The following is a 72,089-nucleotide window of genomic DNA, read 5'->3' on the forward strand; positions in this document are numbered from 1 at the left end:
ATAATAATAATAATAATCAGCTAGGCTAATACCCAAGGCACCACCTTAGGCCTAAGTCATCATGCGACTTTTGAAGCCCTTAATTCAGGTGGCCGGGTTACAATACTTCCAGCCGTGTCATCGTACCATCCAGATGTCGCAAGGTGAGTGTTTTTTGCATCGTACCCAAAGTTGAGCAAGGTTTCGATATAGGCCCTATAGGGGTAATTTGAGGCCGATGGTGAAACCGTCGTATCATTGAGTTTCACTTCGCATTGTTTGAATAGCGAATGCAGAGAATTGTTCACGAGCGAAACGTTAGACCCGGCATCCAAGTTGTCACCGTTGGTTTTGACGATTTTTACTTTACAATATATCATTGTCATTGCCAAATCTGTGTAAGAGTCTCCCGTACCCGGTACCACGAATTCGATGATAGAACTGCTGTCGATAGATGAAATTGGCTTACACCATACCGTTTGACCTTTTTCAACGCTGAGTTGAGTTGGTAGTTCGTTGAAAATATTTAATTCGCTTTTAAGTACCTCCATTTTTAGAGAGCAAAAATATCGCGAACCGTACGCGTGAACTTGCGGCGTTTAACTGAACTCTTTTTCTTCTTCTTCAATGCTTTCTTAGTAGTTTTTCTTCTCTTGCGACGACCCGAACCTTCTTGCGCTGCCATTTCGTCCACAGTTTCTGTCATTCGTTTATTGGCTGACGTTTTTAAGTCCTGACCTTGCAAGACGTCTCCGAGTACTTTCTTTCCTGTAGAAAGGGCCCTTTTTCCCACGTATTTGGCAGACTGTTTTAGGAATGGGAATACAAACCTAGCTAGCCCTGAAAAAAAGCTACCAATTCCGTGTCCTTTTTGTCCCGCAAACCCAGAGAAATAAGGTAAATCTACTCCGCCCCCCGCCTGATAAGCCATTTTTTTACTGAGCTCGTCGTAAATGTACTTTACACGTGACTGAACCAAACTGAAATGGCACGAATTCACCTAAACTAGTTCTTATATTAATGTCGATAGAGTCAAAATAATTTCTACTCAGTTTAAGGTAATGCGGAGAATCGAAAGTTTTTGAAACGGTTGATCCATTGGGGGCGTTTTGGTCTACAACAATTGTTCGCAAAAGGGGGGCTAATGTATCCCCAACCATTTCATTTCCTACCAAATCGGAATACACGAACATAAGATCGGGGATGAATAAGTTTAATTGCATAGGGGAATCTGATCTGAATGCTACCTTAGGTGAAATATCAGTAACATTATCTCTAAATCCTAAAATTTTCCTCAACTTTGGCGTTAATTCGAGTTGATAATAATGTTTACTATAGGAAGTGTATTGTACGTGTCCACTTTCTAAACTATATTCAAATTTTCCTAATGAATCATTATCGAACTCTGAATTAGCGCTTTCCTTTAAATCAAGGTTCAAACTTTTAATACTTTCATTAAGTACGGCCAAAAGTTCATGAGGATTTTTGTAGTAGCCCTGAGGTATCTCTCGGAAGTCGTACGTATATTTGTAATCTACTATGTGGGCTGGAGGTTTCGATAGTAATTCCTTAATTTCTATTCCACAGCCCATTGGTTCGCTTACGTTATAAAAAGATAAAGGATAAATAATTTCTACCAGGGCAATTTCCCAATCTCCACGTAAACTAATGGGTTTGGCCAACGTTGTAGAATACGAGGCTAGAGTATTTTCTGAATTATTCTTATTCTTATCTCTAGTATTACTAGGAAGAGTTATGTAAATCCCAGATGTCATCTTGATTAACCCAACTATTAAACGATGGAGGATATCCTAGCCAACTAACGTACAATTGTTTTACTCCGTTTTTAGTTCTCTGTCGCAAAACCTTGTTTAACTTGAACGAGCGAGGCGCGCTGACCTTTTGAAGCTCTCGAAAATAGAACGTCCCTTTTATATCGATTTCTGATAAGTCTTTTATTTTATAAACGGGAGGATGTCTTTTAACTATAGCTACGACTTTAAATATTTCTTCGGTATAATTAGCTTCGAAACCCTTTTGAAATATCATTTTAGTTGTATTTATTCTAACCAAATCCCCTACTTGGAATTGCGGTTTCATTTTCAGTTTCTCGGCATAATATTTAGAGTAGATATTATTGTACACACGTAATACGTTATTTTCCGAAACGTCATTAGGGGCCATTTTAATTGAGCTATGATAAGAGGAATTGTACGCTTCGACCAAGTCCTGTAAGACTTCCAAATATCTATTTGTGGAGTGATGGGTAAAATATCTATACATTTTTGTTTTTAACGTTCTATTAAACCTTTCTACGATAGAGGCTTTTATTTCGTCATTTTCGGTACTAAAAAATTTAACTTTATTCTTTTTGAAATATCCTTGTACTTCTTTATTCCTAAATTCCGTGCCCTTGTCCGATTGAAATTTATCTGGAATTCCGTCTTTAAAAACAATTTTTATATTTTTCAAAACCTCTTTCCCCGATTTAGTTTTAAGAGGTAACCCCCACGCTTTTCTACTAAAACAGTCTATAATTGTTAAAATGTATTTGTATCCGTCATTATCTGCCTCTAACGAGCGCATATCGTTAATATCCGCCTGGTATTGTTCCCTTATATTACTAATTACGATTTTATTTCGTTGAAACTTTTTATATTTCGGCCTATGCATCGTAAAAGCGTCGATTCCTCTTAACCATTTTTCTACAGTTTCCCTACTTAAGCCGAGAGACTTTACAGACTGGAATAACCTTTCAGCGCCTCCGAAAGAAGCCGGATGCTTCGGGTTAAAATATATTTATTCTAAAATAGCTTCGCCCATACTTTAGACTTTTGCGCGCGACTCCTTGTTTGTTTATAAGAGTGAAGAGAAGAGTCGGACGTGGAGTGATCTCGGTCAAGGCTACGAGTGGGGCGGGGCTTATCTGTCCTGCGCGCACGCCCACTTTGAGGAACCGGATACTCGCGCTTAACGGGAGAACGTCGTTGTCGGGTTCTCGGAGCTAGCGGGGAGGGAAAGCCTTGGATCGCTAGTGAAGAGTTAAATTGGGTTAAATTGGAAATAAACGCGAAATATCCGATAGGTTTTGGGTGGGTTTTTGGATTTAAATACGCTTTGGTAATTTCGCTAATATTGGAACCTTTAATAGGTCGACCGTTTATTACGAGCTCCCCGTTTTCATCCCACCGTATTCTTTCGGGTACAGTTTCCAACTGATCCACCATGCTTTGCTCTTTTTGGTAATATATCAAAGGCAAATCGTCTATCCAGTCCCAACTTAGCGAGTCGAATGCGGGGGCAATTTCGATTTCTTTAGGAGCCGAGGCTTGCTTACGTAGATTTCCGTGTCTCATTAAAGCTTGTTCGTATAAAATCCATTTCGAGGCGTCGTCTAAATCTTTCATATTTAATATTTGGTCCATCTTAACGTCTAATTCAGAGACTGTCAGAGCGAGGGGGTGCGGGAACGGGTCTGGCTTTAAAACGCCGCTAGGGACGAGAATCATTTTTCTGGCGTGTTTCATTGTTTACTACCGAATATAGAACCAAGAAGGGTTGAAACGACGGGTAGAAGAAACGATAAAAATCCGCCCCCAGACTGAACTAACAATTTCTTTTTACTTTTCCAAGCTACCCGCTTACTAGCTAGTTTTCGAAGGGTATTTTTATGACGAGATAACCTGGTTTTTTGGGTATTTGATAGTTTTACGTTACCAATTAAAGTGTTATGATTACATTCACTGATAGCGTCTATGAGGGATTTGTCGGCTTTAGCTAAAATGGCTTTTCTTTGAACGGGTTTGCAACGACCGAGATATCGGAGAGCGTCTCTCTCGATACGTACTCTACGAGACATGATTCATAACTGATTGAAGTTACGAAATGTAAGTTCTATTTATTTATTTAGGGAGATAAGCGTAGCACGTTTCTCCGGTAAAATATTAGTCAAGACTCTTTGATCTTCGGGACAAGTTTGAGTTAAATTGAATACTAGGTAACCGTGAGGTCTCGAAGTCGCGTCTTCGTAAGCGTCAACTACAAAACGCCACTTATCAGGGAACATTTGTCTAGCGAGATAAGCCACTTGCTGACGGTCTCGGGGGCTTTTCAATAAAATTATGTAATGCGAATTCAGGGAAATGGATCTGCTATCTTTTGATTGATGGAATAAGTTCTGTGTAATAAAAATAACGCTTAGAGAACGGTGATGGGTCCCTTTCACGAATAAATCACCAATTTGACCTTTACTCTCGCTCATCTGGTCGTCGATAACTAATAATATAGGATCTTTTCCGTCATAATCAGATAAAACAGGCAATCCTTCTTTAAAAACTACCCTGTGCTTCATTTTATCGTATAGAGCTTGCCATTCTCCGTAATACCAATGTATTTCTTTGAAACCCGGAACAAACATTTCCTCTTCGTGATTAATTATAGATTCAATTAAATAGCTTTTGCCACTCTGACTCGGGCCTGCCGTTACGCAATTAAACGGATGAATAAATTGCATGGTTATCTCCCTTCGAGTACTAGCGTACAAATGAAAATGTAAATTAAAATTCGGTTAAATTGATGGGACTCTTCAGCGGAGGAAAAATATAATCGAATAACCTATTTCATCCCTTACCCCGTATAGGTTTGATATTCACATTAGAGTCGCAAGACTATATTTACTTTAGAGTCGTAAGACTGAAACCTATATTCACTTTAGAGTGGAGAGACTAATTTTTAGCGAGAATTAGCGATTGGAGGGCTCTACGTCCCCGTCCTCAGGACCAATTAGATTCGCTTTATAGCCGTAGGGTACCGTAGTGAAGTCGTCCAGTAACCGTACCTTGTCTACGACGGGTCTATAGATTTTAGTACGGTCGACGGAAACGACCGTATGATCGGGTAGACGCAAAATCTGCCTCGGCTGTGGTATGGTTACTGGCTCGTTCGTTTCTCCGTCGACACCTATTAATCTTTTAAGCGTGTCCATATTAACCAAATCTTTAATGCCTTGATTTATACGGAACCCTTTGACTTTCATTTCGTAGGAGACTTTACCGGTCGTTGGGTTCAGTACTTTAAAGGCGTAATTTTTTGCACCACCTGTTGCCAATTCTTGGATGTACGAGCCTTTTCCGTACTTTTCCAACTCATCGGTCATGTCTCCGAGATAGTTGCCCATCTCAATCTCTATTCCATCTCGTTCTTTTAGATAAATGCAACTGTCCGTATCATAATAATACGTAAGCTGGCCTAATCTCCTTAAATAAGAGTATAACTTGATCCTAGCCATTGCGGTCGTATAGGCAGCAATTACTACGTTCGTGTTTGGGTAAACAAGATCAATATCTTTCAAAAACGCCCACTTGATCACGCAATGCGTTTGACTTAAGGGAATAACCGATTTGACTTCTATGTCGGGGTCTAAGAATAAATCGAAAAACTTTTTGGGATCGCTAATAATGGCCGATTGGTCTTTGCGAGGGTTTAAACCAAAACGACCCCAAAAAGAGTTAAGACAAAGCTTCGCGATGGTACGAAGACCAGGGTTCTTTTTAATATTGGTAGGATCAAGTTTTACTCCTTCCTTTTCGTAATATTCGTCAACGTATTTCTTAATCTCTTCATCGGTCTCTATTCCCGAGGGTAAGCCGCTGGATTCCTGTTTGAGTTTAAGAAACGCGTTGACGTACTCGGAGAAAAGACCGCCCTCTTTCGATATCGGGTCGTATTTTACTAACTCGTATTCCCAAATTTCGTGAATAGAAATGACCTTGTAACCCATTTCGATTGCCAACTGTACCTCGTCTGCAACCCAAGTACCAGTTATTTGTCGCTCTGAGTCTTCGTGGGGACAATCCTGCTGATTTCGAGACTCACTACATTTTTGGCAGTTGGCAAACACTAGTTTCGATCCTATTCTTTGGGGTAAAACGGGATGGTAGAGAGCTTGAGGCGGTAACATTGTGGCTTTTATTAATCCGTTTACGGTAGAAATGTCAGGGAAAGGAGCTTTTACATGTATTTTAGGGTGTCCCACGGGTAACTTACAATACTTGTTACACCACGGATAGAGTGAACAAATATCAATGTATTTAATTTCCTCCCCCTCTTTACACTTGTGATGTAATTTCAAGGCTGACGTACGTCCTCCGAAAAAGGCTTCGCGGGGTCGGATTGGCTCTTTAATTTTTATTTTAAATTTTCGGTAGAAAGATATGCGTTGATGGCGGGGTTAGTACTCCTCTCAGCTTTGAAGGTACATCCCCATTTTTCATGAACAGTGTATCCCAATTGTTTCAAGCGGTTAGTGGTAGCAATGGTTGACGCGTATCGCGAATTATGGGTCTGAGTGTGGTCGCCGTATAACGCTAAGTTTCTATTGATAGGAAAACACGTTTTACACCCGTGAAAATAACATCCGTGATATTGAAACACTTCGTTATCGAGAAGTCCGTCCACGTTAATGTTAAGAATTCTAGGTTCAAATCCATTAAAAGCAGACTGAATTTCCTTCCCTCGTAAGTGAGACATCCATTCAAGCCATTCGATCGCTACAAAACTCTGGTTGCAGTTCATACGATAGCCGAAAGGGGGCACTACACCAATCGTATCGGACTGTAAAAAGTGTTTCCTAAAGATAAAACTGCATACTCCCGCAATCGTTATCGCAGTTAAGAACGGGTCTATTTCGAATGTATCCATGAAAATAGAACGATATGATAAACAGCCTTGCAAAAGAATGTTTACGTCCTGGCGACAGAACCGGATTAAATCTCTTTTATAATCAAAATAATTAAGGTTGGGGTCCGAATTACCGCAAGCTTCGGACCGGGAATCGTTATACCACTGGATAAATTCATCGTAGGCCTTACCGCTTAAACGATTAGGGTCGTACGCGTCCATCGGAGGCATGTCATTATGTAGTACGTAATTGGTTTCGTTCGAACGGGCTGGATCAAATTCATGGTCTACGGTATTAAACAGTAAATGCGGGAAATGTCCCTTATTTAACTTATTATCTAAACCAAATGTGGAAACGAATTGAGAAAGGGCAAAGGGCATAAAATTTAAGGAATCTAAGAATTTTAATTTTTTATACTGTACATTCATGAATTTGGTCCCGTCTGTCAAGACTTTAGGGGTCCACTTTAAATCGATCATTTTACGTACTATAAATTGCGCGTCGTAACCTTTAGCGTTATGGGCAATACATATTATCTTATCAGCTACTCTGTTAAGCGTACGAAGATACTCTAGAAAGTCGCCGACGGGGTCTTTTGAGAGAAATATTTTCTCCCGAGGACCACTACCACATTTAGCGCATGCGTACTGACTATCTTTTTCTTCGAAACAGAATTTACACGCTTTTTGCGAAACGCATAAAATTGGTTCGTGAATCAAAGCATTGGCGTCAGTACGATTTGTTTGTTTACATTCCAAGTCATAAAAAACAAAGACTTCCGTTTTTGGAGTACTTCTCTTGGTCAGTGGTGATTGTTCATTGTCGGAGTCGTGGACCCGTTTATTATTGCTATTTATTCGAGAATGAGTAGTTTTATCGGCAGAATCTTTACGGACGGTCTTTAAAGGTTGCATGTAACATAGATGACCTGCGGGGTTAAACTCACTACACGAAAGAGAATAGGTCTCTCCACAAACGTGTACTGCCTTACGCTTAAACATACTGATAAATTTTCCGCAAAGATTACAAACGTAAATTTTATTACATAAGGGCTCGGGTCCTGATAAATGGTAATCGTAACAATTTTGATAAGGGAAAACTCTTAAACATGTTTGGCAAGTTATTTTATCTACGTCCTTCCTGCAATCTTGTTTTCTACAACAAGCGTGACAGAAAAGAAGGCATTTATGGTCAGCGAGATGATTAAAACCTATCAAACATTTTTCGCAAAAGTAATTAAACGCAAAAAGGGGTTTGGGGTTAGTAATTACGTTGAAATGTGTGTCAATATTTAGAAGATAAAGACGTTTGCGGAGAGGCCCTTCTAGTTCCCTCTCTTCTTTGACGTCGCCAAAAATAACTAAGGGTACGGGATCGTGTAATCGAAAAACGATAATACTGTATTCGGGCAAGATTTCTTGGAAGCGAGTTAAAGCGTCCGGACCAGCGCATTCTTCGTCTGTTAATGCAGAATATACCAAAAGGGCCCTAGCTTCGAGGGTCTGTAATTGCGTTTCAATATTTTTTCCTCTACACTGTCTTATAGTAGTATATTTTCTTTTAAGTTCTCCATCATTTTTATTATCCATGTATTCTCTATGAGCTATGGCTACTACAAGAGCTCGTGCTAAACAAATTTTATCAGGGTTATTTATCGTTATGGTGCATTTTTTATAAAAAGAAAACTCTTTTTCGAGGGAAATCCCTAACCCAACTGGTCTAGTTCCTCCTTGCGGTAATCTGACTCGATTAAACGTAACCGTATCTATTCCTTCAAAAAAACTACCATCGTTCTCGGATCTATAGCTTTTTTCTTCGATATACATCATCAACCATTGCAAGTCTAATTGGTCCCGACGCCGGAAACTGACGTTAATTTGAAAGCCGTGGTTAGTGACGTTCACGAATGAAACCGAAACCATATCTGAAGGCAAACAGTCCTCTAATAGGGTTTCCATCAATATATAAATACCATTTTCTATATTATTTTCTAACCGGACATTTAAAGTCCGCCCCATTAGTCCAAAATTTGGGAAATTTTGGATATTATTATTCAATATTTTAACAGAACCTGGTAAATTAGGAAAGGACGGAACGTCAACCAGCCCACCTCCAACTTGAGGAGGAGACGAAGTGGGGGCAGCCAAATTTGCGTTCTCGGGGTTCGCGTTTTTCTCAGCAGTCTGAGACGATGGAGGTGAATACTGCGGAGCTCGTGAGGGGCCTGCGACCGCTATAGGGTCATTATTACGCTGAGGGGAAATATTATGAGGGGGCCTGCTACTACTAGCCGTACGAGCAGCTAACAACGCTTTAGCTTCCTCGAACATTTCGGCTGCCCTTGCAGCTGCGGCTGCAAGTTCCTCCGCGTCCCGTCGGGCAACTTGTACATTCTCAGCTAAGCGCTGAATGCTGTCCGTACTGGGGGACGACATGATAAAATTATCTTCCAAAGATTAAGAGTGACATGTGTCATCTGATTCTAGAAAGGGTGAGGGAGCATCCATAGGCGTATACGAGGGCGAAAAACGTACTTCGTCAGGTGGAATAGAACTAGGTCTTAAAAGGGGTGAAGGTAAATTAACGATAGGGGGCGAACAGATTTGATGGGTTAGTTGATATTCTCTAAGATAATCTCGTACCATTGTCATTTCTTTTAAACGTTCCAATTGCGAATCAGTTACTGTAGTTAAGGAAAGGGTAGGGTCTTGGGTATCAGTTAAATCTATTATTTCCATTTCTGGAGAATCGGGTAAAGTTACTATGGGTACTTCCGGGAGCTCGTTATCAGTTATATCAATCAATTCAGGGGAGTCGATTATAATCATTTCCGGGGTATCAACTAAATTAATTTCTGGGTATTGTACACCTTTCATTTTAATGCCAATTTACTTAAACCTTATTCAAAAATTACGATAAAAAAAATCAAAATAAACTTACGTAGAGAGAGAGAGAGCGCTTCAAAAATCCTGGTACTAGACGCACAAAGAACAACAATAGAGTGACGTTCCCCCGGTTCAGACACCCCCCTTATATAGGGCCTAGGGGAAGATAGTAAGCTTATCTCTTATTCCCAAAGAACTTGTTCAGTTCTCGAGAATATATTAGGGTTATGCTAAAATTTATACTTATTTACGCAAAATATTCCATTTAACTTCATTTCCGATATGGACACTGAAGTACAAACATCTGCCATAATCACCGTCCTGAAACAACCTTCTAAAATTATAGCCGTAGTGATTATTTTAATTACAATTTTCTTATTTGAGTTCATTTTGTGGTATTTTGAAAACGTTTCTACCGTAAAATTGTAACTTTTTTCACTGTAGTTCACAAAATGGTATTAAAAGTATACTAATTTTATGTTAATTTCTATTAATTGTATTGTTTTCTAGGATATGATTGCATCACAAGCTCTCGAGAGGAAACTACAATGGGTTTTTTTTCTTCTTCCAAGTGGATTAATATGTGACGTCAATGGGAATAATTAGAGGCAGTTTCGAGCACGGGACGGTTTAATTTCGAGTGTCTAGAACTGTTATCTCAGAGAGACAGTCGATAGAATTTGAGGGTTATTTGAAGTTTAGATCACGTGATGAATTAATCTCAACAAGATAGGAACTGATTAATCTCCCATGCGTCATTTCTCTCTGAGACGCTGAACTGAAAAGAAGTGTATCCGCTTTGCTCTCGTCATCTACCGTAAACATGGAAAAACGATCTATTGGTAAGCAATATTTTATTAATACTATTACTAATTCAATAGACAAAGGCTTAACATTTTCATTTTCTATAGCCGAGACGCATACCGTATCCAAACGCAGGGGCCAAGAAAGACGTATCAACATAAAAATCACGTTAGGAGGATCAGTCTACATTTCTTTTGGTTTCGACGGATCAAAATTACAAGTTCTCTTCTTCAAAAAATCGAACGAAAATATTCTGTTCCTGACCTCCGAAGCTTTCACCAATCTACTCTCTCTTTGGGGAGAGCTTTTCGCCGCTACGCAAACCGGAGCATCGTCTCTAACCCACAACATCATCGACTATCACGACAACAACGTATCCGTCGTCGCCACAACCAACAACATTAAATTGAACTCTGCTTACGGTCATGTTCTGGATCTGGGAGCTCGCGAAATCGGTGAGTTCCAAAAAAAAATTGATTTTATTCGGTTTCAAATAAATCTTTTAAACGAACATAAAAATGTTATCGAATGCATGTACTTAGCTATTGTTAAAAACCTTAAAAAATTCGTGAATTATTATATGGAAAACCTTTCGAGGGTTTATTTTTGTACCCAGATCAATTTAATTCGTACCATCAAGTAAAATCTTATTTTGGCTGTTTTAAATCACCCTCGGAAGTACTACAAGATTTTACTAATTTACTCGTAGATAATCAATTAACCTGTAAACTTAGCTACTTTAATTTGTTTTCATTGTGTAATGCACAAGATAACCATCTAATGGAATATCTGATAGTACCTACTAACATGTAAACAAAGTTCTAAAATAAAAAAATTAAATGTAAATAACTTGTTTTTATTGCCTAGAGATTAGAAATTAAGGGGTTCGAAAGCGATAAGCAAACGGGTAAAAATCTAATCTCCAGATATCTGCACGAGGAAAACAAATTCTGGAGAATGGGGATGGGGGAAAGCAACCCGTGAACGAGAATCTGGTGATTAGAAATTCTGATGATTAAGGGAGGAACGCAATGGGGGAAAGGAGCGGGTGAACGAGAATCTGGTGATTAGAAATTCTGGTGATTAAGGGAGGAACGGGAGAATCTGGTGATTAGAAATTCTGCGCGAGCAAAACTAATTTTGGAGAATGGGGATGGGGGAAAGCAGCTGGTGAACGAGAATCTGGTGATTAGAAATTCTGGTGATTGAGATGGGGGAGAGGCGCTGGTGAACGGCGGGGGGGAACGGAGGGAGCCAAGCTACAGCTTTGTGTCCTTCTGGTGATTGAGAATGAAATTCTCATTCACCAGCGGGACACCCTTCTCTCTCTTGTTTTCTTTCAAGCCCTCAAAACTCCGGGGGAAATAACCGTATTTTGATTTAACCAATTCTAACTTTTATCAATATGCTCTTCAACTTTCACATTGACACTTTTTCAAAAACGCACACAAATGCTTCGATTTTTCTGAAATTTACAAAATAAATTGATTACGATGCGTTGTATATACCCTATAATTTAACAAATTTCCGTCACGTCGTTTTTGAGAACAACGCTTGGATCGATCATTTAAAAAGATCGTTTGTCTATTGAAATAGTAATAGTATTAATAAAATAATGCTTACCAATAGATCGTGTTTCCATGTTTACGGTAGATGAGGAGAGCAAAGCGGATGCACTTCTTTTCAGTTCAGCGTCTCAGAGAGAAATGACGCATGGGAGATTAATCAGTTCCTATCTTGTTGAGATTAATTCATCACGTGATCTAAACTTCAAATAACCCTCAAATTCTATCGACTGTCTCTCTGAGATAACAGTTCTAGACACTCGAAATTAAACCGTCCCGTGCTCGAAACTGCCTCTAATTATTCCCATTGACGTCACATATTAATCCACTTGGAAGAAGAAAAAAAACCCATTGTAGTTTCCTCTCGAGAGCTTGTGATGCAATCATATCCTAGAAAACAATACAATTAATAGAAATTAACATAAAATGAGTATACTTTTAATACCATTTTGTGAACTACAGTGAAAAAAGTTACAATTTTACGGTAGAAACGTTTTCAAAATACCACAAAATGAACTCAAATAAGAAAATTGTAATTAAAATAATCACTACGGCTATAATTTTAGAAGGTTGTTTCAGGACGGTGATTATGGCAGATGTTTGTACTTCAGTGTCCATATCGGAAATGAAGTTAAATGGAATATTTTGCGTAAATAAGTATAAATTTTAGCATAACCCTAATATATTCTCGAGAACTGAACAAGTTCTTTGGGAATAAGAGATAAGCTTACTATCTTCCCCTAGGCCCTATATAAGGGGGGTGTCTGAACCGGGGGAACGTCACTCTATTGTTGTTCTTTGTGCGTCTAGTACCAGGATTTTTGAAGCGCTCTCTCTCTCTCTACGTAAGTTTATTTTGATTTTTTTTATCGTAATTTTTGAATAAGGTTTAAGTAAATTGGCATTAAAATGAAAGGTGTACAATACCCAGAAATTAATTTAGTTGATACCCCGGAAATGATTATAATCGACTCCCCTGAATTGATTGATATAACTGATAACGAGCTCCCGGAAGTACCCATAGTAACTTTACCCGATTCTCCAGAAATGGAAATAATAGATTTAACTGATACCCAAGACCCTACCCTTTCCTTAACTACAGTAACTGATTCGCAATTGGAACGTTTAAAAGAAATGACAATGGTACGAGATTATCTTAGAGAATATCAACTAACCCATCAAATCTGTTCGCCCCCTATCGTTAATTTACCTTCACCCCTTTTAAGACCTAGTTCTATTCCACCTGACGAAGTACGTTTTTCGCCCTCGTATACGCCTATGGATGCTCCCTCACCCTTTCTAGAATCAGATGACACATGTCACTCTTAATCTTTGGAAGATAATTTTATCATGTCGTCCCCCAGTACGGACAGCATTCAGCGCTTAGCTGAGAATGTACAAGTTGCCCGACGGGACGCGGAGGCACTTGCAGCCGCAGCTGCAAGGGCAGCCGAAATGTTCGAGGAAGCTAAAGCGTTGTTAGCTGCTCGTACGGCTAGTAGTAGCAGGCCCCCTCATAATATTTCCCCTCAGCGTAATAATGACCCTATAGCGGTCGCAGGCCCCTCACGAGCTCCGCAGTATTCACCTCCATCGTCTCAGACTGCTGAGAAAAACGCGAACCCCGAGAACGCAAATTTGGCTGCCCCCACTTCGTCTCCTCCTCAAGTTGGAGGTGGGCTGGTTGACGTTCCGTCCTTTCCTAATTTACCAGGTTCTGTTAAAATATTGAATAATAATATCCAAAATTTCCCAAATTTTGGACTAATGGGGCGGACTTTAAATGTCCGGTTAGAAAATAATATAGAAAATGGTATTTATATATTGATGGAAACCCTATTAGAGGACTGTTTGCCTTCAGATATGGTTTCGGTTTCATTCGTGAACGTCACTAACCACGGCTTTCAAATTAACGTCAGTTTCCGGCGTCGGGACCAATTAGACTTGCAATGGTTGATGATGTATATCGAAGAAAAAGCTATAGATCCGAGAACGATGGTAGTTTTTTTGAAGGAATAGTTACGGTTACGTTTAATCGAGTCAGATTACCGCAAGGAGGAACTAGACCAGTTGGGTTAGGGATTTCCCTCGAAAAAGAGTTTTCTTTTTATAAAAAATGCACCATAACGATAAATAACCCTGATAAAATTTGTTTAGCACGAGCTCTTGTAGTAGCCATAGCTCATAGAGAAAACATGGATAATAAAAATGATGGAGAACTTAAAAGAAAATATACTACTATAAGACAGTGTAGAGGAAAAAATATTGAAACGCAATTACAGACCCTCGAAGCTAGGGCCCTTTTGGTATATTCTGCATTAACAGACGAAGAATGCGCTGGTCCGGACGCTTTAACTCGCTTCCAAGAAATCTTGCCCGAATACAGTATTATCGTTTTTCGATTACACGATCCCGTACCCTTAGTTATTTTTGGCGACGTCAAAGAAGAGAGGGAACTAGAAGGGCCTCTCCGCAAACGTCTTTATCTTCTAAATATTGACACACATTTCAACGTAATTACTAACCCCAAACCCCTTTTTGCGTTTAATTACTTTTGCGAAAAATGTTTGATAGGTTTTAATCATATCGCTGACCATAAATGCCTTCTTTTCTGTCACGCTTGTTGTAGAAAACAAGATTGCAGGAAGGACGTAGATAAAATAACTTGCCAAACATGTTTAAGAGTTTTCCCTAATCAAAATTGTTACGATTACCATTTATCAGGACCCGAGCCCTTATGTAATAAAATTTACGTTTGTAATCTTTGCGGAAAATTTATCAGTATGTTTAAGCGTAAGGCAGTACACGTTTGTGGAGAGACCTATTGTCTTTCGTGTAGTGAGTTTAACCCCGCAGGTCATCTATGTTACATGCAACCTTTAAAGACCGTCCGTAAAGATTCTGCCGATAAAACTACTCGTTCTCGAATAAATAGCAATAATAAACGGGTCCACGACTCCGACAATGAACAATCACCACTGACCAAGAGAAGTACTCCAAAAACGGAAGTCTTTGTTTTTTATGACTTGGAATGTAAACAAACAAATCGTACTGACGCCAATGCTTTGATTCACGAACCAATTTTATGCGTTTCGCAAAAAGCGTGTAAATTCTGTTTCAAAGAAAAAGATAGTCAGTACGCATGCGCTAAATGTGGTAGTGGTCCTCGGGAGAAAATATTTCTCTCAAAAGACCCCGTCGGCGACTTTCTAGAGTATCTTCGTACGCTTAACAGAGTAGCTGATAAGATAATATGTATTGCCCATAACGCTAAAGGTTACGACGCGCAATTTATAGTACGTAAAATGATCGATTTAAAGTGGACCCCTAAAGTCTTGACAGACGGGACCAAATTCATGAATGTACAGTATAAAAAATTAAAATTCTTAGATTCCTTAAATTTTATGCCCTTTGCCCTTTCTCAATTCGTTTCCACATTTGGTTTAGATAATAATTTAAATAAGGGACATTTCCCGCATTTACTGTTTAATACCGTAGACCATGAATTTGATCCAGCCCGTTTGAACGAAACCAATTACGTACTACATAATGACATGCCTCCGATGGACGCGTACGACCCTAATCGTTTAAGCGGTAAGGCCTACGATGAATTTATCCAGTGGTATAACGATTCCCGGTCCGAAGCTTGCGGTAATTCGGACCCCAACTTTAATTATTTTGATTATAAAAGAGATTTAATCCGGTACTGTCGCCAGGACGTAAACATTCTTTTGCAAGGCTGTTTATCATATCGTTCTATTTTCATGGATAAATTCGAAATAGACCCGTTCTTAACTGCGATAACGATTGCGGGAGTATGCAGTTTTATCTTTAGGAAACACTTTTTACAGTCCGATACGATTGGTGTAGTGCCCCCTTTCGGCTATCGTATGAACTGCAACCAGAGTTTTGTAGCGATCGAATGGCTTGAATGGATGTCTCACTTACGAGGGAAGGAAATTCAGTCTGCTTTTAATGGATTTGAACCTAGAATTCTTAACATTAACGTGGACGGACTTCTCGATAACGAAGTCTTTCAATATCACGGTTGTTATTATCACGGGTGTAAAACGTGTTTTCCTATCAATAGAAACTTAGCGTTATACGGCGACCACACTCAGACCCATAATTCGCGATACGCGTCAACCATTGCTACCACTAACCGCTTGAAACAATTGGGATACACTGTTCATGAAAAATGGGGATGTACCTTCAAAGCTGAGAGGAGTACTAACCCCGCCATCAACGCATATCTTTCTACCGAAAATTTAAAATAAAAATTAAAGAGCCAATCCGACCCCGCGAAGCCTTTTTCGGAGGACGTACGTCAGCCTTGAAATTACATCACAAGTGTAAAGAGGGGGAGGAAATTAAATACATTGATATTTGTTCACTCTATCCGTGGTGTAACAAGTATTGCAAGTTACCCGTGGGACACCCTAAAATACATGTAAAAGCTCCTTTCCCTGACATTTCTACCGTAAACGGATTAATAAAAGCCACAATGTTACCGCCTCAAGCTCTCTACCATCCCGTTTTACCCCAAAGAATAGGATCGAAACTAGTGTTTGCCAACTGCCAAAAATGTAGTGAGTCTCGAAACCAGCAGGATTGTCCCCACGAAGACTCAGAGCGACAAATAACAGGTACTTGGGTAGCAGACGAGGTACAGTTGGCAATCGAAATGGGTTACAAGGTCATTTCTATTCACGAAATTTGGGAATACGAGGTAGTAAAATACGATCCGATATCGAAAGAGGGTGGTCTTTTCTCCGAGTACGTCAACGCGTTTCTTAAACTCAAACAGGAATCCAGCGGCTTACCCGCGGGAATAGAGACCGATGAAGAGATTAAGAAATACGTTGACGAATATTACGAAAAGGAAGGAGTAAAACTTGATCCTACCAATATTAAAAAGAACCCTGGTCTTCGTACCATCGCGAAGCTTTGTCTTAACTCTTTTTGGGGTCGTTTTGGTTTAAACCCTCGCAAAGACCAATCGGCTATTATTAGCGATCCCAAAAAGTTTTTCGATTTATTCTTAGACCCAGACATAGAAGTTAAATCGGTTATTCCCTTAAGTCAAACGCATTGCGTGATCAAGTGGGCGTTTTTGAAAGATATTGATCTTGTTTACCCAAACACGAACGTAGTAATTGCTGCCTATACGACCGCAATGGCTAGGATCAAGTTATACTCTTATTTAAGGAGATTAGGCCAGCTTACGTATTATTATGATACGGATAGTTGCATTTATCTAAAAGAACGTAATGGGATAGAGATTGAGACGGGCAACTATCTCGGAGACATGACCGATGAGTTGGCAAAGTACGGAAAAGGCTCGTACATCCAAGAATTGGCAACAGGTGGCGCAAAAAATTACGCCTTTAAAGTACTGAACCCTACGACCGGTAAAGTCTCCTACGAAATGAAAGTCAAAGGGTTCCGTATAAATCAAGGCATTAAAGATTTGGTTAATATGGACACGCTTAAAAGATTAATAGGTGTCGACGGAGAAACGAACGAGCCAGTAACCGTACCCCAGCCGAGGCAGATTTTGCGTATAAAGTCGAATTTATAGACGCTGCTCTAATTGTACGTAAAGTTAAAATTATGCCTAAAATTTTATTAGCCCATCAGCAAGGATTATTACGTAGCAATGCCAAATATCCCTTTACTCGTACCGAAATTAAAGTTAAAACATTGGCTAGTTCTGTTCAGAACGATAGTTTTGACAATATATTCTTAGGTCCGATGCCCAACAGAGTCATTATTGGTTTAGCCACCAACAAAGCGTATAAGGGCTCCGTTACGTCTAATCCTTATAATTTTGAAAATTTCGACCTAAATTATTTGGCTCTATACGTTGATAACGAACAAATCCCTTTGAAAGCGTTGACTCCTAATTTTAATAGTAAACAATTTACGCTAGCCTATCATTCGCTATTCTCGGGATCTGGGATACTCTACCAAGACGAGGGAAATCTGATCGCGTTGGCTCACTTTCCTCTAGGCTTTGCCCTATATGCTTTTGATTTAACCCCCGACAATTCGGCCAGTGACGTCACGTTTTGGAACCCCGTAAAGAGAGGGCAACTACGTTTAGATTTAGGATTTGGTACCCCTTTAAAAGATTCTACGGTCGTTATCTTTTTCTTCGAAACAGAATTTACACGCTTTTTGCGAAACGCATAAAATTGGTTCGTGAATCAAAGCATTGGCGTCAGTACGATTTGTTTGTTTACATTCCAAGTCATAAAAAACAAAGACTTCCGTTTTTGGAGTACTTCTCTTGGTCAGTGGTGATTGTTCATTGTCGGAGTCGTGGACCCGTTTATTATTGCTATTTATTCGAGAACGAGTAGTTTTATCGGCAGAATCTTTACGGACGGTCTTTAAAGGTTGCATGTAACATAGATGACCTGCGGGGTTAAACTCACTACACGAAAGACAATAGGTCTCTCCACAAACGTGTACTACCTTACGCTTAAACATACTGATAAATTTTCCGCAAAGATTACAAACGTAAATTTTATTGCATAAGGGCTCGGGTCCTGATAAATGGTAATCGTAACAATTTTGATTAGGGAAAACTCTTAAACATGTTTGGCAAGTTATTTTATCTACCTCCTTCCTGCAATCTTGTTTTCTACAACAAGCGTGACAGAAAAGAAGGCATTTATGCTCACTGAGATTATTAAAACCTACTAAACATTTTTCGCAAAAGTAATTAAACGCGAAAAGGGGTTTGGGATTAGTAATTACGTTGAAATGTGTGTCAATATTTAGAAGATAAAGACGTTTGCGGAGAGGCCCTTCTAGTTCCCTCTCTTCTTTGACGTCGCCGAAAATAACTAAGGGTACGGGATCGCGTAATCGAAAAACGATAATACTGTATTCGGGCAAGATTTCTTGGAAGCGAATTAAAGCGTCCGGACCAGCGCATTCTTCGTCTGTTAAAGCAGAATATGCCAAAAGGGTCCTAGCTTCGCGGGTCTGTAATAGCGTTTCAATATTTTTTCCTCTACACTGTCTTATAGTAGTATATTTTCTTTTAAGTTCTCCATCATTTTTATTATCCATGTATTCTCTATGAGCTAAGTCTACTACAAGAGCTCGTGCTAAACAAATTTTATCATGGTTATTTATCGTTATGGTGCATTTTTTATAAAAAGAAAACTCTTTTTCAAGGGAAATCCCTAACCCAACTGATCTAGCTCCTCCTTGAGGTAATCTGACTCGATTAAACGTAACCGTAACTATTCCTTCAAAAAAACTACCATCGTTCTCGGATCTATAGCTTTTTTCATCGATATACATCATCAACCATTGCAAGTCTAATTGGTCCCGACGCCGGAAACTGACGTTAATTTGAAAGCCGTGGTTAGTGACGTTCACGAATGAAACCGAAACCATATCTGAAGGCAAACAGTCCTCCAATAGGGTTTCCATCAATATATAAATACCGTTTTCTATATTATTTTCTAACCGGACATTTAAAGTCCGTCCCATTAGTCCAAAATTTGGGAAATTTTGGATATTATTATTCAATATTTTAAAAGAAGCTGGTAAATTAGGAAAGGACGGAGGTGTTATTGGAACGTCAACCAGCCCACCACCTCCAACTTGAGGAGGAGGAGACGAAGTGGAGGCAGCCAAATTTGCGTTCTCGGGGTTCGCGTTTTTCTCAGCAGTCTGAGACGATGGAGGTGAATACTGCAGAGCTCGTGAGGGGCCTGCGACCGCTATAGGGTCATTATTACGCTGAGGGGAAATATTATGAGGGGGCCTGCTACTACCAGCCGTACGAGCAGCTAACAACGCTTTAGCTTCCTCGAACATTTCGGCTGCCCTTGCGGCTGCGGCTGCAAGTTCCTCCGCGTCCCGTCGGGCAACTTGTACGTTCTCAGCTAAGCGCTGAATGCTGTCCGTACTGGGGGACGACATGATAAAATTATCTTCCAAAGATAAAGAGTAGCATGTGTCATCTGATTCTAGAAAGGGTGAGGGAGCTTCCATAGGCGTATACGAGGGCGAATAACGTACTTCGTCAGGTGGAATAGAACTAGGTCTTAAAAGGGGTGAAGGTAAATTAACGATAGGGGGCGAACAGATTTGATGGGTTAGTTGATATTCTCTAAGATAATCTCGTACCATTGTCATTTCTTTTAAACGTTCCAATTGCGAATCAGTTACTGTAGTTAAGGAAAGGGTAGGGTCTTGGGTATCAGTTAAATCTATTATTTCCATTTCTGGAGAATCGGGTAAAGTTACTATGGGTACTTCCGGGAGCTCGTTATCAGTTATATCAATCAATTCAGGGGAGTCGATTATAATCATTTCCGGGGTATCAACTAAATTAATTTCTGGGTATTGTATACCTTTCATTTTAATGCCAATTTACTTAAACCTTATTCAAAAAATTACGATAAAAAAAATCAAAATAAACTTACGTAGAGAGAGAGCGCGCTTCAAAAATCCTGGTACTAGACGCACAAAGAACAACAATAGAGTGACGCTCCCCCGGTTCAGGCACCCCCCTTATATAGGATCTAGGGGAAGATAGTAAGCTTATCTCTTATTCCCAAAGAACTTGTTCAGTTTTCGAGAATATATTAGGGTTATGCTAAAATTTATACTTATTTACGCAAAATATTCCATTTAACTTCATTTCCGATATGGACACTGAAGTACAAACATCTGCCATAATCACCGTCCTGAAACAACCTTCTAAAATTATAGCCGTAGTGATTATTTTAATTACAATTTTCTTATTTGAGTTCATTTTGTGGTATTTTGAAAACGTTTCTACCGTAAAATTGTAACTTTTTTCACTGTAGTTCACAAAATGGTATTAAAAGTATACTAATTTTATGTTAATTTCTATTAATTGTATTGTTTTCTAGGATATGATTGCATCACAAGCTCTCGAGAGGAAACTACAATGGGTTTTTTTCTTCTTCCAAGTGGATTAATATGTGACGTCAATGGGAATAATTAGAGGCAGTTTCGAGCACGGGACGGTTTAATTTCGAGTGTCTAGAACTGTTATCTCAGAGAGAGAGAGCCGATAGAATTTGAGGGTTATTTGAAGTTTAGATCACGTGATGAATTAATCTCAACAAGATAGGAACTGAAATCTCCCATGCGTCATTTCTCTCTGAGACGCTGAACTGAAAAGAAGTGCATCCGCTTTGCTCTCCTCATCTACCGTAAACATGGAAAAACGATCTATTGGTAAGCATTATTTTATTAATACTATTACTATTTCAATAGACAAAGGCTTAACATTTTCATTTTCTATAGCCGAGACGCATACCGTATCCAAACGCAGGGGCCAAGAAAGACGTATCAACATAAAAATCACGTTAGGAGGATCAGTCTACATTTCTTTTGGTTTCGACGGATCAAAATTACAAGTTCTCTTCTTCAAAAAATCGAACGAAAATATTCTGTTCCTGACCTCCGAAGCTTTCACCAATCTACTCTCTCTTTGGGGAGAGCTTTTCGCCGCTACGCAAACCGGAGCATCGTCTCTAACCCACAACATCATCGACTATCACGACAACAACGTATCCGTCGTCGCCACAACCAACAACATCAAATTGAACTCTGCCTACGGTCATGTTATGGATCTGGGAGCTCGCGAAATCGGTGAGTTCCAAAAAAAAATTGATTTTATTCGGTTTCAAATAAATCTTTTAAACGAACATAAAAATGTTATCGAATGCATGTACTTAGCTATTGTTAAAAACCTTAAAAAAATTCACGAATTATTATATGGAAAACCTTTCGAGGGTTTATTTTTGTACCCAGATCAATTTAATTCGTACCATCAAGTAAAATCTTTATTTTTACTCGTAGATAATCAATTATCCTGTAAACTTAGCTACTTTAATTTGTTTTCATTGTGTAATGCACAAGATAACCATCTAATGGAATATCTGATAGTACCTACTAACATGTAAACAAAGTTCTAAAATAAAAAATTAAATGTAAATAACTTGTTTTTATTGCCTAGAGATTAGAAATTAAGGGGTTCGAAAGCGATAAGCAAACGGGTAAAAATCTAATCTCCAGATATCTGCACGAGGAAAACAAATTTTGGAGAATGGGGAATCTCCAGATATCTGCACGAGGAAAACAAATTTTGGAGAATGGGGATGGGGGAAAGCAACTGGTGATTAGAAGGGGTGAAAGCAATGGGGGAAAGGAGCTGGTGAACGAGAGATAAAGTATCCAGTGAATGGGGGTGGGGGAGAGAATCTGGTGATTAGAAATTCTGGTGATCAAGGGAGGAACGGGAGAATCTGGTGATTAGAAATTCTGGTGATCAAGGGGGAGAGGCGCGGGTGAACGGCGGGAGCTACAGCTTTGTGTCTCTCACTCAGGTAAAAAAAATTAGTTGCATTATGTTTTTATATTTCTTTCTTAATTACAGTGATGCTTAAAAGCAAACCTCAAATCTATAAAACAAAGTTTTTTAACAAGGGATAACTTAATTTAAATAGATGCTTTGGGGCCATCTAACGGCGGCAATGGAAAATAATAAACAAAATACTAAAATTATCATGTGTTATTAAAATTTTAATTGCTATATTATATTTATGGTATGTACTTGAACCCATTATGGTATTTGAAATAGCTTAATATATGAAGAAAGTAAACATATTTCTTAACGCATAGAAAGCGTTATTATTTTTATAATTTATTAATTAACTATTAATATGGTTACATTATTTACATAGGGTTCTTAGTTAAAAAGATTCAAGTACCTTTAAAGCTCACCAATACATAAATGTAATATTTAGTTGCATAATCTTATGGGTATTTATATTATCAATAAAACCAAAAATACAAAACCTGATACATTAAATTATGCATTTGTACTTTAAACAATACCTGAATTTGAAGTTATATAGCATAAAAACCCACAGTTTATAAATAAAATTACATCAAGGTTTTCAAATCAGTATTATCAGTTAAAAGAATTACATTATTTGCATTGTGTTTTATATTCTTCAATTGTGTTGAAATCCATACGGTAATAAGGATCAAAACGCGATAATATAAAAAGTTCTGTAAAACTAATCCTTTATCGAAAAGTCATCTTAGTATTGTTGCTAATACAGTATAAACAAAACGATAACCAAAACTAAATCCTATTCCACATTTTTCTTTCTTATGGTGAAGGACCAGGTTTTTCTTGTAGCATTTACGGATGGAGGTTCAAAAGAAATCTGGAAAATTCGTTCGCTATGTCATTTTCGGTTCAGCTGTAGAACGAATAATCGTAAACTTATCATTTCAGGGTAATTAAAGCAAATTGAAGCTGTACCACACGATCTTCGCTCCGATAAATGGTCCTATCTCCACCTCCGACTTCGGTCCGGTGTGGGCTGGTAACTGGGCTTCGGCCCAGGCTAACGGAGAGGGGCCGGGCAACCTGGCTGTCTCGGCGGATTGAGTTGCCTGCTGTGGGGCTGCGGTTCTCCGTATGAGGACACGGCGGACCCATCTCCCGGCCTTTAGGAGTTCCACCGGGATATCCGGTGCGAGCTGTGCCGGGTTATGCGGGCTGCCGTGTGCCCGCCGTTCCCCTTTAGGCGCTCCTTCCAATGGGCTTGGCTCCTTACCATTCTATGTTGGGTGTCGGCTGGTGTTGCCAGAGCATCCGCTCTTATTCCCACTGCTGTGTGCGAAGTGGGGGCTGGTCGATTCATTGCTGCACCTTCTGCTGGGTTGAGTGGCTTGCGTCAAGGGCGCGACCATCAGTAGTGGGGTTCTGCTACCCATGCTGGTTTTGCCACCTGTCCGGGTCTGTGGACGCTGGCATAGGGCATAATGATGACAGACCTCCGGTGGTATGGTTTAAATCTTACCGGGTACACCGGGCTATAAATCTGACACATGTCCAGTTCATACAAGTGTGTAATTTGCCAAAATAATAAGAAAATGTTAAATTTTCGGTAATTTTAATGAATAAATTGCATGAATAATTCACTTTAAGCTCTCCTTTGTAAATAATACAAAAATGGCACAATTGATGATGTTTAAAAATAAAGTTTTCGAATACATATTAAATATTGTTGAAATCTTTAAAAGTGAATTCATATATTGAAAGCTGACGTTATATTTTTCAAAAGCTAAGGCTAGATTTCAAAAAGACAATGTTACATTTTTAAAGCCATTTTACATTTTTAAAAGATATTACACTTAATTAAGGTTAGTTTTGCATTTGTTAATCTTTTACTTAAAAAAATTATTTTACATTTATAAAAAGTCACTTTTTTATTAAATCACATCACATTTATTAGTTCTAATAAATTACAACTGACTTCTAAGTCAGTTGTAATTTTTTTAGTTACTTTGCTATTTATTTTAAATATTTACATTTTATTTTAAATTGAACTTTAATTTTTTCAAGGTAATTTTACATTTTGTAAAAATTATCTGCCAATCAACTGACAAGTGCAAAGTCTCTCGTAAGAATCATCAAACTTCTTTCTACAAGAAAAGAAAGTTTTAAATTCAATAAAATATTTCAGCCACAGGGATTCAGAAGTTTAACTTACGACACTTACCCTCGCCATTGAAAGACGAACTAGCAAAATTTCAGCTCAATGCATTGGCGACAACGGGACCAAGACGTCATTTATCGGGGTAGACATTTCTAGAGCCTAAAAGTTACTAGGCGCATCCGAAGAATAAGACAAAGTAAGTCTGTTTGGTGAAGGCAGAGAAACCGCGAGAGCCCAAAGATGAATATAGGGATAGTAGAGATGTGTTATGGATTCCAGCACCTTAATCGAGTGACCACTAATAGAAGCGGTAATTATCGGTGGAGCTATCGTTAGAGTCCCTGTAGAAAACATAAGGCGACTATGTGAGGGTTTTGTTATAGAGTTCTAAGTTAATATTAGAATAATTAATTATATACCCATAATATCTTAACAGTTAAAGGGTTATTGAGCGAATTCAAGGTTACAAAAACTGAACTTAATTTCATTGTGACATTTCCATATATAATGTTGATAAAAAAACATGTTTTAAATAAAGCTCTTACCGTCGAATTATGAAGTTACAAATAATTAAGGTTTCTAATATTCCGTAGTATTGAATCTTGAGCATGAAAAATGGTTTGGCTGTACGGATATTCCCCATAGATGAGTTCGCTGAGGCCTTATTTAACTGTGTCCGAAACTAAAAACTAGTTTTCTCAAAAATGGGATTTTTAGGCTTGCGTGAGTTTTGTGAGAATATTTAATCTTTAATTACTTCTAAAGCGCCAATGATGTTGAAGAAAAATAAGTAGGAAATACGCGAGATATATGTATAATTACCAGAAGCATACAATATATAGCAACCGAAGCTGCTAAGCCGCAGATTCACACATTTCATGTCGACGTGTTTTTAAAACCCTATTTTATCCATCACTAGAGGATATATTTAATCCCCAATATACTCGATGTTTTATAAAACAGCGGGAGCCTACGAAAGTACTTGATTCAAGCGATTATCGTTGGCAGTTATAGGATGATGGATACTTTTCTCTCAAAATTGTATGTTATACAGGGTCTTTTTTTTTGCTCGGAAAAGTTGTTTTTCAAAAACTATTTATAGTACCGATTTCAAATTTGGAAGGTCAATTCTCTATACCGGGGGACATCAGTTTGAGAAATTTGAGCGTTTTCGGTAATGTTTTTCACCAATTTTGAAAAATTATTTTTCGACCACTAGGTGCGAGATAAAAAATTTCTATTATAAAGTTGTAGGCCGTCATCGAAAACCCTTAAAAATTGTTCACTCGACGAAAAACAATTTATTTATCAGTGAAAATTCGAGCTTGAAAAATTTACAAGTTGGTGAAGCCAAATTACGATTGTTTGAAACCGGATTTAGACTTCGAGAACAATGTACTCGCGTACTTTGTGGCATATCCTCGTCACAGTTGCGCTAACGCCGCTGCTGATTTGGGTTGTTCTGCAAATCGTGTGTGGAAAATTCTTCGTAAGAATCGCTATCACCCATACAGAGCTACGCTCCACCAAGGACTAATTGACGGAGACCATCAAAGACGTTATGAATTTAGCAACTGGTTACTAAATGCTGTCCAAGAAGATAGACAATTTTTGCGCCATGTTTTGTTCTCCGACGAAGCGTCATTTTCTAGAGATGGGCCCTTTAATCATCAAAACAGCCATCTTTGGTCTGACATCAACCCACATTGGGGTTTTGAATATCATCACCAGGTTCAATTTGAACGGGTCAATGTTTGGGTTGGACTTGTTGGAAACCGTTTGATTGGTCCCTTTTTCCTGCCGACGAACCTCAACGGCCAAAGGTATTTACATTTTCTACAGAACGAACTGAGTGACGCAATCGACGACCTTCCATTGGCTGAAAGACGTCAGTTGTGGTTTCAGCAAGATGGCGCCCCTCCGCATTTTTCCCGGCAAGTAACTGAGCACCTCAACAACGAGTTTCCTGAAAGGTGGATAGGGAGAAATGGTCCAGTGCATTGGCCAGCAAGGTCACCTGACCTAACACCGCTGGATTATTTTCTCTGGGGATTCGTTAAAGCAAAGGTATACGCCACGCCCATTGAAACTAGGGAGGAACTCATTAGACGAATAATCAGTGCTTGCCGAGACGTCACACCAGAAATGGTAGAGAAAGCGTTTGAGAACTTAATTGTCCGCGCACAAACCTGTGTTGCAGCCAATGGTGATATTATTGAAAATGTTTTGTAAGAATTTATGTGAATAAAATATCTGCATTTAAAAACCAAACGTGTACATTTTTTCAAGTGTGAAAACTCTACTACGTTTGTATTAGACTTGTTCCCTTTTCAATTATCGTTTCAAACAATCGTAATTTGGCTTCACCAACTTGTAAATTTTTCAAGCTCGAATTTTCACTGATAAATAAATTGTTTTTCGTCGAGTGAACAATTTTTAAGGGTTTTCGATGACGGCCTACAACTTTATAATAGAAATTTTTTATCTCGCACCTAGTGGTCGAAAAATAATTTTTCAAAATTGGTGAAAAACATTACCGAACACGCTCAAATTTCTCAAACTGATGTCCCCCGGTATAGAGAATTGACCTTCCAAATTTGAAATCGGTACTATAAATAGTTTTTGAAAACAAACACTTTTCCGAGCAAAAAAAAAAGACCCTGTATACTTCTTGTAATAAATAAGCGAGATATTTCAAGTTTTGTTTAATTGCGCTTAATTAATAATTTATTCTGAAATCCAGAGGGACCGTAGAAACATTTCTTCGAAGTAGCGAAATTTATTTATTTAATATAAAGAAATAATGTACGCCCGCGGTTATAGTGTTTCTGTGTGATACACAAAAAAACAGGAATGACACAAAATTCGTAACAAGTATCGACTGCCAAAAATGGCATGATGAAGGGACTAATAGCTCTTTCTATAAAATAATAAATACGCATACATGTATCAAAAGTGTTATTTTTGGAGAGCGCGCTTCCTAATATTTCCGTGTAGAGGGTCTCATGCGGTTTCGCGCGAGCTCAACGAAAACAAAAATATGCGCGCGCTCTCTAACTTTAACTGCACGATGAATCTAACGTAATCACGTGACATCTCGTATTTTATATAAAAGGCTATTATAGAATGAATATGGTTAAGATGGGTAATTCCGATGATTTATAAGAAAAACATTGAAATTAAATAAATAAAGCGGAGAAGTTGTGAAATATGAACGTGTCTATAACCCTTAATTAGAAAATGCCCCGCAACTAATCCACAGGATGAGCAGCATTTTTCCATCGATTCGAAAACAGGGTTGGCATACATTTTCGATATGAATTAAATAAATAAGAAATAAAAATACATGGCAACCCTGTCTGTTTAACCTTGAAACAATTACAAGCTTTCTAAAACCCGCCGCTTTGGGGAAATAGCAATGACGAAGATGCTTCTAAACAACGAACGTTAAGGAGCATTTTGCCAATTCTTTTACAAGATCGTGACAGACCACTGTGGTGTCGAAGAAATTACGACTCTTCTACGGTGAGCGAAATTAGCGTAAGAAGGTCATCCGACAGAAACTAAGAGCGAGATTCTCCGAGTCCTGCGCCGTCGCCTCTTCCTGGTACACTTCAATGTCATCTTGGCATTAACGAACGACAGATTCTCTTGACGCGAGAGACACTCGATGGCGGTCACGACCACCGACAAACCCACGCCGACTAAGCAAATGTTAATCAGAAATTTTAAGTTTTCCAATTCGAAAGGTTCCTCTTCGGAGTCACTGTTTCCATTGGGCCCGGATTTGTCGTAGATGAAACACGACTCCGCTCGGGACGATTTCATCTTGACACGATGCGTGAAGATACCACTCTCGAAATACTGGGCTGATCTAAAGTTGCAGAAATTAGACTTTGAAATAAAAATATAAATATTTATACCTAGATAAAAATACGTCTTAAATTAACCCTATTTGCACTTATGCACGAATGCCATGTTGAGGAGAGCCGCTAAAAACCGAGGTTTGTCACCAAAAAAATTGTACAATGGTACGCTAAAGATAAGATTCGCCACAAATGTGCAATCGTTGTAAAATAAATAACTCCTTTCAAAGCAGTCGCGACATCTCCCGTTGCTTATTTAGAGTCGTACTAGCGTTAACTCCTTTCTAACACGAAGGCGTCGGTTCGAATCCTGGACTCGCACTGAACACCAGATTTGAACAAAATTTAATATATGGGCCTCCAAATTATTTAATATAAAAAATTCTGTAATTTGTTTGCGAAATAATGTGTGTTTTTATTAATTTTCCAATATTCAATGCAAGTGATTGGCTTAACGACACTGCTGTTCTTATTTCTTTTAAAGGTACGAGTAACTTTTCTTTGACAGTAGTTTAATTTTTAGCTTTAATTTTTCGCGAGTGTTACTATATCGAAATTGTATCTTTAATTTCATCTTTACAAATTAATGGTTCTTAAACGTACTTTAATTAGTGTACCTACGTACATTCATTTTCGTAAAGTTATAAGTTATTATGTAAGGGATGTACATGGGAATGGAGGTAAATTGATAGAAATAAGTAAACAACCACTCATTTGTTAAGTGTTATCGGTACACAAAAAAGGATCAACACACTCAGTTTTTAGTAATGGTTAAATTCATAATTAAAAAATTAATAATCCACGTGGACGGATTTTAAAAAAAATTGGTGGGTGGGGGCTCCATAAATTTGGTGGGGCCTCCAAATGGTTGGCCTACCTCCCCAAAAATCCTGGCGCCGCTGCTGTCCGGATATAGACAAATAAAAGGCAAGTAAGCGTTAGTACCGGTGATAGTTAGAGATTGGGTTATCTCTAACTACCCTCGTTCCATTCTTAAATAGAATGCCTTCCTCGGTAAAGGCTAGGTTGCATTTTTAAAACGAATCCAACACTCATGTATATATATTTACATATATATATATAATGGAATTGTAGCTGACAATATCAGTCATATATTTTGATCCGAGATTCGCTCGAAGACTTATCGGTACGAGTTATTAGTAAGTTTTTTAATTTCTTCAAATTTGTTTAGGATTTAGATATTTTATCCCTTTTAATTATGGACTAATCTACTTTTTCACAGTCCATAGGTGGTCTCTTCTAAGTTAACTTATCGTATAAACTATTCTCCACCACACTCCCCCCCCCCTTTTCGGTTTTCCGTTGCTATGCAACGCGTTTTGAAAATTTTAATGTTAAGGCTTAGTTTCTCTTTTCGATATAACAGTCGCCAGCCAGATTTCCCGCACGGTACTGATGAGTTCCAAATAGAACGAAACCGGTTTACCGTTGGAATTTCTGGCTATTTTATTTAGTTTTTATGTAGTTTATTGCTTGATATCTATTTGATCGGAGATTCGCTAGAAGACCTATCGGTACGAGTTATTAGTAAGTTTTTTAATTCCTTCAAATTTGTTTAGGATTAAGATATTTTATCCCTTTTAATTATGAACTAATCTAATTTTTCGCGTATTTTATCATCCTTCTCACAGTCCATAGGTGGTCTCTTCTAACTTAACTTATCGTATAAACTATTCTCCACCACACTCCCCCCCCCTTTTCGGTTTTCCGTTGCTATGCAACGCGTTTTGAAATTTTTAATGTTTAGGCTTAGTTTCTCTTTTCGATATAACAGTCGCCAGCCAGATTTCCCGCACGGTACTGATGAGTTCCAAATAAAACGGAACCGGTCTACCGTTGGAATTTCTGGCTATTTTGTTTAGTTTTTATGTAGTTTATTGCTCGAGATCTATTTGATCCGAGATTCGCTCGAAGACCTATCGGTACGAGTTATTAGTAAGTTTTTTAATTTCTTCAAATTTGTTTAGGATTTAGATATTTTATCCCTTTTAATTATGGACTAATCTACTTTTTCGCGTATTTTATCATATTTTAAGAATGAATTAATTCTTATTTGAACATCAAATTTACTCCTGAAAAGCTGCATTGCCAATACTATTTTTAGACTATTTTGAAGTTGAAATCGTAACTTTAGAGATATGTTTTATTATACAAAATTCCTATTAAGCCTTAACTAATCTTATTGGCACTGGGTCTAAACGTAAATGTAGCTGCCATATTTAACACACAATTAAGTCTTATCCGAGTCAAATATAGTACAGGAAAATATGAAAAATTTAAGACAATACTTATTTAAATTAGGCTTGAAAATACATAATTGGAAATTGAAGTATACACACTTGAATACATGTGTAATCACTATATTTTAACTGACTTTAGCACTTTTATAAGGTTAAAATAAGGATTTTTGAACTTGCATGTATTGTTTTCGAAAAATTTAATTATAAACCATGTCCAAGACTTTTTCAAATCGTCCATTAAATGGAAATTTGTATCCCTATTTTCACTTTATTTCACTCAATTTTAAAAATTATTTTGGACTTAAAAAATCGAAAAATTAATTTCAGTGAACAAATATTTTACACGCGTGGTTTGGCTTAGACTTGTGTTATAATTTGATGTTTCGTACATTTATGTTTATTGCAGTCTAGTCTAAGACTACTATTTTCGTTAGTGTACGTTTATCAATTCGTTTCACTTCGTCTTCAACATGCCAACTATATCAATGCTGATTCTTTCATCTTTTTCAAACGCCAAAGAAGATTTTTCAATTAGACGTAATATCTCAAGTCATAACCTGATACCGAAAACTTGGGCTCCGTTAAGACACGAAGGCAGTTACCAATAAAAGCAGGCCAAGGTTCATAACAGTCTTTGAGAAAGTGCGTTACGTATGGAAGATCACTTTAGTTCAATCGGTCGGGTTTAGAATTTAGAACTATACTCACAAGAAAATCCAACTTCTGATGACTTCGGCATTGTTGTACGCTTTTCTGTTGGTTATAAAAAAAATGTAAACGTATGGCTCTACTTATAACAAAGAATGTATTTAGGTGAACATAGAGTATGTGCGTACCAGCGTGTGCGCCTCTACATTTCCGGAAGAAAAACCACACCCTTTCGCCTTCACTCCTGCAATCTTTACCTCATTCTGTCTGTACGGGGGCGGGGACATTGCGGTATGATTACAATGTAGAATGCTACTTTACGCGAATGACATTTCTACCGTAAACGGATTAATAAAAGCCACAATGTTACCGCCTCAAGCTCTCTACCATCCCGTTTTACCCCAAAGAATAGGATCGAAACTAGTGTTTGCCAACTGCCAAAAATGTAGTGAGTCTCGAAACCAGCAGGATTTTCCCCACGAAGACTCAGAGCGACAAATAACAGGTACTTGGGTAGCAGACGAGGTACAGTTGGCAATCGAAATGGGTTACAAGGTCATTTCTATTCACGAAATTTGGGAATACGAGGTAGTAAAATACGATCCGATATCGAAAGAAGGTGGTCTTTTCTCCGAGTACGTCAACGCGTTTCTTAAACTCAAACAGGAATCCAGCGGCTTACCCGCGGGAATAGAGACCGATGAAGAGATTAAGAAATACGTTGACGAATATTACGAAAAGGAAGGAGTAAAACTTGATCCTACCAATATTAAAAGAACCCTGGTCTTCGTACCATCGCGAAGCTTTGTCTTAAGTCTTTTTGGGGTCGTTTTGGTTTAAACCCTCGCAAAGACCAATCGGCTATTATTAGCGATCCCAAAAAGTTTTTCGATTTATTCTTAGACCCAGACATAGAAGTTAAATCGGTTATTCCCTTAAGTCAAACGCATTGCGTGATCAAGTGGGCGTTTTTGAAAGATATTGATCTTGTTTACCCAAACACGAACGTAGTAATTGCTGCCTATACGACCGCAATGGCTAGGATCAAGTTATACTCTTATTTAAGGAGATTAGGCCAGCTTACGTATTATTATGATACGGATAGTTGCATTTATCTAAAAGAACGTAATGGGATAGAGATTGAGACGGGCAACTATCTCGGAGACATGACCGATGAGTTGGCAAAGTACGGAAAAGGCTCGTACATCCAAGAATTGGCAACAGGTGGCGCAAAAAATTACGCCTTTAAAGTACTGAACCCTACGACCGGTAAAGTCTCCTACGAAATGAAAGTCAAAGGGTTCCGTATAAATCAAGGCATTAAAGATTTGGTTAATATGGACACGCTTAAAAGATTAATAGGTGTCGACGGAGAAACGAACGAGCCAGTAACCGTACCCCAGCCGAGGCAGATTTTGCGTCTACCCGATCATACGGTCGTTTCCGTCGACCGTACTAAAATCTATAGACCCGTCGTAGACAAGGTACGGTTACTGGACGACTTCACTACGACACCCTACGGCTATAAAGCGAATCTAATTGGTCCTGAGGACGGGGGCGTAGAGCCCTCCAATCGCTAATTCTCGTTTAAAATTAGTCTCACCACTCTAAAGTGAATATAGGTTTCAGTCTTACGACTCTAAAGTAAATATAGTCTTGCGACTCTAATGTGAATATCAAACCTATACGGGTAAGGGACGCAATAGGTTATTCGATTATATTTTTCCTCCGCTGAAGAATCCCATAAATTTAACCGAATTTTAATTTACATTTTCATTTGTACGCTAGTACTCGAAGGGAGATAACCATGCAATTTATTCATCCGTTTAATTGCGTAACGGCAGGCCCGAGTCAGAGTGGCAAAAGCTATTTAATTGAATCTATAATTAATCACGAAGAGGAAATGTTTGTTCCGGGTTTCAAAGAAATACATTGGTATTACGGAGAATGGCAAGCTCTATACGATAAAATGAAGCACAGGGTAGTTTTTAAAGAAGGATTGCCTGTTTTAACTGATTATGACGGAAAAGATCCTATATTATTAGTTATCGACGACCAGATGAGCGAGAGTAAAGGTCAAATTGGTGATTTATTCGTGAAAGGGACCCATCACCGTTCTCTAAGCGTTATTTTTATTACACAGAACTTATTCCATCAATCAAAAGATAGCAGATCCATTTCCCTGAATTCGCATTACATAATTTTATTGAAAAGCCCCCGAGACCGTCAGCAAGTGGCTTATCTCGCTAGACAAATGTTCCCTGATAAGTGGCGTTTTGTAGTTGACGCTTACGAAGACGCGACTTCGAGACCTCACGGTTACCTAGTATTCAATTTAACTCAAACTTGTCCCGAAGATCAAAGAGTCTTGACTAATATTTTACCGGAGAAACGTGCTACGCTTATCTCCCTAAATAAATAAATAGAACTTACATTTCGTAACTTCAATCAGTTATGAATCATGTCTCGTAGAGTACGTATCGAGAGAGACGCTCTCCGATATCTCGGTCGTTGCAAACCCGTTCAAAGAAAAGCCATTTTAGCTAAAGCCGACAAATCCCTCATAGACGCTATCAGTGAATGTATTCATAACACTTTAATTGGTAACGTAAAACTATCAAATACCCAAAAAACCAGGTTATCTCGTCATAAAAATACCCTTCGAAAACTAGCTAGTAAGCGGGTAGCTTGGAAAAGTAAAAAGAAATTGTTAGTTCAGTCTGGGGGCGGATTTTTCTCGTTTCTTCTACCCGTCGTTTCAACCCTTCTTGGTTCTATATTCGGTAGTAAACAATGAAACACGCCAGAAAAATGATTCTCGTCCCTAGCGGCGTTTTAAAGCCAGACCCGTTCCCGCACCCCCTCGCTCTGACAGTCTCTGAATTAGACGTTAAGATGGACCAAATATTAAATATGAAAGATTTAGACGACGCCTCGAAATGGATTTTATACGAACAAGCTTTAATGAGACACGGAAATCTACGTAAGCAAGCCTCGGCTCCTAAAGAAATCGAAATTGCCCCCGCATTCGACTCGCTAAGTAGGGACTGGATAGACGATTTGCCTTTGATATATTACCAAAAAGCGCAAAGCATGGTGGATCAGTTGGAAACTGTACCCGAAAGAATACGGTGGGATGAAAACGGGGAGCTCGTAATAAACGGTCGACCTATTAAAGGTTCCAATATTAGCGAAATTACCAAAGCGTATTTAAATCCTAAAACCCACCCAAAACCTATCGGATATTTCGCGTTTATTTCCAATTTAACCCAATTTAACTCTTCACCAGCGATCCAAGGCTTTCCCTCCCCGCTAGCTCCGAGAACCCGACAACGACGTTCTACCGTTAAGCGCGAGTATCCGGTTCCTCAAAGTGGGCGTGCGCGCAGGACAGATAAGCCCCGCCCCACTCGTAGCCTTGACCGAGATCACTCCACGTCCGACTCTTCTCTTCACTCTTATAAACAAACAAGGAGTCGCGCGCAAAAGTCTAAAGTATGGGCGAAGCTATTTTAGAATAAATATATTTTAACCCGAAGCATCCGGCTTCTTTCGGAGGCGCTGAAAGGTTATTCCAGTCTGTAAAGTCTCTCGGCTTAAGTAGGGAAACTGTAGAAAAATGGTTAAGAGGAATCGACGCTTTTACGATGCATAGGCCGAAATATAAAAAGTTTCAACGAAATAAAATAGTAATTAGTAATATAAGGGAACAATACCAGGCGGATATTAACGATATGCGCTCGTTAGAGGCAGATAATGACGGATACAAATACATTTTAACAATTATAGACTGTTTTAGTAGAAAAGCGTGGGGGTTACCTCTTAAAACTAAATCGGGGAAAGAGGTTTTGAAAAATATAAAAATTGTTTTTAAAGACGGAATTCCAGATAAATTTCAATCGGACAAGGGCACGGAATTTAGGAATAAAGAAGTACAAGGATATTTCAAAAAGAATAAAGTTAAATTTTTTAGTACCGAAAATGACGAAATAAAAGCCTCTATCGTAGAAAGGTTTAATAGAACGTTAAAAACAAAAATGTATAGATATTTTACCCATCACTCCACAAATAGATATTTGGAAGTCTTACAGGACTTGGTCGAAGCGTACAATTCCTCTTATCATAGCTCAATTAAAATGGCCCCTAATGACGTTTCGGAAAATAACGTATTACGTGTGTACAATAATATCTACTCTAAATATTATGCCGAGAAACTGAAAATGAAACCGCAATTCCAAGTAGGGGATTTGGTTAGAATAAATACAACTAAAATGATATTTCAAAAGGGTTTCGAAGCTAATTATACCGAAGAAATATTTAAAGTCGTAGCTATAGTTAAAAGACATCCCCCCGTTTATAAAAATAAAAGACTTATCAGAAACTGATATAAAAGGGACGTTCTATTTTCGAGAGCTTCAAAAGGTCAGCGCGCCTCGTTCGTTCAAGTTAAACAAGATTTTACGTCAGAGAACTAAAAACGGAGTAAAACAATTGTACGTTAGTTGGCTAGGATATCCTCCATCGTTTAATAGTTGGGTTAATCAAGATGACGTCTGGGATTTACATAACTCTTCCTAGTAATACTAGAGATAAGAATAAGAATAATTCAGAAAATACTCTAGCCTCGTATTCTACAACGTTGGCCAAACCCATTAGTTTACGCGGAGATTGGGAAATTGCTCTGGTAGAAATTATTTATCCTTTATCTTTTTATAACGTAAGCGAGCCAATGGGGTGTGGAATAGAAATTAAGGAATTACTATCGAAACCTCCAGCCCACATAGTAGATTACAAATATACGTACGACTTCCGAGAGATACCTCAGGGCTACTACAAAAATCCTCATGAACTTTTGGCCGTACTTAATGAAAGTATTAAAAGTTTGAACCTTGATTTAAAGGAAAGCGCTAATTCAGAGTTCGATAATGATTCATTAGGAAAATTTGAATATAGTTTAGAAAGTGGACACGTACAATACACTTCCTATAGTTAACATTATTATCAACTCGAGTTTTCGCCAAAGTTGAGGAAAATTTTAGGATTTAGAGATAATGTTACTGATATTTCACCTAAGGTAGCATTCAGATCAGATTCCCCTATGCAATTAAACTTATTCATCCCCGATCTTATGTTCGTGTATTCCGATTTGGTAGGAAATGAAATGGTTGGGGATACATTAGCCCCCCTTTTGCGAACAATTGTTGTAGACCAAAACGCCCCCAATGGATCAACCGTTTCAAAAACTTTCGATTCTCCGCATTACCTTAAACTGAGTAGAAATTATTTTGACTGTATCGACATTAATATAAGAACTAGTTTAGGTGAATTCGTGCCATTTCAGTTTGGTTCAGTCACGTGTAAAGTACATTTACGACGAGCTCAGTAAAAAAAAAGAATGGCTTATCAGTACGTTGATAGAAATTGTCCCTACATGCAATATTATTTAAATCAGGCGGGGGGCGGAGTAGATTTACCTTATTTCTCTGGGTTTGCGGGACAAAAAGGACACGGAATTGGTAGCTTTTTTTCAGGGCTAGCTAGGTTTGTATTCCCATTCCTAAAACAGTCTGCCAAATACGTGGGAAAAAGGGCTCTTTCTACAGGAAAGAAAGTACTCGGAGACGTCTTGCAAGGTCAGGACTTAAAAACGTCAGCCAATAAACGAATGACAGAAACTGTGGACGAAATGGCAGCGCAAGAAGGTTCAGGTCGTCGCAAGAGAAGAAAAACTACTAAGAAAGCATTGAAGAAGAAGAAAAAGAGTTCAGTTAAACGCCGCAAGTTCACGCGTACGGTTCGCGATATTTTTGCTCTCTAAGAAAATGGAAGTACTTAAAAGCGAATTAAATATTTTCAACGAACTACCAAATCAACTCAGCGTTGAAAAAGGTCAAACGGTATGGTGTAAGCCAATTTCATCTATCGACAGCAGTTCTATCATCGAATTCGTGGTACCGGGTACGGGAGACTCTTACACAGATTTGGCAATGACAATGATATATTGTAAAGTAAAAATCGTCAAAACCAACGGTGACAACTTGGATGCCGGGTCTAACGTTTCGCTCGTGAACAATTCTCTGCATTCGCTATTCAAACAATGCGAAGTGAAACTCAATGATACGACGGTTTCACCATCGGCCTCAAATTACCCCTATAGGGCCTATATCGAAACCTTGCTCAACTTTGGGTACGATGCAAAAAACACTCACTTTGCGACATCTGGATGGTACGATGACACGGCTGGAAGTATGGATCTGATAACAAACGCCGGATTCATAAAACGTCAGGTTCTAGCTGCTGAATCAAAAGAAATTGAACTTTACGGGAACATTTTTTGTGACATTTTTAATTTCAACAAATATTTAATTAATGGCGTACAACTTAAGGTTTCACTCACTAGAAATAGCGATAATTTAACCCTTTTTAGCGACACTGTCGACGCGTATAAAGTCGAATTTATAGACGCTGCTCTAATTGTACGTAAAGTTAAAATTATGCCTAAAATTTTATTAGCCCATCAGCAAGGATTATTACGTAGCAATGCCAAATATCCCTTTACTCGTACCGAAATTAAAGTTAAAACATTGGCTAGTTCTATTCAGAACGATAGTTTTGACAATATATTCTTAGGTCCGATGCCCAACAGAGTCATTATTGGTTTAGCCACCAACAAAGCGTATAAGGGCTCCGTTAAGTCTAATACTTATAATTTTGAAAATTTCGATCTAAATTATTTGGCTCTATACGTTGATTACGAACAAATCCCTTCGAAAGCGTTGACCCCTAATTTTAATAGTAAACAATTTACGCTAGCCTATCATTCGCTATTCTCGGGATCAGGGATACTCTACCAAGACGAGGGAAATCACATCGCGTTGGCTCACTTTCCTCTAGGCTTTGCCCTATATGCTTTTGATTTAACCCCAGACAATTCGGCCAGTGAAGTCACGTTTTGGAACCCCGTAAAGAGAGGGCAACTACGTTTAGATTTAGGATTTGGTACCCCTTTAAAAGATTCTACGGTTGTTATCGTGTACACTGAATTTCAATCTTGTTTACAGATAGATAAAAATAGGAACATTATTCGAGACTATTAAAATGACTACGACAAACGTGGACTTATCTCAGGCACTGTATAAAACATCGAACTTTTTAGGCCTTTTTTTCTTCAGATAATTTAAAACCCATGGTGAAATATCCGCAATCGCTTATCATTAATTTTGATAAAAGGGGAGAAACAGGTTCTCATTGGATTTGCGTCTACGTCGATGGCCGAAAACGGGGATTCTATTTTGATTCAATGGGGCTTCCCCCATTTTTACCCACAATCAGAAAATATTTAAATTCAATGTGTAAGACGTGGACATTTAGCAAAAGACGATTGCAAGGACTAACTAGTAACGTTTGCGGCGAATATTGCGTAATGTATATTTTGCATAGAACTAAAGGACAGAGTACAAAAACGTACTACCAAAAGTTTTCCAAAAATTGGGAAAAAAACGACAGCAAGATATTTTTATCTTTCGCAAATCATGCTAGAAAAATCATCACATCGAATTTAGCGAATCCATTAGCTAGAGAGAGAGGTATGGTGACTGACTGGAAAAAATCCGGTTCCAGAGGATAAAACAATATATTCCCACGCTATCTGGTATCTTTTAGAGATATGACCCGACCTCTCTCGAAAACATGCGCGCGCTTCTATGAGCGCCAAACCATTTACTTTCGAATAAAATAAACCATCCTAAAATAAACCATCCAAAAACAAAAAAATTAAAATAGAATCAGAAAGTATTGGTAAACTAGTTAGGACAACGTGGGTGGTTTACGCAATCTAGCATGAAAACAAAACATTGGTAGAAATATATTATTGCATTATTCCTGTACGTTCTATTTAAAGTACTTTCTAAAAGTCATTGAAATCTGTTACCGTCTTGAACCATTGAAATATGTTTTCTACCCGTCATTAACAAAATATCTTTAGTACACGCAAAATAAGATTGGTGAAAAAAACATTGCCTTAGATAAATTAACAGGGATTTAGTTAGCTTTGGGTCTTGTAATGATAAAAAAGATTGAAATTTGACTCTGCCATTTTATTTAATAATATAAACTCATGTACGCGAAAAAAAACAATTGTAAACAATTTTTCCTATGTAACTTTTTTCACTCTTAATAAATACTTTTAAAAACGTAACAAAAAAAAGACTCTTTATTGAAAATCGCTTACCCTTTTTTTCCAGAATTTCGTTAAGTCAACCAGTCCGATGCAAGAACGTACTACAATGCGGACTCTTATCTGTAAATTTGTTAGACTTTGCACGAACCTAAACCATCTCGTGACGTACGCTAAGAGGAAGATGGTGGAAATTCCCAGTCTCACGAAATTAATTATCTACGAACACTATTTAACCAATGGAAAAATTTACCGACTTTACCCACTTATTTACACACTGAATAGATTCCACACTCAATCACTAACTTAGATTTCATCACGGAAAAGAAGGAGATAGGATATAGGGGCTAGGAATTGGTGGGGATGGAAAATGGTATAAAAAGGGAGTAAATCAATTAGAACAAATTATTCCAACCTTTTTCTTTGCTTGGAGCAAAACTAAATCGAAATCAAAAATGAGGTAAATATTATTTTAAGATTTAAATAACTTTTAGAACAAAAATTTTAGATTTTAATTTTCTTCATGTAGAATTGAAGAGATAAATAGAGTTTTATGGGCAAGCAGAAATGACGATTCTATAAAATTTGAGCTTAGAATAAGGTAATAAATTAAATTTCACGAATTATATATGCTGTACTAAAGTTAAAATTTTATGTATTGTTCTGTTAGGATTGAGGAGAGAGAGGACGCCGCCGGAAATCGGATGTTCCTACAATTTGTAGAACACCAGTTATACTGGGATGATAGGAGCTCCGTGCATAGTAGTAGGATTCTACTCTCCATACCAATTAATATGGAATAAAAAAAAATTAACTTTTATCACGATTCTTTTATTTTCCTATCCAACAATAATCATTTCAGTATATATCAAACATTACAATAACAAGGATTATATGCAATTGCAATTGCAATTGCTAAAATAGTGTATTCTACCGAGTTAATAGTCTCTAAGATTTCCTCCTGGGGGTTCCCCCGAAACAGGATTAATTTTTATCAAAGTTGTATCAGAAGTAAATTAGTGCGAAGTAAGCGCAATGTATTTTTAGCTATTCTAATCTACCTAATTTAACACGTGACGAATTTTTTATCGCTAACCGATGAGCAGTTACCTCTATTTTTGGTTACATTTTACAATCTCCCGTGACGTCAATTGGTTTCAGCCAATGAGAAATCAGGATTTACTTGAAGTTTCGAGTGTTATTTGATCTCTAGATATACGACTCAGCGTTCTTTTAGTTCCTGGACCTCATCGAGAAGAGACACGTAGATTTTCGCGCTCCGTACCCCGCCTTCTCGACTCTATTTACAGGCAAAGGCTTAAGGATTTCCGTAAAAGTAAGTGACTTTATTATTTTACTGTAGTAGGAAATTAGGCCTTGTTTAAATTGAAGTAAATAGACTTAGATTCTAGTCAAATAGTCTTAGAGTCTAACCAAAATAAATAGAAAAACATTTATTGAAATTTAGGCTTAACCAATTAGGCTTAAGAATGTTGACAATAGCTTATAGAAACTATTAGTTTACAGTATGGACATCGAAGCGTATCGACTTGAAACTTTTCGTCACTGGAGAAATCCGCACGTTACTAAGGAACAACTAGTAAAGGCCGGATTCTACTATATTCAGCGGGGCGATGAAGTACGATGTTACAAGTGCCATGGCGTATTAGAAGGATGGGAATCAGGAGACGTACCAGAATGGGAACATGCTAGATTCTTTCCACACTGTCCGTCAAGGGATAATTCACCATCGGAAAAAAAGTACCTTTCGCAAGAATGGGAGATCCCGGCACCACCAAGGGCAGCGGCACTGGAGGATGACGATTTCATATCTATTCCGGTCAGACGTGGTGAGGTAGAACTTTTAATAAAATTATTTATACAAACTGCACTTGCAGAAGGTAGTTCGTTTCAGCCCTTTAAATGATATTGTACATATCCCTCACGAAGATCGAGTTAATTTTTTTTATATTGATAAAATGCGATTTAAACGCGTTATTTATATTGTCGGTCTAATATTAGAACCTGTTTTACGCAATCATGTAATTAAAAGTAAAATAAATTTGGAAATGTATATTTCTTGTTTTTATTGCCTAGAGATTAGAAATTAAGGAGTTCTGAAGCGATAAGCAAACGGGTAAAAATCTAATCTCCAGATATCTGCACGAGGAAAACAAATTTTGGAGAATGGGGATGGGGGAAAGCAACTGGTGATTAGAAATTCTGGTGATCAAGGGAGGAACGGGAGAATCTGGTGATTAGAAATTCTGGTGATTAAGGGGGGGAGAGGCGCGGGTGGACGAGAGATAAAGTATCCAGTGAATGGGAGTGGGGGAGAGAGAATCTGGTGATTAGAAATTCTGGTGATCAAGGGGGAGAGGCGCGGGTGAACGGCGGGAGCTACAGCTTTGTGCCCTTCTGGTGATTGAGAATTTCATTCTCAATCACCAGAAGGACATATCCCTCTCTTGAGTGTAATACCTTGATATAGTTTTATTTTTAAACTATTTTTTTTATGTTATATAATTTCAAATTCAGGTATTGTTTAAAGAACAAATGCATAATTTAATGAAGCAATTAGTGTTCGGAATTGTTTATTCATTATCCACAAATTTTCCGATTTATTTAAAAAACGTTGGTAAAAAGAATATCATTTTAACTTAATTAATTATGTTTTTTACGTAACCAAGCATTTATTTGAATAAAAGTGGTACTTATTTAAATAATTGTTGGTTTTATTTAAATAATAGGCTTATTCACTTTCGATTATTTAAACATTTAACAATTTTTATTCAACTATTGGTTATTTAAATACATATTATTTAAATATAGCCGAGCTTATTTTATTCATGGATAAAAATTAATCGACTGCCGAACACTAGAAGCAATTCTAATTTAAATACTTATATTTAAATAAATAGGAAAAAATTAACGATTCGATCGGAGGCATATCATTTTTACTACCTATATTTGCATTTCAGAAATCTATTTTAACATATTGAACGCCAAGAAAAGAGGCTTTTGTAGTATTTTTCCTCCTATATTTACATATTGGAATGTAATTTAACGTATTGAAGGTAGAATATAGAGATTTTGTAGTATTTTACTACCTATATTGGCATTTCGGAAATATATTTTAACGTGTTGAATGTAGAGTATAGAGATTGTTGTAGTATTTTCTTCCTACGTGACTACACCGGAAACGTCTCTGTGTTATTCGCTTTAGTAATCAAGCCGACTCTGAACTTATGTTTTACTTTTTATTATACGAGGTTTTAAAATACACCATTTCAGTACATTCTTAACTTATTCCATACGCTATTTAAAACATGAGATAAAGATAACGAGGAAACAAGTTAACTCTGAACATATATGTTATGCTCTATACGTGAAGGATGTTGTAAGCTTAGATTCATAATGGTTACTGTGTAGTATTTTTCTACCTTTTTACATTGTATAGTATTTCTTTATCTATATTTGTGTATCGGAAAATTGTGTGTTTTTTTAAATATTTTCTGTATATATTTGCGTATCAGAGTTGTGTGTTGTCGTATTAAAAGTAGAAAAAAGAATTTTTCATAGTGTTATTCTACCTATTTACATATCGGAAATGTATTTGTATTTTACCGAATTTAAAATATAGGTAATTGTTTTTGTAGTATTTTTTATACCTATATTTACATATTGAAATTGTTACGCATACGTGGTTCCCATTTAATATTGGAATATTTATAGTAATAAAAGATAACTATTGTAGAAAATACAAGATATTTTAATTAAAACATTTCTTAATTTCTTTATTGTCTAAAAATATTTACAATATTTACAAATTTTTATATTGTTTAACTTCATTCATTTTTAAAAATTTAATTGCTTGACTTAAATAAAGCGTGAAAGTAATTATTTTCAAAATTATATTTACAAATCTTATCCACAGAAATTTCATTTCATTTTAATTTTAGTGTTTGATAGTATCTTTCTGACTATATTTGTGTATTAGAATTCTATTTTACCGTATTTAAATAGTAATAAAAGTGAATTGAAAGTTTGAAGAAAATATGAATTTAGTTGGTAAATAAAATCCTTTTATAGTATTTTGAAGGACTCTTAATACGTTTTCAACTTGAATAAAATTAAAAACAATAATCTAAGATACCCTTTAAAGTTAAATTCCTTTAGAGTTTATCAGTAAAACCACTTACTTTAAGTATTTTTTCAATCCTTTTACCTATATTTACATATTGGAATTGTTACAAATGGTTCTTTTAAACGTAACTTAGTACATTAATTAAGTATTTTTAATTTACCGAAATTAAAATATAGGTAAGTGGTTTTTATCTTATTTTATACCTACGGAAGCGATAAATAAATTATAGCAATAAATTTTTAGAGTTTGGGGATGGGTGGAAAAAAAATAAGGATCTTCGTTTTTCCAACTGCTTTTCTGATGTACCCAAAAATGGACCAAAATAGACCAAAAGTACCCTAAAAACGACCAAAGTCACCATTTTCGGCCCTATGTACCCCATTTCGAACCAAAAGTACCCCAAACTAGACTTATTAGCTTTATTGTAATGTTAAACTCCCATAGAGCTTCCCCTAAAAAGAAAAAACTTGCGGTCCAATTTTGGGTACATGAATTATTTCGGAGAGGGAATCCATGTTTTAAATTGAAATTAACCGCGCTCCCCGGGCAATCCGCGCCTCCCAGGTAATCCACGCACGCGCGCGCGAACACTATCTTCCCGCCTAGGTTATTAAGTATCATACAACTTACATAATTTCAACTTATTTCGTACGATAAAACGCGATCGAGATATTCGTTTTAAGAAATACTCGTGAGATAGGTTCAAGTGCCAAGCGTACTACAATGATATTAAAATGAAGTTTAAAAATATTTTCATTCTACTTTAACAACGAATATTCCATGACGTCAAAACACTCTTAAATTCAAATTAACCGCGCCTACCGGGAAATCTGCGCACGCGCCGCCTAGGTTATAACATTTTACATCATTTCAACTTATTACGTACGATAAAACGTGATAAGATATACGTTCAAGTGTCACTCGAGATAAGCGTAGATAAATAAACAAGTTGGCCTGGACATAATATGTTGATATACGAAAAAACAAATCGTCGCGAGAAATATCATAAATGCATTGACTTTTCGACGATTTTACCCCCATTTCACCCCTTAAATCCCGGATCCCGACGATCCCGATCCCGGGATCGGCGTGTCGACCTTACTTTCCTTCTACTCAGGTAAACTAACCACTTCATTCGTCTAAAGCTGTAAATAACACTAAAGAGAGCCTTCTTTTGGGATGGTTTTTAAAAGTTTAACTCATGAAAAATCCATTATTGTCATCTGTGGTGTCATAGGGCAACTGTGCAACCTATAAATTTTCTGAAGCACCTGTTAAAATATCCGTGAAAGCCTCGTGACGCCACTAAATAAATAAAGGATTAAAAAAATATAACAACTGAAAATGTCTCGAATTTAGAACAATATTATCCTTTAACTTCCATTCGATTCTTAAAATACAAAAATGGAATGCGTGGGAATTTATGAAGTGCATATGTTTTGCTCACATTTAATCTATCAGTGTTTGGAATTGTTATTACCATTAGTTTCTATAAAATATTTACAAATTAATTGGAGCCGACTTGTTAAGTACAATTAAATGAACAACTTGAAAAATAAATAAATATTTAATTGCTCCAGTGTAAAAAAGTAAAAAACGCTAAGGTTTTACAGCATTCCTAAAATGCAGTTTTTTTTTAAAACTAGAGCGACAATATTTTAAGAGTAGATGTTTTGGTAATACAATATGGATTAATGCAAAAGAGCTTTAATTTTTTGGCTCTGGCTCTGTATATTTAATTGGATGGTGCTTCGACTAGTTTTGCGCGCGCCCTGCAATTAAATAAGAAGTTCTCACTTAATAGCTTGAATAGGACGACGGAAAGCTATAAAATCATCAAACGACTGATTTTGAAATTTAATTGGAAACTTTTCCTTGATTGGAGTGAGCGCTACATCTTACTACGTTAGAGCAATTTACATTTTTTATTTACGTTAATTTAACGTTTTTATGTATTTTTTTTCAATTTTCAATATTATTCGATATATATATATATATATATCATACAGTGAAATTTACATATTTTCCTTAAATAATGAATAAACCATCGAAAAATTATTTTGCAACTACCACTTTTACGAATACCACTACTACCTTGTAGCTACTTATTTCGTTTCAAAGTAGAAGTAGACGTTAAAGCAAGCCATTGACTAGTGTTTACATGTGTAGAACTGCTAGTTCTAAATAAAACTAGATTTCACCATTAAACCCGTTTGATTAATTTTATTCCTCGTTAATTTCAGTTTCCTACCTTAAGCAGAAACAGAAATACTGCTCAAAATTATTTTTAAACTATTAACGGTCATCCGAAATGAAATTCTGTAACCGTATCACCAAAGTAAGTTGCTTAGTTCGATTCATTAGCGATATTTCACGAACAGGGTTTGGTGGGTAGCTACGATATTAGCTTGCCATGTTTTGTGAAATACCAGGATAAGGCGATATCTATGCCAGTCAAAATGAGTATTATGTCGCGTTCGTTTTTAAAAAATAGTTTTGAAAGCAGCATTGAGACTTATTAGCAACTGGATTACGCGTTGCTGCTTGCCAAATGTTTGCTGAGGTGAAGGAACGGTTACGGTTGGATCTTTGGGATCCCTGGGGAATGGGGGAGCTTATCACATACAAAAGGTTATATTTCATATTCAAAATCAGCCAATATTGTGTGTTTGTTTTTTAAATAATTATATTATATGTTTGTTTATAATCAAAGACTAGTTTAGTTAAAATGAAATTAGTCTATTAATTTTATTATAAAGATATTTATACGGTTCAGAAGCATATGTGAAAAGAAGAAAAAGAGACTGTCAATCATTATTTCAAGCGTTTTCGATTTTCTTGGCTGAATCCTTCCTTTAAAGCTGTACACTTACACGAGCGAAAAAAATAAAGAAGGACAAGAAAAGCAATATCGAATTTATGGTGCCCAGGACTTCACAAATCACAAAACGTCTCTGCACCGGGCCCTTAGAATACCACCTGCCAGTAATGTTTCAAAATAACAAACTACTTTATAAATAACCAAATCCTTACGGTTCAGGAATTCGAATCAGAAATCTCAAATTCCAAGGATTACCATTCATGTATTTAATCAAAGTAGTCTCGATCTTCAAAATAAATATGTAAGCCCCATCAGTAATCTAGCGCTCTCCCGTTAATCGACTAAGTACATTTTATTGAAGTTACTACTCTGGTACAATCGCCAAGCTACCCAAGTAAAACCCTGAGTCCGTCTGTACAAAAGTAAATATCGGCGTACTCGTAATTAATAAAATCAATGGATAGTGTACAAAATATTGTAATAAAATAAATTGGCATGATTATTTCTACTTTGTGAAACTTTTAAAAAAAATAGTAATTACACTCCAATACCCGGAATAGAATATTTTCGTTGTTTCTTACATCTGCTTTGAAATAAAAATAGTTGATCTGAGTTCCAATAATAAAACCGACACATTTGAATTTCTGCAGCTTCATTATTTTTCAAATGAAAAGTATTTTGAAATTAAAGTTTGTTTTATCTAGGAGCAACAAACACAACACCCCACACAAGGAGAACGCAACCCGTCAAAAGTCGTGGATTTTCTTGTGTACGTTTTTCATTGCCTATATTAAAGTATAAATACTGTTCCAAATAAAAAGAAAATTTTGTCGTCACAAGTGCTTTAAATTGAAATTAGTTAAAAATCTTCTAAATGAATTAATTTAAAATTTTATAATCTGTTCTGTAGCTAGTATTGAATATTTTTGACTAGCAAATACGCGGAAATACCTTTAATGTATGAACGGGTTCTGCGAAAAATGTTTAGAAGCTGGAAGATTGTACCAGAAACAGTTTCCTGAAAGACGACTGCCAGACAGACGAACGCTTGAGGCTGTAGATAGAGAACTTAAAGAAAGTGTTCAAGTGCAACCAGCTTAAATCAAATTTGTGTAACTATCTGTTCTTTAAGACCTTCTGGTTCCGAAGCTACTTCAAGTGTGAACTGAACCGGAAGGAACCGCTTTGAACACGATTTTAAGCGAATTTTGAAAACCACTTTAAACCGATTTGATCCGAACATCCGATATAAACTTTGTGTGAACGTAGTTGTAAGCAAGGTTTCGCTGCTCTGATTTGGGAAGCAAAACTAAGTGGGTTCAGCAAAATAATAATTAATATTTTGTTGTAAACCAGGGTAAACGAAGATTTAAAACGTGGTTGACCGAAACTACAGCTAAGGTTAAAAGGTAGAACCACAGTTTACGCTTATGTACTCGTTGTCGTGCAAAAGCGTACCGACCTGGGTTCAGGGTGGAAATTTTGATTTACACTCTAAAAAAGAATGGCATCAAACAACAATTTTTCCCCTTTTTGTGGTCGGTGCCATATTGCACACCATAAAACGTGGCTTTGAACACCTTCTTCGGTGAAATTCATTATATTTGTACAATGCCATAGTGAATATTCTTGGAACAAGGTGCATTGTAACACCATTGTAACAGCCCAGAAAATATTTATATTATCGTTATTTGTGTAAAATGACGCCATAACTTTCATTTAAATGACCTATTGAAAAAGTAAAGGTGTTGAAATACACCAATTTAACAAACGAAACTATCTACATTGATGTTGATTCAGACGAACAAATGATTTTTAAATTCAAACTCTCTTCAGTGTAAAATAACACCATTTAGTTAAAATAAGGGTATTGACGTACACCAATGTCACACTAAAGCTATATGACACGGTGTAAAGTAACACCATTATTGTAAGTTAGAAATGTTGATGTACATCAATTTTATGACTAAAACTCTCAGCAATAGTGTAAAATGACACCACCAGAGCGAGATAAGGGAGTTAGAATACACTTACAATTTGGTGAAAAACCACACATTTGAACTAAAAGAGTATTGATGTATAGTAACTAAATGCTTTGGGTTCTTACGTCACAAAATCGTTGAACAATATTTTAAACTATAATTTTGTTCAATAAATTGGTGACCTTTCTCGGCATTTTAGAAGAAGATAGTTCAAAAAACAAATGTTCAAAGAAAATTAATGTTTTAGAAACGATATTAGTATAATCAATGTGGAAAATCCAAAATGATGAAAAATAGCACACAAATGCACCAGTTATCTCTGTACATTCTGTTGTCTTCACTCCGTCTACGTGAAGGTAAAAAACATTACTTTTAAAAATGTCACTTCCCTCAAAAACTATTATTGAATTTAGCTCCTAAAATATAAGTTTACAAATTTTTAAATAGCATTTCATTACTAGAACTCATAATTCCGTTATACAATTTCCTTTTCCGGCCAAAACATTTTATTATAATTTTCTCCAAGGAGTGTGGGAATAATACACAGGCATGACGATGCGTTAATGCATAAAATATTAGAAATGAATAAGTATGAATTTAAATAATATATATAAATTAAAAAATATATTTACGATTTTTTATGTGCTCGACTTCTGCCATCTTACAAAGCCGCATCACTTGGTTTTCGAGTTCACCAACTTTCTTATTCGGTGCTTAATCCCAAATTCTGTCTGCGTATTTTGTCAAAGATAACATCATTTAGGAATCAGCGCCTTTTTTTGGTAATTCATGTAAATTCTTAACCGATCTAAAATATTAAGTACACTTTAATACAGTGAGTCAGCTGTTGGCCCGCGCCGGCTTGCCGTTAAGGGCTCCCACTAAGCGTGCTCCTGTAATATAACTCCCCCCGGGAATTTGAAATGAAAGAGGTCCCTAATTTTCAAGGGCTCCTGCGGGTGCCTTGCTACGCAACTGAATACAGTTAACTCCTGTTCTTAACCCCATGGGGTTTGAACCCTAGCCTTATAGCCTTGAATGCAGACTTTTACCTTAGGTCAATGACAAATATTTGAGCCCCATAACCAATGTTTTGGTAGAACACAATATTTTCATATTACAACTTGTCGTGGATTTTTTCAAGGTGGATATTCATCCAGTATTTTATCAATTGAATATCCATTTCCTATTGCGTTTGCTCTCGCGATGAAAGTTCTGTCCATCCTTGTTTCGATAGCTTTAAAGTCCACAACTCGTTTTAACCGTTCATCTTTCATAAATGTTTTATGAGCTTCAATACTTATTTCATCCTCATAGCATTCGTCAATCTATATTAACAAATTATAAATTTTTATTTAAATAACATAAGAATACAAGGTAAAATTTAAAAATTTACCTGGAATCGCAAACTTTTATTCTATTTAACCATTTTTACCTCGGGAGCAGTCTTTCCTTTTTTCCGGTTCATTTCTCCAGACTTGTGTTGTGTGTGCTCTTTCCTTTTTTTATTGTTTGTGTTTTTGCTTATTTCACCTCCCGTTTCATGACAGTTTTCACCCCTCATTTCTTGACGGATTTCAACCCCCGTTTCTTGACGGTTTTCACCCCCCGTTTCTTGACGGATTTCAACCCCTGTTTGTTGGATCTTTTTGGTCCTCTTCGCGCTAGATGTCTTTCTCCGTTCATCTATTTTCGGCCACCCTTCGAAAGGTTTTTACCTCCATGAGTAACGCGGGCTTAACTATTAAAGCCAGCAAAACTAATTTTTGTCAGAAAGAGGCCCTCATCTTAGGACATGTGGTTAATGAAAATGGCGTCTCTGTCGATCCTGCTAAAACCGCGGCAATTAGTGAAAAACTCCCCCCTAAAACTTTAAAACAGTTGCGCAGTTTCCTAGGAGCTGCTTCGTATTACCGAAGATTCATTAAAAATTTTGCTGATATTGCAGCCCCTCTCCATGCCCTATTACATAAAGACGCGAATTGGTTATGGACCGACGCGCATCAACTAGCCTTTGACACCCTTAAATCGTCATTAACCTCTGCCCCTCTCTTAGCCCAACCAGATTATTCTAAGTCTTTTGACGTGTTTTCTGACGCCTCGAATTCTGGTCTTGGCTGTATTCTCAGTCAGACTGTAGATAATAAGCCCGTAGTTATTCAATATGCCAGTAGAGCTTTAAGCGCGCCAGAAAAAAATTACTCCGTCACCGAACGCGAGTGTTTGGCAGTTAAATGGGCGATAGATACATTTAGACCGTATATTGAAGGCGGCCAAGTAACTGTTTATACTGACCACAGCGCGTTGCAATGGTTACGTACCGCTCGCGACCCCACAGGGAAATAAGCCCGTTGGTGTTTAGCAATTCAGCCTTACGTTTCGGCTATCAAGCATATACCGGGTAAATGTAACGGGATAGCGGACGCGTTATCTCGTTTTCCTGAAGATGACGAATCGAACTCGCCGGTCGAGTCCGATTCTATTTTTTTAGATCTGCCCATATTGGCTTCTGCCGTTATCGAACCCACTGATTCGTCTATTAATTTCGATGCGAAGGTTATCATAGATGCTCAACTTGCTGACCCTAAACATAAAGTCCTTAAAACTTATATAGAAAAATCTGTATCCCCAACTGACCCCTCCCTTAATGACTTTGTACTTAATCACGCTCCCCGCTGCGCTCTTATAGACGGTATCCTTTATAAAAATATTTGTCCCCCTACTTCCAATAATAGTTCTTATAGAATATGGATTCCACCCTCTCTAATTTCAACCGCATTAAATCTTAGTCACGATATTCCTATTTCCGGTCATCTCGGAATTTTTAAAACCCTCCGCAGAGTCCAATCGCGATATTATTTTTGGGAAAAAATGACTAATTCCATCACTCGTTATGTTCGTTCTTGCACAACGTGCCAGGCGAATAAAAACCCTCAATTGGCTCCCACCGGTCACATGAAGTCTTCGCTGCCCTCTGATCCATGGCAAGTAATTTCAATTGATTTAAAAGGTCCTTTTGTGCCCAGTAGACGTGGGTTTACTCAGTTACTAGTAGTGGTCGATACAATGACCAAATGGGTTGAAATGTTCCCTTTACGGCGTGCAACGACAAAGGCTATCGTCACTAAATTAGTTGCCGAGGTTTTCTCTCGTTTTGGGACGCCTACCACGGTTATTTCTGACAATTGTCGTCAGTTTGTCAGTAAGATTATGACAGCGGCCTATAAAGAAATGGGTGTTAATCACCGTTTTACCTCTTATTATTCCCACGCGGCAACCCTGTAGAAAGGTATAACCGTACTATCGGTACTATGATCTCTTCATACATAACTGATAACCATAGAGATTGGGATTTGAAATTAGCGGAGAAAGCGATGGCCCTAAGAACCGTTCCTAATGAAACGACGCGTTTTTCCCCCGCATATTTAAATTTCGGGCGTGAATTGCGTGCTCCGTATGACGTAACCCCAGTTTCTGTCCCAAAACATAATTTCTCTAACGAAAACGTTAAGACCCACGCTAATAGCATAACAGACCGTGTAACGTCGGCTATTGACCAAGCGAAGGATAACATGTTGGTTTCTCAAGATAGAAATTCTAGGTATTTTAACGCGCGTAGACGCGAGTTTGAGTTTCGAGTTGGCCAAACTGTTTGGCGGAAGACGCATTACCAATCTTCAGCTGGGGATAGGTTTATGGCTAAATTGGCGGATAAATGGGATGGCCCTTACCTAATAGGAAGGAAACTTAATTCCCACACATACCAATTAGCCGATATTAAAACCAAGCGTTTATTAAAAGGCACTTATCTCGTTGACCAACTGAAGTCGTATGTCGCCCGCGACTCTGAGAGTATTCTAGAGCACCCCCCAGGTTCGGTTAAACCTGTTGTTATTTCTGAAGTTATTGAAATTTCTCCCTCTCGGTCTAGTACCCCAGAATCATTGGATGGTGACAAACCTCCTATTCTTAGTCGGCTTAGACCTCGAGACTCCATTACTAAACGAGCTGTTAATTCTCGAAATCCTTAATTATAAAGGCTCTTATCTTTTGAAATGTTTTGACCTTAGTGCTGATGTATTTTTTAAATTTAAAATCTCGAGTGTTTCTTAAATTTGATGTTTAGTTTTTTTTTCCTATAACTTTACATGGCCATTGTATCTATAAATGTTGTTAATAATTAAATATCCGGATATCTGTACATAATATCATTGTTTTCCACTTTTCCAATTTTTGTGTTTTGCGCCATATTGGTCTTTCTCTTTGGCACCTTGTGCCTCTTGTGTTTGGTTTGGTCGAACGAGGTCGTTCGACATTTAGTTGTGGGGGATTTATAACGATAAAGGTATTCTAAGCCGATATCCCATAAGAAACACTATAATATATATCGAGTATTTCTCCTTTTATGAATGTTCCCCTAGGTAAGATAATTTTCATGGCTCTGGCTCCTACAATAGGACTAAAAACGTTGCTCTGGTCTTACCCATCGGGTTTTCCCAATCGAACGATTTTATACAAGAAAAACTTTCCATACTTGGAACGACTAACTCGACCCCGTAGATCGGCTGACCACGGGGTATAAAAAGGGACACAGACTCAAAAGGGTCTCTCTCTTTTTTCTGACGATTCGCCACACGATGAAACCCTAACTCTCTCGCCAGCCCGGTTCGCCGCTGAAGGAGTTGTGCCGCTTGTGCGCGATATGTTTTCTTGTTTTCATCGGGTCTTTAGCGTCTAAACCAGCGGAATCCGTCAATAATCTCGTCCCTATGGCCTTTTTCCACGTAATCGTAAGAAAACAAAATACCCATGGCACCACCTTCGACCACATAAGCAATGTTGCTTGTGCGTGATCAAGTAACAGGTGGCCGGGTTACAATGCGTAGGGGGGTGGTGGCAAGCCCTTCATGCCACGCGAGCCAACAGCTCTCTACACTAACTATTACCGTTAACCTCAGCAAGTTCTTTATGGGAAGGGGAAACCGAAGATCTCGGTGGAAAATCCCTTTGACCAGTGAGGAGAGAACTTACAAACTCTACGCAGAAGGAGTGGTTCCGGATTTTAACCCAGTGCCACTAGCTGGGATCGAACCCGGCTCCTCTTGCTGCGAGGCTATAGTGCTAACCACTCGTATACTTTGTTACATGTTAGTACGTACTATCAAAAATTTCATTAGATGGTTACACAATGAAAACAAATTAAAGTAGCTAAGTTTACAGGTTAATTGATTATCTACGACTAAATTGGTAAAATCTTGTAGCACTTCCTAGGGTGATTTAAAACAGCCAAAATAAGATTTTACTTTATTGTGTCAGATAAATTATTTGGGGTATAAAAATACACCCTCGAAAGGGTTACCATATAATAATTCGTTGAATTTTTAAGGTTTTTAACAATAGCTAAGTATATGCATTCGATAACATTTTTATACTCGTTTAAAAGATCTATTTGAAACCAAATAAAATCATTTTTTTTTGGAACTCACTGATTTCGCGAGATCCCAGATCCAGAACATGGCCGTAAGCTGAGTTCAATTTGATGGTGTTTGACGTGCCGAGGATGGATACGTTGTTGGGTTAGCGACGATGCTCCATTTAGCGTTGCAGCAAAATGTTCTTCCCAAAGAAAGAGTAGATTGGTGAAAGCCTCTGAGGACGGGAACAGAATATTTTCGTTCGTTTTTTTGAAGATTAGCAATTGTAACTTGGATAAGCCAAAACCAAAAGAAATGTACACTGATCCTCCTAACGTGATTTTCAAGTTGATACGTCTTTCTTGGGCCTTGCGTTAGTATACGGTATGGGTCTCGGCTATAGAAAATGAAAATGTTAAGCGTTTGTCTATTGAAATATGTAGAACGTTTTTCCATGTTTACGGTAGACGATGTGAGAAAAGCTAACGCACTTATTTTCATTTCAGCGTATAAGGAAAGAAATGACGTGTGGGATATTAATCAGTTCCTACCCAGCAAACACAAAAATGTCCTTTGGACATCCGATTGACGTCACACTCGGATCTTGCCTTCGTCCGTAAGACATCCCAAAATCCAGGGTTGACGTCGGTTAGACGTTAAAAGACGACCAAATGTCCGGTTTGTCTCGAGGGGCTAACCACTCTTATAAAGTCTGTACACCGGATTACGCTTAGATTAGCACTGCCAAAGGCAGGGACTTAAAAGATTACGCATAATCCCATTAGTACAGTCAAAGGTACGGCTCTGTACACCGATTACGCGGAGTGATCAGCCCCTCGGTTTGTCTAGAGCCATAGTACGTCCCTGGGATGAGTTTTCGGACGTCCGACGGCGATTACGGCGGTCGTTCCTTTAATGTCTTTCTATGAAACCTAGAGATGTCTTTGGGCCTTTAATTTGGTTCAATCATGGCTCAATAGGGATGAAACTAGGACGTTCATTGGATATCGTATTATGAACAAATAATTTAAAAAGCCAAACTTGATATTAAAATTTTATTCAAAACATTAATATACAAGATAATGGAAAAAATCCAGCAACAAGTGTACAATTTGATAGTAATAACACGAACACTGCATTAAAATTAAAAATTTAAATTTATTATATTAGGTTATTAAATTTGTACGATAAGTTTTCGAAAGTTGGAAACTTTAAAGGATTAGCAGTTAACATATAAATTACAAACTTAGTTATTTAAATTTCGAACTTTAAAAAACTAAATAACGTTCCTTATAAAAATGTAAAAGTACAATAAAATAATTTTTAAATTAGATACAAAATAAAACTTAGCCATTTAAGACTATCGGAAGAAAAATTTTCCCTAGAAATTGCTGTTTCGCGAAGCTTAATTTTAATATCTACCCAATTCTTACTTTTGGAATTACAATTTCCCTATATAAAATAAAGCATTAGGCGAACCGTTCAGTGAGAGTAATGAATAATAAACTTAAAAAGTTAAATTGAAACATGTACAGGTCCAAAATGATCTTTAAAAACAGCGAACCTTCCGTAACTTTCAGAGAATACACCCCAAATCTTACTTTTGGAATTTCAAATTCACTATATAAAATATCACAGTCTAAAACAAAGCTTTAGGCGAACCATCCAGTGAGAGTTAAGTATATTAAACCTTTATAAGTAAAATATTTACATGTATAGGGCCAAAATGAACTTTAAAAACAGCGAACCTTCCGTAAATTTCAGAGAATACACCCCTTATCTTACTTTTGGAATTGCAATTTCACTAAACTATTCACGGAACACATTTGAGCTGTAAAATATTGTGGTTATTGATGTATTGCCTTGTTGTCAAAATGGTATTTACGAGAAGTTTGTTGCTATAGAGAAATCGTTTTTATTAAAAAAGTCCGGCAGTTGTAATTTGAATTTAAAAAGAATAAGGTTGTTGGAGTGTTTAGCAATTTTTGATTAAACGTTTTGGAAAAAAGAAACGGTTTAAACTTATTTATAACCACACCAGATTAATTAATTTTACAATTTGGTGGCAGAAGTGGGATATCGCTTGTTATTACTGGGAACTACAGGACGTGTAACGCGAGAATATATTTGAAATATGCCTCAACGACGACAACCAGACCCGGAACCAATTCATCGGTCAAGTCTCAACGCTACTCCAGAGAAGTACGATGGTGACGGTGATTTCGGAACCTGGCTGAAATACTTTGAAGTGTGCGCTATCGCCAACGATTGGAACGACGACAGAAAAAATCGAATTCTACCTACATTACTTACGAGACGAGCCTTAAATACCTACGACGCTTTAGCACTGAATCAGAAGGACACGAATGTTAACCTTATTAATGCGTTAAAAGAAGCTTTCGTACAACCAGAACGACAACGAGTGTACGTGGCAGGATTTTGGGCAAGATTTCAACAACCGGGAGAGCATCTTGACGATTTTTGTCAAGATCTACGGAGATTAGTTGAAAGAGCCATGCCAGGCCTAGGAGCAGTTGCTTATGATACGTTGATACTGGAACAATTCTTATACGGACTACAGCCGGAATTACAAGATCGGGTATTTCAAGCTAATCCAAATACATTGACTGGAGCTCTGTCGATAGCGAAACGGTTTGAAGCCCTAAACGAATTACGTAGAAACGAATTTCGTCCTTCCAACCATTGCCTCGGAGCCTCACAGGGAACGAGTGGTGGACTTCTCGAAATGGTGCAATCGACAAGTAATACTAACAATGATGTCGAAGCGTTAAAAGATACAGTCTCAAAGCTAGCTGTCGAATTAGCGGAGTTACGTTTACAGAAGTCCACCAAGAAGCAGGTTCAACTCATCAAGTACTGAACGCCTGCGCGTCAGAGTTTCAACCTCCGCAAAGTCATCAGAATCACTATGAAGCAGCGGCGCTATTTAGTCAAGCTCATCCTAACGCTGTAAACTACAACCACCCGTTTTACGTTCCACATTTATTTGAGCAATCGCAACAACATTTACCGCCCAATATTTATCAACCGTGTTTTGAGCAACAGCAAGCGCAATATCAACAACCCGATTCAAGACCAACTTGCTACTATTGTGGGAGAAAAGGACAATTTCAGCCTGACTGTTTTAAACGTCAAGCGGATCAAAACCGGAATCGTAGATTTCGCGGTAATTTTCCGATCGGTACGGACCAAGTTGCTTCTCAAGATGGAAGAACTTCAATGAATAGTAGAAACCAAGTTGGGCAAATTAAAGGACGTAACGGAGTGACGTATTACATTTCTGTAAAGATTAATGGAGTTAAGTCATCGGGTCTTGTGGATACCGGTTCTTCGATCACTATTATTCGAGGGTCGATGGCGCGTGACTTGGCAATTCCTAATTCGATTACACCCGCAGAAAGTCAACCGAAATTATACTCTATAACCGGCGAAGCTATACAAGTACGAGGAGTCACAGAAGTGGAATTCGAATTTGGAAGATCTTAAAAACGTTGTGAAGTATATATAGCGGATGGATTAGTCAACGACTGCGTTATAGGTTGTGATTTACTAGATAAATTAGGAGCTGTTCTCAAGTTCAATAAGAAAGTTATAAAAATTGGTGACACTACATTGCCTTTGATTCGATCGCGACACTCGAGTGATCCAGTTGTGTGTCGCGTTACGCTGGACGAAAATGTTGAAATACCCGCTCAGCACGAACTAGTCGTTCGTGGAAAACTCCAGGGTGAAATAATTCCAAAAACTTCAATCGGCCTTATCGAAACAGTAGAAGGATTTCGTCAATCAAATACTCTAGCATTGGGAAGATCACTAGTCAACACTAAAGGAGGCGCCCCGTACGTCAGATTGCTTAACACTGGAAATTCACCAACGACTCTCTTCCGCGATTGCGTACTTGGTACTCTACACGAAGTAAAAGATGTTGAGGAAGAACGAGTAAATGATTCGGTCGGAAAATCGAAATTATCGTTATTACTAGATACATTTAACCTTCACAAATGTCCGATATCAACAACTGAAAAGAAACTTTTACAAAACTTTCTTTCGGAAAATGAAGATTTATTCGCGAAAGATCAATTTGATTTGGGATTAGCTAAAGGCGTACAACATCGTATAAATACCGGTGATGCACCCCCAATTGAAAAACGACCGTACCGTATTCCAAACGCGCAAAAGGAAATAGTGGATATCCAGCTAAAACAAATGTTAGTACATTAAGTCATTTCTACAGTTCTAAACCCTGGGCTGCACCGATTGTATTAGTCAAGAAAAAGGATAACACCTGGAGATTATGCGTCGATTATCGCTCATTGAATGACGTAACGAAAAAGGACGCGTATCCTCTTCCGCGAATAAATGATACATTGGATTATTCGTCTGGAGCTAAATTATTCACTACTATAGATCTGGCCTCTGGTTACTGGCAAATTGAAGTTCATCCCGAAGATAGGGAGAAAACCGGATTTATCACGCAACAAGGGCTATTTGAGTTCAACAAAATGGCTTTTGGATTGACCAACTCCCCGAGTACTTTTCAAAGACTCATGGACTGTGTGTTGCGAGGACTTCAGTGGGAAGTTTGTCTTATTTATTTGGACGACATTATTGTGTTTTCTTCGACTTTTTCGGAGCATTTGGAGAGACTCGAAAAGGTTTTCTTTCGTCTTCGGGACGCTGGAATTAAAATGAATCCCCAAAAATGTAACTTCTGCCAAGAAGAACTGGAATATCTTGGTCACGTGGTATCTGGTGAAGGAATAAAACCGAACAAGAAGAACATACAGAAAGTTTTGGACTGGTCGGTACCGCGTTCAACAAGTGAAGTGCAGTCGTTTTTAGGGCTAGCGTCATACTATAGAAGATTTGTTAAGAACTTTGCTAGTGTCGCCTCACCACTTTACGCGCTATTGAAACCCAAAACTCAGTTCCAATGGACAGACTCCTGTGACGAAGCGTTTAAAACTTTGAAGACTCGTTTAACATCGCCACCTATTTTGGGATACCCTAATTTTAAAGAGCAATTCAGAGTTGAAACGGATGCTTCCGGTTCAGGCATTGGATTTATTTTGTCGCAAATTCAAAATGGGAATGAAACAGTCATATCTTATGACAGTCGAACTCTCTATAAAAGTAAAAGAAACTATTCAACAGTCGAACGTGAAATGTTGGCCGTAATCGAAGGTGTGGAAAAATTTCGCCCTTATCTCTTCGGTAGACACTTTATAATCATCAGCGACCACAATCCACTCGTCTGGCTTCGAAACATGAAAGAACCCAGAGGGAAATTAGCCAGATGGATCCTAAAACTCGAAGAATACGATTACGAAATTCAATATAGGTGTGGGAAGAAACACGGTAACGTTGATGCTCTGTCACGAATGACAAACCAATGTATCAACGAGCTTGAAACTGATACCGATCACCAGACTGCCAGTGCTGTATTTGGTTAAGAACCCTTGTATACCTTAGCGGAATTTGTGGATTTACAACAACGCGACGAAGCGATTAAAAAAATTATACAAGTCTTGACGACCACAAATAAAACCAGTTCGCTAGAATTAAACGGAGAGGTGAATCGAAGATATTTGTCACTGTGTAAAAATGCAAGAATTCTCTATATCCGAAATGGCGTATTTTACCGTAAGAAAACGAATGCCACCAACCCTCAAGTTGTCGTACCTACTTTCATGATTCCCGAACTTTTGCATTATTATCACGATGAACCAACGTCCGGCCATCGTGGCATTGAAAAGACTTTAAAGGCATTGCAACAAATGTATTGGTGGCCCTTAATGGCCGAAGATGTAACAACCTGGTGTAGAGAATGCGTTCCTTGCGCCAAAACGAAGCCACCCCATCACTACGAAGTCGCTCCTTTAATGACCGTTCCCATCGGTCGCCCGTTTCAAAAAGTTGGAGTGGACGTCATTGGACCATTGGTCAATACTGATCGTGGGAGCAAATATATTCTAACTATTACGGACTACTTCACTAAATGGCCAGAAGTGATTGCTTTACCCGATCAAAAACTGAGACCATTTTAATGGCGCTGTTAAGTTACGTAGCTACCTGGGGAATTCCACATTTCATCGTAACTGATCAAGGACAAAATTTCGATTCTGAAACCTTTCAAGAGTTTTGCAAAAAATTGGGAATAAAACGAAAGCGAACGCCAGAATCGTACTCTTGAAGAAAAGCTGACCATTTACGTTTCGGAAAATCAAAACGATTAGGACGATTGGTTACCGTATATGCTAATGTCAATCAGAGGTAGCGTCCACAGTTCAACCGGATTCACGCCTTACAAACTAGCGACGGGTAGAGACGTTATACTACCACAAAACACAATTTTAGATTTGGAAGAAAACAAATTTATTTCGGCTAAAGAATATCTCAGACAGATGGAGAATGAAATGAACGAAATAAACACCAGAGTAGCCAGTAATATTCAGAAAAAACAGTCGTACCAGAAAGAGCAATACGACAAAAACGTTAAATTCAAGCCATATAATGCGCAAGATCGCGTCTGGTTATTTAACCCTTATTGTCCACCTGGTACGAGTCGGAAATTTTCGCAACCTTGGACGGGACCATTCACAATAGTCGAACGAATTGGACAAGTGAATTATAAAATAACTCGTGACGAAGATTCTATAGATTTCGTTGTCCATCATAACCGTCTTAAGAAATGTTTCGCACCAGCTCTGCCAAAGAGATTGATTGGAAATGAGTTCAAGGAAGAAAAAGCGGTGAGAGATACCCCGGAAACGAAAATGGAAGTTAGACACCCCAAAATCACCCATTCCACCATCGAAATACCTGTGGAAGAGAATGCCAAAGATGCCTTATCTCATCGTCCACAAAGAGCACGTAGACCTAGCATATCGCTTAATGATTATGCATTATATTAGTGTTTTAAACACGAGGACGTGTTTTGTCGTAAGGGGGGAGATGTGTAAAATATTGTGGTTATTGATGTATTGCCTTGTTGTCAAAATTGTATTTACGAGAAGTTTGTTGCTATAGAGAAATCGGCGCGTGCATATTTTTAAAAAACGTGGTTAAGTTTCAGCGATCGCAACGCTTTTATTAAAAAAGTCCGGCAGTTGTAATTTGAATTTAAAAGGGATAAGGTTGTTGAAATGTTTAGCGATTTTTAATTAAACGTTTTGGAAAAAAGAAACGGTTTAAACTTATTTATAACCGCACCAGATTTATTAATTTTACAGAGCTATAAGTCGACCATTCAGTGAGAGTGAAGATGAATACTCCCTAAAGGTAACGAGTCAAAATAGACTTTGATCAAACATATTGTCTTCCTACCTCTGTAAAAGACACATTAAAAAATTCGAATTAAAATCATTAAACAAATCAAAGTTTTTTATTAAAATACTTACACTAATGATAATTTTTCAGCGATACTAGAGATTACTATGTTATAATCTTTTAAACTATTGAGTAATGGCGTCGTACAAAAGAAACTACAAACTGCACTACCAGATATTTTAAAATGACTTAAGCGCGGCCAACTTAGATCAGCTCTTTCGCACACTAAGCAATTGGCTGTGATTGTAGAAATAATTAATCAAATAAAATAATTCTCATCAGAATACAATGAAAATAATTGAAATGAAATAGAAAAATTAGGAACAGATAACTACTTAATTATTTAATGAATTTTTTTGATTTAACACGTATTTTCATTAATTCACGTTAAATCAACTCGTAAATTTAAATAATAATATTCATATTAAAATTAATATTTTGTGGTTCATTAATCATTATCGGCTCAATCACAAATACAGGTGAAACAAATAAAAATTAATTGCTGATAAACGTGCCTCTAGATAGCATTGATGGACGAAATATTTCGGACGAATAGTGGAGATCCATGCGACGTCGATTGGGCAGAATATCGGATGTCGCGAAATTGTTACTACGAGGACTAAAATGGGACGTCCGTTATTCGTCCCGTAGGACGAACTTTGTACGGGACCAAGCTGGGCTCTATGGACCATGCTGGGACGTCCAGGTACGATTTGTGTTTGCTGGGTATCTTGTCGACATTATTTCATCACATGGTCAAAACTACAACTAACCCTTAAATTCTATTGGCTGTCTCTCTGAGATAACAGTTCTACGTACTTAAGATTAAACCGTCTCGTGATCGAAACTGCAACTAACGAATGATTCCCATTGTTGACGTCATATAATTAGCCCACTTGAATATTTGAAAAAAAAACCATTGTTTGACGTCATATAATTAACCCAGTTTAATATCTAAAGTGGAAAAAACCCAATATAGAGAGGAAGACGTCTCTCGGGAGCTTGTGATACAATCATATCCTAGAACACAATGCAATTAATAGAAATTTACATTAAATTAGTATACGTGTACCATTTTCTGAGCTACCGTGAAAATGTTACAATTTTGTGGTAGAAAAGTTTTCAAATTACTACAAAATTAACTCAAATAAGAAAATTGTAATTTAAATTATCACTACGGCAATAATTTTTTATGGTTGTTTCAGGACGGCGTTTATGGCCGATGTTTGTACGTCAGAGTCTATATCGGAAATGAAGTTAATTGGAATATTTTCGTAAATAAGAATAAATTTTAGCGTAACCCTCTGAATATCTAAACTAATATATTCTCGAGAACTGACCAATTTCTTTGGGAATTAGCTCGCCCTATATAAGGGGATCCTTGATCCGGGGAACGTCACTCTATTATTGTTCTTTGTGCGTCTAGTACACGTTTATTTGAAGATCTCTCTCTACGCAAGTTCATTTTGATTATTTTATCATAATTTCTGGAGTTAGTTTTCATTTTCAAAGTAAATAGGCATTAAAATGAAAGGTTTACAGTTCCCAGATATTATTTTAATTGACACCCCTGAAATGATTACAATTGACTCCCCTGAAATAATTGATATCACTGATAACGAGAACCCGAAAGTACCTATAGTAACTTTAAACGATTCTCCAGAAATGGAAGTAATAGATTTAACAGATAGCCGTGAGTCGGTACCCCCCTCAACAGATTCTGTAGTAACAGATTCGCAGGTTGAAGGTTTAATATATATGGAATTGCCAATCGACTATTTGTCTGATTATCACGCAGCTAACCCATCAATATAGTAATTCAGTCATCATGGAGAATGCAGGGCAATTATATGGACCTATTTAAAGACCTGATTTTCTCGACCCTATCGAAGTAGCAGTAGCTGATTCGCCTTCGTATACGTCTATGGATGCTCCCTCGCCATGTCTAAGAACGTACAAGTTGCCCGACGGGACGCGGAGGAACTAGACGCTGCTTCCAGTAGGGCAGCCGAAATGTTCGAGGAAGCTTAAGCTTTGTTAGCTGCCCGTACGGCTAGAAGAAGTAGTAGTAGTAGTAGTCCCCCTCGTAATATTTTCCCTCCTCCATAGCTGGCTTCTCACGAGCTCTGCAATATTCGCCTCCACCGTCTCAAGCAATAGCTGCTTAGAAAAACGCGTTACCTCCTCTCCACCAAGTTGGAGGTGGGCTAGCTGACGTTTTAATACCGCCGCCGTCCTTTCCTAATTTACCAGGTTCTGTAAAAATAGTGAATAATAATGTCCAAAATTTCACAAATTTTGAACTATTGGGACGGACTTTAAATGTCAGACTAGAAAATAATATCGAAAATGGTATTTATACGTTAATGGAAACCCTATTGGAAAACTGTTTGCATTTCGATATGGTTTCTGTTTCGTTCGTGAACGTCAGCAGGCCAGGCTTTCAAATTAACGTCAGTTGTCAACGTCGGGACCAATTAGATCTAAGGGATTGTTCGGAAAATTCTTGGGAATTGTAAGGTGTTGTTGGGAGTAAATCCTTAACGGACATTTTACCATTGATGCCTTGAGAAACTCTTTAACTTTTATAAAGGATAATCTCTTAAGATTTTCTCCCTACAGCGTTTCCTTAGAAATTCTTAAGGTATATTTCCTTACGAATATTTTCCGACGTTTTTCCTTGGAAATTCGTAGGGTATATTTTCTTACGAAAATTTTCCGACGTTTTCCCTTGGAAATTCGTAAGGTATACTTTCTTACGAATATTATACGAAGTTATCCTTTGGAAATTCGTAAGGTATATTTTCTTACGAATATTTTCCGACGTTTTCCCTTGGAAATTCGTAAGGTATATTTTCTTACGAATATTTTCCGACCTTTTTCCTTGGAAATTCGTAAGGTATATTTTCTTACGAATATTTTCCGAAGTTATCCCTTGGAAATTCATAAGGTATATTTCTTTGGAAATATTCTTTGATGTTTTTCTTCAGAAATCGCAACAGTATATTTTCCAACGAATATTTTCTATACTTTTCCCTCAAAAAACCCAAACATATATCTCCTTCACTCTTAAAAAGGTTGGGTCAAATGGTACCCATAATGGGTAAAATTTTACCCAAAACTATGGTACCTATCCAAGAAGTTGGGCAAACCTTAAAATACCTAAATTGGGCAAAAAGTGTAATCCAAAGGTGGGTCAATGAAAATGAGTTCTTTTATGAACTATGTACCATTACAATAAATAACACTGATAAAAATTGTTTAACACGCGCGCTTGTAGTAGCCATGACTCACCGAAAGCATATAATTAATAAAGATAATTTAGAACTTAAAAGAAAATATAACACTATAAGACGAAGTAGGGGTAAAAATTTTGAAGCGCAGTTACTGACCTTGGAGGATAGGGAACTTTTAGCTTACGCTGTGTTATCCGATGACGATTGCGCAGGGCTGGACGCGTTAACTCGGTTCCAAGAAATCTTACCCGAATACCGAATAATAGTGTTTCGGTTACTCAACCCCAAGAGGGGCGCATTCAACGAACGAGTTTTGGAGATTTTCCGAAACGGCTCGGAGGGAGAGAGGGAGAGAGGGAAAGAGGGAAAGAGGGAGAGAGGGAGAGAGAGAGAGAGAGAGAAACCAAATAATCAGGTATTAAAACAATTTTTCCTAATAATGTTTTTGAATTATATAAGTATAATTATATATTATAATTATATATTATATATTATAATTATATATTATATATTATAATTATATATTATATTTCATTATATCATATATTATATATTATATTTCATTATATTATATATTATATATTATATTTCATTATTTATTATATTATATGTATTATAATAATATATATTGTATTATATAATATGTATTTTAATTATGTATTATATTACATAACATATATTTTACAATATTATATATATTATATAATATTATATACAGGATGTTAACTAAAAATGTTACAAAGCCAATTACTCAAAATGTGTTTTATGTAAGAATTTGAAATTTGCAGGCTTCATAGAGCGTGCAGGGGGACAAATGTCAATGAAAATTTCAATGACCTTGAGCCATGTCTTCAAAGTTATTCAAATTTTATCTCGAGAACCGTTAGGATTGGAAGAATGGTTCCAATATGAATGTGTTCTACGTTTAATATTAAGTCTAAACACCTTAACGCGATCTAATTTGACCAAGAGAGAAATGTTAGACCAAAAACCATAAGGTCGTGTGTGGTATTCTAATCAAGACACGACATTTAAAGACTTATAAATCGAAAATTACCAGATCTAATGGATCAAAATTGTCGTGACACTCTAAACTGAGTGGGGGGGTTCGAAATTTGTATTTTGTGATGACCTTGAAACATTAGTTCAAGGTCATTGAAAATTTAATCCGAGATCCATTAGGAGTAGGAGAATTGTTCCAATTAGAAAAATGCCCGCCAATTTTTTTAAGTCAAATTACCTTTTACCCGAGGTAAATAAACCCATAAAACACCAAAATGAACGTTAATTAATTGATTTAAGACTTACGAAGTATTTTTATTAAGATTTTTAGTTTAAGTGTTTTAAACACAAAAGAAACTAAATAAGTAATTGAAATAAATAAGCAACTAATACACGAGAGCAAGCATGCTTAGTAGCCAATGGAGGTATTTTTGAAAACTAAATAAAATTAGTCTAGAATTTAAGAGAGCTTGAAACATTACATTATCATTGTTATGTTCATTATTATTTGAAAGTTAATCTTCAGTTTTTTCATTATTTGTAATTAATTCTTACGTTTATTAGTTGCTTATATATTTAAATTACTTATTTAGTTTCTTTTGTGTTTAAAACATTTAAACTAAAAAAACGTAATAAAAATACTTGGAACGTCTTAAATCAATTAATTAACGTTTATTTCGGAGTTTTGTTGGTTTATTTTCCTCGGGTAAAAGGTAATTTGACTTAAAAAACCTTGTCGGGCATTTTTCTAATTGGAACCATTCTCCTACTCCTAATGGTTCTCGAGATAAATTTTCAATTTGTATTTTATGATGACCTTGAAACATTCGATCGAGGTCATCATAAAATACAAATTTCGAACCCCCCCCACTCAGTTTAGAGTGTCACGACAATTTTGATCCAATAGATCTGGTAGTTTTCGATTTATAAGTCCTTAAATGTCGTGTCTTGATTAGAATACCACACATGACCTTATGGTTTTTAGCCTAACATTTCTCGGCTTCCCATGGGTCAAATTAGATTGGGTCAAAGCTGTTTAGACTAAGTATGAAACGTAGAACACATTTCTAATTGACACCATTCTTCTCGAGATAAAATTTGGATGACCTTGAAGACCTGGTTCAAGGTCATTGAAATTTTCATTGGCATTTGTACCCCTGTACCCTCTATGTAACCTGGAAATTTCAAATTCTTACATAAAACACATTTTGAGTAATTGACTCTGTATAGGTTTTAGTTAACACCCTGTATATTATAATTATATTTTATATTTATAATTATGTATATTATGTATATTTATATAATAAATTCATTATATTCATAGCAATTATATCTTCAGTTAATATTAAAATATTTATGGCGTAAGTAAAAATTTAATATAGCTAAAATAAATTATCAAACCTCAGATAATTCGTTTAAAATTTATTTAGGCTTATTAAAAATTTCGCAAAAGTAAAGCTTTAAGATTTAAAATCATTTTATTTAAGTACAGTGTGTCAGAATTTATAGCCCGGTGTACCTAGTAATTAGCTAGACACTTTTTTGTCATGTCATTAGTATGAGTCTTGACTAAAAATGACTCGTACATTTTTGTAACGAACATTAAGATCCTTAGGGCTGAAGAGCTTGTAAATTTTCATCTTGTCGGAAACCATGATATGATGTCCCTTAATTTTTCGTTTTCCCAATTCCATTTTTACACAGCAGCATATTTCAGGGGGGATAACACAATAGCTATGAAAAAAAAAAACCATACTTTATTGAACATTACAAATATGAACAAAACCAAATTCAATCATAAATTAATGTTCATACATATTAAACTAAACAGGGTTCTTTAAAACTAAATAAGAGGTGATAGTTATATGGGATTAGGATCGTGCATAATAGATTAATAATGTAATTTCACTATTTCATTTATTTCTAAAACCGTTGAAAGAAATTAAAATTTTGCATAGTGATTTCACAGCAAAGGCGAAAGTAACAAAAGTCTTATATCATTGATCAACACACCTTAAATATTAAATTCTTAATGACAGTTTAGAATAATATTATTATATTAATAAACTATTATTACTTAAGCCATAAATTGTAACAAATAAAATCCAAAGATTAACTTACCGCTAACAAACCAGAAAAACAATACAAAGAACGGCTGCGGCAACCACGGTGCTTCAACGCGACTCGTGTCGAGCGCCCACGTATGACATCAGAATTCGGGAAAAAAATAAATTCTACCCCCCACTTCGAAAACCCGGTTTCTGCCGTTTTTAGAGAAGCAGGAATGCTCCAACCTAAAGGCCGTCGCACACTATAAAAAAATATTAACGTTGGCGTCACCGTTAGCTGCTGAATTTTCTCAAAACTCGTTTTTCCTCCTCGTGGCGAGAAGAGCTTATGCTGGCGTAAAAGTGGTTTTTCAGGGTATCGCACAATGCACGTTCGCTGATACAGAAAGAGGAAAACGATAAGTTGCGTGCGCATTCGTTTGTTTGTTTTGGTTCTTGGTCTCGGGCCTTGCCGCCTTGAATTTTTTTACGAATACTGTATTGTAATACATCGCGTTTTAAAATAATTGATAACTCTGCAATATTTAACGGAATATATTTTATTTAAGTTAGTGTTAATTTATAAATTATTAAATTTTAAATAACAATCATTGGAAAATAAATCATTTCCTTAATTGTTATTGTTTCCAGACCTTTTCAATGGAAATTCGTAGTGGAGCTCCTTCAATCGGTCAAGAAAAGAGTTAAATTGTGTTTCGCGTTTGGAACGTGAGGGAATGGACTTAAGTGTATGAACAGTGCGTGTTTAAGACTGAAAGTGTTTAAGTAATTGTGAACTAACTCAAGTCAGCTGTAAGATAAAATTGATTGTTTTTATTTTTTGAATTGGAATAACCTAATTATACCCTTGAAATTATCAACTCAACCTGTGAGGCTAATTAAGTAGATTGGAAGTAATTAGTAGCGAACAGCTCTCAGCTGTTAATTAAGGCAAGAGTTTATAGTAAGGTAGTTAAAATTACTCAGTATAATTTATGATATTTACTTAAGTGTAAGTGTATTTTGGTTTATTTTTCAATCACGATGAACTAAAACAAATCTAGTCTTAGACACTTGAGTACCAGTTCTGTACAATTACGTAGGAGGTATATATTGTTGGGTTATTGATGAAAGTTAAATCTAGAACGTTCCATAGAATGTTCTGAATAAAAATAAACATTTATAATTTTGCATAATTCTGGTTGCCATTTTATTTTCTAATCACTCGCCCACAACATTAAAGTTCTGGCAATCCCGAATCAACTAAATTTTCGATATAACGGCGACGGGAAATTATTATCGTAAATTTATCGCGCGGCCTTAGGGAATATTCTCTTAACAAAATTTCGATAAACTATAGTTTAATTAAAATCGGCCCGATTCCGTTAAAATTATAAACCAAAAAGCGAACGGTCGTTATAATACCCTCTGTAGATATTTCTTTCATTAAAATATGCTTTGTATTATATTCAACTGACAAACTTGTACTGTAAAAAGGGTTTAATTCAATTGTGCATTGTTATAGTACGTCTAACTCACTGTTGTAACTACTTAACTTTTGATATTCTGAATAAATTAAAATTGGTCGTTTCGTCTCAATTATTTTAATTATAATTAAAATTTTATACCGGGCGGGATAGAACTGGGATAACATTTTTAACAAATAACTCTAAATTGCGGAGATATATCTTTAAGGGTTATCTCGATAAATTAATACCACAAGGGACAATTCTTCCGAGGAGAGGTATATTTTGGCTTGCCAACTTGTTATATTAACATCCAAGAAATTTAATTCATTACAGTAGAAGGAAAGTAAGGTCGACACGCCGATCCCGGGATCGGGATCGTCGGGATCCGAGATTTAAGGGGTGAAATGGGGGTAAAATCGTCGAAAAGTCAATGTATTTATGATATTTCTCGCGACGATTTGTTTTCCCGTATATCAACATATTGTGTCCAGGCCAACTTGTTCATTTATCTCCGATTATCGCGAAAGATACTTGAACGTATATCTTATCGCGTTTTATCGTACGGAATAAGTTGAAATAATGTAAAAAGTGATAACCTAGGCGGCGCGCGTGCGCGGATTACCCGGGGGACGCGGTTAATTTGAATTTAAGAGTTTTTTGACGTCATGGAATATGAGACGCGGTTAACGTGCGCGGATTGGGGCGCGGTTAATTTGAATTTAAAACATGGATTTGAGTGTTTTGACGTCATGGAATATTCGTTGTTAAAATGACGTAGAATGGAAATATTTTTAAACTTCATTTTAATATCATTGTAGTACTTAAATATGCTTGACACTTGAACCTTTCTCACGAGTATTTCAAACGAATATCTAAAGTTTAAGTATGAGAAACGTATCGTTCTCAAGTATTGTAATTGTACACGTGATTCCGTATGAGGACCGGGTAAATTCCTATATACGTAACGCGATACACTTCAAAATGCGTATACGTAGAATGGAATTAATTTTAAACTCCATTTTAATAAATAAGATATCGAAGATAAATAATTTCAGAGTATAAAAAGGGAAAACCGTATAATAGTAAGACCATATTTAGAAAGTTCACCATCTGAATTGTATTGGAAGTGACTCCGAGGAACCTTAAAATGTAACTAGGAATACTCAGTGATAATTCTTAACTTTGTCTTAATGTATTTATTTTATAGGAATTGCTCATTTCCTGTGTCTGCTGACAAAGGGTTAATCGTTTACGCAGATGAAACCATCCACTGCGGTCTATTAGATTTAACAAAGGGTATCAAACTAACAGAAGCGGAACTGCAAGAGCTATGGACAAAGAAAGATGCCATTGAAGCTTATTTCAATAACGAAGCTGAAACTTCGTGGGTTTTCACAGGTTCTGAAACCAAACGGTTTTCGGTTCATAGATTTGCCGAACAAAAGGTTTTAGATGTTAGACAAATGTACCATGGTTATGGAGTAAACTATGGAAAACTGTTACCGACTAAAGAGGGGGTAGCTTTCGCTCAATCTTCTTGGTTGAATTTCCTCGACCAGTACGAGTCGATTCAGAAGTGTTTAAAGAAAATCAAGGAAATAAAGGAGGCGATGACTAACGTTGTAATTAAACAATTACACGAAGCTCTGAAGAAAGCGTGTAATGGCTGTCAAATTGATCATCCATCTCAACTCCAGCATGATTGTATCATGACGGATTATTCTAAGCGTGTAGATTTGCATTTTTATGAAATAATTATGTCGGTAGATTGTGAAAATATTATTGAAATGTTTACTATTCGCTGTGAATTGTCGAAAGAAATTTTAAATAATATAATGTCACTAATAATATGCAATGCTAAAAACTTGTTAAAAAACTAATAAAATTGATTGCACTAATGTTCCGATTCTCATTTACCATTATGGATTTAAGCTTACAACATCCAATGAATGGGCTTGTAGCCGGGTCCACCCAATGCGGAAATCATTCCTGGTGGGACGGTTGATTCAATATAAGAAGACCTGTATATCCCCTCCTCCGGAGAGGATAATATGGTGTTATACCGAGTATCAGCCGAAACTATTTCAATCAATATTAGAACACACACCTTCAGTCGAGTTTCACGAAGGGTTACTCGATGTTAATATATTAAACCCGCAAATTAGGAATTTAGTTATTTTAGACGATTTGTTATGCGAGATATCTAATAATAAAGATGTAACTAATTTATTTATTCGTGGATCTCATCACAGAAACACCTCCGTACTAATTTTAATGCAAAACCTTTATTACCCCGGAAAAGAAATAAGAACTTTAAATTTAAATGCTCATTATCTATTTATTTTTAAATCACCACGAGATAAATCAACAATTTATCATCTCGCGAGGCAGATATCTCCAACCAATAGCAAATACGTTATTGATGCGTTTCAACAAGCTACGTCACGGAAGTTTGGGTATTTATTAGTTGACTTGAAACCTCACACCCCAGATCAGTATTTACTACGAACAGGTTTAATACCGGGTGAAGAATCGGCTGTCTTTATTCCAAAATGAAGTGTATTATAGAAGGGAATTTTTTTAGGGTTAATCGAGAGTGGATTATAAAAGAATTAGCTTACGTAGTATTAGAAACTGAAGAATCGGAAGTGTTTACTTTCAAATCTCCATACCCTTTCAAAGAGCTTTCAAACGAAGATAAAAGACAATGCAGATGGATATCTCATAACATTTGTCATCTTCGATGGGATGACGGCGAACGTCCTTACAGAACGAGACGTGACATTTGCAATCAGATAGCGGAAAAAGCGACTTCGTTTTTCACCAAAGGTTTAGAAAAAGCTGCAGTATTATCGACACTCCTCGGTGTTCCAGTAACTAACATCGAAGATACCGGTTGTCCTAAATTATCAGAACTAGAAGACGTTGAATTAGACTGTCCTTTTCATTCCGAAACTGTTCATTGCGCTTTAAGAAAGGCTAAGAAAATCTATAAATGGATGTCTCAAAACGAGTTAAGAAAAACATAGACTTTCTACGTTTCCTAACATCCTGTAATCTAAATCAAAGAAAGACAGCTATTAAATACGCTACCAAGGAAGCTATATTGGCTCTCGTTGAATGTTGTATAAATGTATTGCACGGAACAATTGAACTGTCAGAACGTCATCGTAAGCGGTTAAAGAAACATAGCGCGGTTATACGAAACGTGTCGAAGAAGAACCCTTTATCAAAAC

At 37.0% G+C, this 72,089-nt stretch overlaps 4 protein-coding genes across 4 annotated transcripts in view; 3 read left to right on the forward strand and 1 right to left on the reverse strand.

The window, feature by feature from the left end:
- The first annotated feature begins 10,331 nt into the window (after positions 1–10,331).
- Positions 10,332–19,542, forward strand: LOC149923370 (uncharacterized). Its single transcript, XM_090161601.1, has 3 exons — positions 10,332–10,385; positions 10,455–10,802; positions 19,475–19,542. The coding sequence occupies exons 1-3, from the start codon at positions 10,367–10,369 to the stop codon at positions 19,540–19,542; spliced, it is 435 nt and encodes a 144-aa protein (XP_090017727.1). The 5' UTR covers positions 10,332–10,366.
- A 1,520-nt stretch (positions 19,543–21,062) lies between these two features.
- Positions 21,063–24,720, forward strand: LOC149923371 (uncharacterized). Its single transcript, XM_090161602.1, has 3 exons — positions 21,063–21,149; positions 21,219–21,751; positions 24,649–24,720. Exons 1-3 carry the CDS (start codon positions 21,131–21,133, stop codon positions 24,718–24,720), a joined length of 624 nt encoding a protein of 207 aa, XP_090017728.1. The 5' UTR covers positions 21,063–21,130.
- A 26,925-nt stretch (positions 24,721–51,645) lies between these two features.
- LOC149923372 (uncharacterized) lies at positions 51,646–52,365 on the forward strand. The gene has a single exon (XM_090161603.1). It carries the CDS (start codon positions 51,646–51,648, stop codon positions 52,363–52,365), a length of 720 nt encoding a protein of 239 aa, XP_090017729.1.
- A 10,897-nt stretch (positions 52,366–63,262) lies between these two features.
- The window catches only part of LOC149923373 (uncharacterized), a 17,421-nt gene continuing 8,594 nt past the window's right edge, over positions 63,263–72,089 (reverse strand). Inside the window, exon 10 of the mRNA XM_090161604.1 lies at positions 63,263–63,354. Coding sequence (XP_090017730.1) covers positions 63,263–63,354 — 92 coding nt within the window. The remainder of the gene's footprint in view (positions 63,355–72,089) is intronic.

The sequence above is a fragment of the Leiobunum rupestre genome, chromosome 10 (assembly GCF_980474605.1).
Source record: "Leiobunum rupestre chromosome 10, qqLeiRupe1.1.hap1, whole genome shotgun sequence".
Lineage (NCBI taxonomy): Eukaryota > Metazoa > Arthropoda > Arachnida > Opiliones > Sclerosomatidae > Leiobunum > Leiobunum rupestre.

Coding starts and splice junctions, on each gene's coding strand:
- LOC149923372 (XM_090161603.1), top strand. CDS start 51,646: ATGATCTCTTCATACATAACTGATAACCATAGAGATTGGGATTTGAAA.
- LOC149923370 (XM_090161601.1), top strand. Junction 10,803..19,474: donor TCTGGGAGCTCGCGAAATCG/GTGAGTTCCAAA, acceptor ATATTTTAAAAG/AAGCTGGTAAATTAGGAAAG.
- LOC149923371 (XM_090161602.1), top strand. Junction 21,752..24,648: donor AATTTAATTCGTACCATCAA/GTAAAATCTTTA, acceptor TGTTTGGTGAAG/GCAGAGAAACCGCGAGAGCC.